The following is a 71,520-nucleotide window of genomic DNA, read 5'->3' on the forward strand; positions in this document are numbered from 1 at the left end:
CCTGGGAGAGGGTCCGCCTGGCACAGCGGTGGCCAGCAGGCTGGGCGGCTACTCCACACCGTCCAGCAGAGTATGTCTGGGCTCTGGGATCCTGTCTTCAGCAGCAGACTTTAAGGAATCTGGAGCTCTAGGTTCTGGAAATTGAGAAGCTCACATTCTGGAGCTCATCCAGAAGCAGAGTATAGTGGAGAGGAAGAGAGCTGGCAGTAAGTAAAAACAAAGGCCTGGACTGTCTGACCACACACACACCCCAAAAATAACTACTAGACACACCGGCATATTTTTTAAAAGAAGCTCTGAGCTTTGCACTCTTCTGAAGTTTATAAAAGAATATTTGGGGTTTTTTTTGCCCTTTATGACATGAATCTGCCAGGAAAATTCTAAGCACCTGCTTAAAATAAACATGAGTGCGAGAGAGAAAGAGAGAGAGAGAGAGAGAGAGAGAGAGAGAGAGGAGAGAGAGAGAGAGAGAGAGAGAGAGAGAAGAAGAAATGGAAGGAGTTCCATCAGTACAGTAGTTTCTGCATTAGCACGTGCAAATATTTAACACTAGCCAAAGCCACTTCAGAGGCTTACAACACCTACCCTTCTGAGGCAAACCTGCCCCCATCCCCAATGTTTGGTAAACGCAACCAGCACTCACAGGTTAGCCAGACCAACCTCAGAAACCCAAAGAACTTTGTAGAGCGAGGCCGTTCTGGAGCGAGCCCAAATGTTTCATCTTGTGGAGGAATCTGATCACGGAGAGGAGATAAAGGAGAGACGTTCCTCGTAGCGAGCGCTCCCGGGCAAGGCCCCGCACAACACTCCGCTTCAGCGGCGGGCAACAAGTTCATGTTTCGATGTGATCATTGCGTATAAAAACACAGGGACGCACCAGCATCCCTGCCAAGAGATGAGTGTGTGGAGACGCCCAGACACGTAGAGACATAAAGACACAGGTGCAGAGGTTACACCAATATAACCCTGTAATACTCCCGCAGGATTACATCACTGATCTGAGAACAGCCCTCTCTTCTACTGTAATACTCCCGCAGGATTACAGCACTGATCCGAGAACAGCCCTCTCTCCTACTGTAATACTCCCGCAGGATTACAGCACTGATCCGAGAACAGCCCTCTCTTCTCCTGTAATACTCCCAGAGGATTACAGCACTGATCCGAGAACAGCCCTCTCTTCTCCTGTAATACTCCCGCAGGATTACAGCACTGATCCCAGAACAGCCCTCTCTTCTACTGTAATACTCCCAGAGGATTACAGCACTGATCTGAGACCAGCCCTCTCTCCTACTGTAATACTCCCGCAGGATTACAGCACTGATCCGAGAACAGCCCTCTCTTCTACTGTAATACTCCCACAGGATTACATCACTGATCTGAGAACAGCCCTCTCCTATTGTAATACTCCCGCAGGATTACAGCACTGATCCGAGAACAGCCCTCTCTTCTCCTGTAATACTCTCGCAGGATTACAGCACTGATCCGAGAACAGCCCTCTCTTCTACTGTAATACTCCCAGAGGATTACAGCACTGATCTGAGACCAGCCCTCTCTCCTACTGTAATACTCCCGCAGGATTACAGCACTGATCCGAGAACAGCCCTCTCTCCTACTGTAATACTCCCAGAGGATTACAGCACTGATCTGAGACCAGCCCTCTCTCCTACTGTAATACTCTCGCAGGATTACAGCACTGATCCGAGAACAGCCCTCTCTTCTACTGTAATACTCCCAGAGGATTACAGCACTGATCTGAGACCAGCCCTCTCTCCTACTGTAATACTCCCGCAGGATTACAGCACTGATCCGAGAACAGCCCTCTCTCCTACTGTAATACTCCCAGAGGATTACAGCACGGATCCGAGAACAGCCCTCTCTCCTACTGTAATACTCCCGCAGGATTACAGCACTGATCCGAGAACAGCCCTCTCTTCTCCTGTAATACTCCCGCAGGATTACAGCACTGATCTGAGACCAGCCCTCTCTCCTACTGTAATACTCTTGCGGGTGTGACAACAGAGTGGAATAGCACAGATGCACATGAACACAAGCACACGCGCGCACACACACACCCAAACATGCGCAAACAAATCCAAACACACACAAACACACACCCCAACACGTGCAAACACACGTCAACACAAAAGAACACCAACAGCGCTCCGCTCAGACACAAGCTAGCACACGACTCAAACACACTAGCGAGCCTGCGCACTGGCCGCACCCTTCGTTTGATTTGGTGGTTTGGTTTTCAAAACAGCCAGTCGATTCGTAGCCCACGGCAACGCACTCAACGGCAGCCTCCCCCCAAACCCCCCCCCCCCCCCCCAACCCCCCCCCCCCAGTGCACACTTCAGTGCGTTCCCTTGGCCCCCTTCCAGGAAGTGCACTCGACACCTCGATACCGTCAGGCGGGCTACGGGTGGCAGGTCGTACACATCGCAACGACGTTACTACGGCCCAAAATCAATTTTTACCCATTAACCCCACTTACCCATTACACCGCGGTGAACACAGATAATACAGGAGGCTTCTGAAAAGACTCCTGCAAGTCTTTTTCCGACCGTGATTTGGGTGTGATGAAGGGTGAGGAGAGGCCGTTTTCTAGACAGAACGGGTTACACGGTCCCAAAGACGAACGCTTCCTCGGGGCACTGAGACACTCATGATTCTTGGCACAAAGAACAAAGATTCTTATCTGCACAGCTGAGGACTGAACCACAATCTTATTACCAGCCTACTGTAATTCTCTACATACGTTTACAGAATGATGAATCAGCCTGTGTTTATGGGTGTGTGTGTGTGTGTGTGTGTGTGAGAAGCTCTTCATCACACTATGCATACCGTATGGCAGGTGTGGTTATAGATCAACAGAGCCTCTGGCCTGTGAGAAACGTCCAAGTCTACATTAAAAGAACGGAGTGGAGGTGGAGGATATGTGGGTGGGAATGTGAGGAGTTTCTCCTGGTACCCTCAGCTCCATGTCAACTTTGGCCAACGCCTCCGGAGGAATTCTGGGTAGAGGGGGTGGTGTGCTGCAGCGAATCAAGTGCAAGTGGGGGGCGGAGCAGTGGCCAGTGCCAGGGAGAGTGAGACGGCGGGGTGTTTTTCTGTCAGACGGACGGCACGGAGGACCGGACAGCCCAGAGAGGGGCCGCATTCCTCAGGCTAGCTCTCCCCTGGCAACCCCGCTGAACGATCACACACACATACATGTGCGCGCGCACACACAGGCTGGCACACACCTTTCGCCTATACACTGTATGTAACATTCATACACACGCACTCATCCTCTGCCTCTCTGCTCATTCTCCCTTAGGCCCCTCCCAGTTTGCACGAAGCCACACCCATCAGCACGGCATCTCCACACAAGGCCTCTGTGGATGGGAGAGACCCGCTCTAGACAGAGACGGAAGGAGAGTGGGAGATGAACCCAAAACTCCACTCCACACAGTCTATTCCATCAGAGGTAAAAGGTCAGAGGGCATCTGACCCATGCTGAATTGGTTTTTGGGGGTGTATGGCCAAAGAGAGGAAGAGAACTGGTGGTTTTAGGGACAGACACACACATACAAACACGCATACACAATCCAGCTAACTTCAATAAAAGATTTTTTTCATTCAGAAGATCTGAAGTTGATCTATGTACACACACACGCCCCTCTTGAACTAATGTAACCGCATGACAAATCATGGTCAGTTCAGCTGTTATTTATCAAGGAAACACCCACTGGTTAACACACACACACACACACACACATCATACGCTCGATATTTACACCACACACAAAGCGAACTGTATTTTGGAGCATTCTGTAAGAGTGAAGTCAGTCTATAGATAGAGTCCAGAGTCCTGGAAGAGTGCAGTCACAGTGCACAACCTTTATCACATTACCACAGAGAGAGAGAGAGAGACAGACAGAGAGAGAGAGAGAGAGAGAGAGAGAGTGTGTGTGTGTGTGTGAGAGAGTGAGTAAGTGTGTTTGTGTCTCAGTGGAGGGAGAGGCTGTTGTTCGGTCTCCAGCTCTGGAACACTGACTGCTACGTAATGGAGTAAATTAACCCTCAGCTACAACCCCCAACCCCAACCATCCGACTACACCCCCAACCATGTCTCACCCAACCCCAACCATCCAACTACACCCCCAACCATGTCTCACCCAACTGCCATCAGAGTCTACTGCAATCACATGCAGTGAGACAGTAACATAGTGAGAGAGACAGACAGATTGCGCAGACAGGCTGTTTTCATGAGATCATCCACAGACCTGATGGATACCCCCCTCCTTCAAGCAGGCATATGCAATATACCAGTGAAGGCAGACTGAAGGCATCTCGTAGATTGGTTCGAGCAGAAGGTTCCACAGAACTGCCTTCACTCAGAACCACCACCTCCTTCACCTTCCAGTCTGGCAACGTCGGTGGGGTCACATGGATTACATCACCACAGGAGAATTTCTCCACGCGATCGACGACATGCCATGCACGAAAAACGCAGAGGAGACGTGAGGATCTAGAAATGAGCTGAGGAAGAGGAGGGAGAGAGTTGAGGAAGAAGAGAGGATGAATAATGGGAGAGAGGAGGTTGTGGGACAGCCATGGGAGCGCTGGGAAGCACTTCATAAACGAGAGAGAGAGAGAGAGAGAGAGAGAGAGAGAGAGAGAGAGAGAGAGAGAGAGAGAGCGAGCGAGAGAGCGAGAGAGAGAGCGAGAGAGCGAGAGCGAGAGAGAGAGAGAGAGAGAGAGAGAGAGAGAGAGAGAGAGAGAGAGAGAGAGAGAGAGAGAGAGAGAGAGAGAGAGAGAGAATGAGCTGAGGCGTTGGTGGACCTCTGATCTCCACTCTGGCCCAGGCTGTTAAAAGCTTTAGCGATCACACGTGGGCGTTTCCCCCCCCAGACGTCTCCTGTTCCCATCTGCCCACTGGATGAAGCACACCAACACAGGAACGACTTCTACCCTGGACCCCTACCTCCCGCTTGTGCTGCCTGTCTCCCTCTCCCCCCTTTGCGTCGTGCAGGAGAGAGAGAGAGAGAGAGAGAGAGAGAGAGAGACATGAGTGAGAGAGACAGATAGAAAGAGAAAAACAGAAAGCACTAGCGAGAGAGACAGACAGACAGACAGGGTGGGTGTGCGTTTAAGGACGCGGTCTTGGGCGGTTCGTCCGGCTGCTAACTTGCATCATCGAATTAGAATTCCACATGAAGGAAAGAGAAATGGGTGAAAGGGGAGGAAGAAAACAACAACAACAAAACAACAAAATCAAACCGCAGCTCCATCTCCCTCCTCTGCTCTCGCTAGTCCGCCTCTGGTCTGGAACCGGGACACCCCCACCCGACGGCCCACGGCACCAGGCCCCTGGTCCTGGACGCCAGAGGGCTGAACACGCTGAATGCTGAAGCCAGAAAACTGGAGCTGAGAAACACCGCCTTAGCGGATCGCACCGCTAAACGAATCCCAGATCCACTTTTAAATCACGAGCCTATTCATTCCTCGGCCATTAGCCGCGTGAATCTGGAGCGATCGGTTCTCATGTGCGAGCGGAGTGCAGCATTTCGGTCACGTGCTGCGTGGTGCCGAAGTGAGACTTCGTCGGAGTGAGTCGGAGAACGAGATACACCGATTGGAGCGTCCTGGGAGATACTGCAGAGGTCAGGAACCATAATCAAACGTCATTTAACAAAGTCAACAGACAGTATACCTCTCGCACAAAGATGGACACACAGCCACCTGTGCCAGAAGTTTTCTTGGCGAGCAGCCATGTATGAACTAAGTCAACTGCAGAGGCCTCGGGGCCAAGATTTATGTATTTCCACCTTCGCGTGTGCCACACTCTGTAGCCAATCAGATCCGTTCTGCCCTAGACTGTAGCGATCCAGAAAAAAATCCCATGAAACCTGCTGGGATGATGAACGTAATTACAGCCCCCCTGTTCCGCTGCCATGTTAACCAGCTTGTTGTCTCCGGTCTAAGCCTGGAACTTACCGAGCTTCCCAAGGGCATAAACCCAGGGGGCAGGGCCAGAGAGAAGAGCTCTTCCCAAGGGCATAAAGCCAGGGGGCGGGGCCAGAGAGAAGAGCTCTCCTTCCTGTCTGCTAAGCCAAGCTGACAGAGACGCGTAATGTATGAGCCGTGGCACTCTGCATCGGGAGGAGAAGGAGCAGTCAGAGTGGTACTGATGGAAACAACTGAGGGACACACGAGCTTAGTAAAGAATGGAGAGATGGAGGGAGAGAGAGGGGGAGAGAGAGAGCGAGAGAGTGTGTGTGTGAAGTCTGTAAAGCCAGTGGCTTTAGAGGGAACCTGGCTGTGGTCATTAGAAGCGTCATTACATCTTTTCCAGCAGTGTAAATCGTCTTGCCAGTTCAGCAAATCCTTAATCCAAGGGCTGGGGGTGTGTGTGTGTGTGTGTGTGTGTGTGTGTGTGTGTGTGTGTGTGTGTGTGTGTGAGAGAGAGAGAGAATCCTAAAGCAGACGAGTGAATCAGGACACACTGACAGCTGCCTCCTCTGCACATACACCACTTACATTCCTGCATTATCCAGATCTAGCGATTAAGGGGGATTCATGCAATGTTTATTACTCATTACCGCAATACTGACATTTACAAGATTCCCACGTCCTGACGAAACCATCACTGCAGTTGGGTGTTCTCGCCACTGCCAGTTGGGAGATGTATAATGTTTGGTCAGGATGATTGATGCAAACCAAGGGTTAAGCACCAACCCATCAAAAGGTGCGCCAGTGGGTCCATCATGTGCGTTGCACAACCACAATCTTGCATGCAATAAAACTGTCAAACAAAACGTGCTATTATGTGTCTGTAAATGTGATGAGGGCCTGCGGCCAGGGCATTCTGAACCCTCAACTGAGGTTTATCGTGTTTAGGGGCAATTTGTATAGAAACTGACGACCTCATTAAGCTTTTACTGACTGGATCAGCAAACGGCACTCGTACTCGAGGCCAGATTATGACCAAACAGACACTACATTCTGGTTGTCCAGCACTAAAGCGAACCCTTCAGACAGTGTTCATCTCGGTTACAGCCGACGCAGGTGTGTGGCAGAATGCCTTGGTACATCTTTAAATCTACATGCATCAGAATCGTTCGGTTTCGGACGAGAGACAAAAGCTGATCTCAGATCAGGCCTCTCTCGCTAGTGTAAGGGACTTCTGGGAAAGCCGTGCTGCAATTTGGTCTTACCTGCTGAGAGGGGGCGACCGCTCCACTGTCTGGTACCACCGGCAACGTCGTCTCACCTGCGATCGCAAAACGTCTCACCTGCGATCACAAACAAGAGTATTCGGTTCAGAAGTAGTTCACGTGTGCATCTCCGAGATCAAAACGTAGCCTTTATAATGGGTAAATAAACGTCGTGGAGTCTGTATCTCACATTTCAGTCGAAGCAATTCAGCATCCGTGAATAACCAGAGGGAAACGTGTGCTATCGCTTTAAATGCCGTGTTGGGTGAAGATCGCATTTCCCCCACATTTCAAACCGCGTTTGTTTTGGGATCTTATTGGCCAGAGAGGAACAACAACACCACCGCCACCACCACCAGGGAGATTTTCCATCCGATCATGTGGCCGTCCTGTGGAATGTTCAGCAGGAGGAGGTGAGCCTGCTCGCTCCCAGAATCAGAGCTGCCCTGTTATCTTTCCAGCGTTATGGAATGCCAGACATGAAAGCACTTCAAAACACGAACCACGAATATCAAAAAGACAGGAGATCCCTAAATACGGGTTTGGAATAACCACTTTATCTCGCCCGCGCGCACACAGCTGAGGGGTTCAATGTTTTCAAAGATAAAAGACACAGAACAGAAAACACTCCTTATTCTCTCAGTCACACTATTTCATTTGTTTTGTTCTTTTTGTAAACTTTCCTATTCCTTTTCCTCCCATTTTCAATACTTTCTGATTCATTTCTATGATTTCGTTCGATTTTAACTACTTATGAAATGGACAAAATACTTTAAAAATGTAAATAAATACTGCATTAATAAACAAATACTTAAAATAACTGAAATAGACGCAGGGCGGTGCGAGCTGTGCACAATGTGACTAAAGGTCTTTAATACTGTGAGAGGTCTAAGTACTTTGTGGAACATTTGGCCCAAAGTCCTGCCATCTTCCCGCAGCGAGAGCATTCGGTCGGTGAAGTGGAGCTCGTCTGGGGTCACTCTTACCGTCGGGTGGCCACAGGAAGTAATACAAGCTAGCGGTATTAAACTTAGCTACACAAGCCTGCTACGCTTGCTTCCTTCAGCAGGTGAGATGCTTAAAGTTGACATGTGTACTAAACAGTCTGCGTGTCGGGGACACACACACACACACACACACACACACACAGCCTTTTCGTGAAGGCATTCCGTGAAATCGCTCTTTCCTATATGGCTTCGAGTGAGATCTAAGGATAGTTTGTGATCAATGATCCAAGACCAGTTGATCCATTTCCAGACTTGATGACTATGAAACCACAGCCAGACTTGGCTGATCTTTGGATCATGAGGACTTGGAGACCAGTAGACCACCACCACCGTCTAGAGAAGAGCCATGGGTATGGGTTAGGGATGCACCGAAATGAAAATTCTTAGCCGAAACCGAAAACCGAAAATGAGGAAACCAAGGCCGAAAGCCGAAAACCGAAACACCGAAATACATTATGCCAATTATTAGTAACATTGGATTTATGGCTAACCTCACTAAAATCAAAGCATTGCTATTCAAAGAATAAATCAACTACAAAATTTGATTTGAAAATATGTATTTAGCACTGACATTACAGTAATGCATATTATAATGGTCGGCCATTGTCAGCGTTATCGCCGTTAACGGCCCACCACTAATTAGTGGTGGGCCGTTAACGGCGATAACGCTGACAATGGCCGACCATTAATTAAATTTAACTCGCTTCCAGACCGTTTTTATCTGAGAGGATAAATATATGTATTTTATACGAGTTAAATTTAATTATAACTGACTGGCCTGAAAGATAAATATAAATTCTCTCATAAAAACGTGACGTGAGTTGCAACAACATTAAACAGCTCAGGTAAACACGCTTTTGAGAAATGTCGTCTGCTCGGCAAAACATAACGGGGCTCAATGTTCTCTATTAGCCTACGAAATCCCGCATCCTCTACGACAGAGAACGGCTGATCATCTAAGGCAACGAGTTCCATAATTTTTGGTGTAATGTCCTTTTCCTTGGCACCATCACTGGAAAACTTTTTTGCTAGCTTTATCCAAATAAACACGTGCAGGCGATTTTTGCTTGCGTCATCACAACACATTGTTTCGGCCGTGTTGTTTCGGTGATGAAAGTATTTCGGCCGAAAACCGAAAATGCAAATTTAAGCCATTTCGGCGGCCGAATTTTCGGTGCATCCCTAGTATGGGTCTTTGGGTGGGGGCAAAGGTCTTCTCTCCCTCTGCATCAGCCCAGTCTGGGAGCACATCTACATTAAACTCCATCCTCAGATTATGTCTAGAGTATTATGTCTGGGGGCTGAGAACACACACACACACACACACACACACCCCAAAACCATTTGTGTCATCCGCTCAAACACATCTGTGTAAACACACTGTATAAAGCTATAAAGGCCACAGATCGCCTAAACAGGCCAAGATGGATGTTGCACTGTTATTCTGCAACACTACATGAAACCCATTCTTCAAAAGACTCACAGCGCCACCCTAGAGTCGACCAGCCACGTGACTCCATATTCAGGCAAGCCGATCCGAGTCACAAATCACCAAGCGCTAACGGAGCTGCTCCAAGCTGGTTGTTTTGGGTTTGAGAGCGTCGTAAATCAGAACGGAAATCTGATCGGGATCACAGCTCATACCTGCATTGGATTCACAGTCATGAGGCCTGCTGAGAGAGGGAGGCAAGAGATGGATTTCAAGCCCTGTACTGGGAACTGCATTTTAAGTCGCATGGTTACAGTGGTCAGAGACATAAAAAAAAAATGCTGACATAAAAAAGAAATCATTGAAGCTTAAGACTGCTGATTGGCTAAACCAAAAAAGATCGATCGCATTCAGCAGTTTTGTTCTAACGGACGCTGGATTTAGGAGCAGCACGACACCCACCCACAGCGGGGAAACGCCCCGCTCAGCAGAACCGGGTGGAACCAGGCGGAACTCGGAGAACCCGGGGGGGGTGGGGGGAGCAGTCTGCGTGCACGTGCGGTCAAGCCCCACCAGACAAACTTTAGATGTGGTTGCTAAAAAAAAAACCCTGGGTTAGGGGTTAGGGTCGGATTAAGCCCGTGGTCGGGTCGGCTTGTTTACTGTACAACCTACACCCCCCCCTCCCCCAGGGTCGATTAGGTAATCATTCATCTTACATAAGCTGCCCAATGTTGTGCCCACTGGTCTCCGTTGAGCCAATTATGCGAGAACGTTTTCTTGTCCAGCACAAAGCGCATTTCTGCTTTTATAGAATCGGCCGCGGTCAGAATTGGAGACGACTGACGTTTGAGGGCATGCGGCTCAAATACAGCCTGGTTAAAATGCACAAACACACCCGAGACCATCTAGAAGACACAGGCCACCGCTTCAGTCGCGCATTTATAAACCGCTCTGGCGACTTGGACATCTATATGAGGAGCAAATGTGTAGGTCAAACCCAAAAACGTCCCTGAGCAGATGCGGGTGTAAATCCGCGATACTCTCCAAAATCAGCAAAAACAATTAGCATTGCAGCAATGAATGAGATGTTTAAAAGATGTTTGTTTAGATTCTTTAATAAAAAACAACTTTCCCAGATAGCAGTGGTTGTGTTCGTGGTGTTTTGGTGCGGCGTGTGTATTTACTCCACTCGAAACGCCTCTAATTTAGTTTGTGTTGACTCTGCTTTAAACGAGGTACAGCCTGACTAATAATACCACACACACACACACAGAGCAGGCAGTCATCCAACTAAACAAACAGACGGGCGTTAACGCAGGACAGACCCCAACAATACCACGTGCAGCTTGTCTGTATACTCGGGTACAGTGCGGCTCTCGAACAAGCGGGCCTCTAACGCCCCATTTCACTGTGGCTGATATAAACTAGGGAGGGTTATAATGTAAAAGGCTTTTAAACCCATTTGGCCCCGTGACAGCCCCCAGCTGCAGTGACTCGGGTCACCCTGAGCGTAGAGGACATGTTCCCCTCAGAAGACGCCCCCCCCCCCCCCCCCCCCGCCACGGTGTCCCACCGCCTACTCTCTTGAACCTGACACTTCCAAACAAACCGTATGAGGTTCGCGGTCACAAACACGTCCAGGACACTTTGACAAGGGTTTCCTGTGCCGTGCAATTGACTGTACTGTTTATCCATTGTGTTTAAGAGTTTAGACAAATAATGAAATCTGAATTTCAGTCGCGGAGACGACCGGGTGGTAAATCTCGAGAGGATTCGCTTTCTTGTATACATGAGTCCAGCTCGCTGGAGACATAAAACCTCCTCCGTGTTAATAAAACTTCCTCCGCGTTAAGTAACCTGCACATAAATCGGAGCCAGGAACTGAAGCCAGGGAAAAGGTCAACGTCTGGGGCTGTAAACACAGCGTAACCTTTGTAATAACCGCTCGGCCCCTCCCTGTACGGCCCTGCCCTGCACGACGCACACACACACACATGCTTGCGTTCAGTCCCTATTCCGCATGGCTGCTCTTGTGTTTTATCGAGGCCGTGGTCTGAACAAAGGCCAGATGTCACTTCCAGGCAGCCGCTCACCACCCCACGTGTAGGGCCCACACCCCAGGAGCACCGCCCGACAGGGAAGGGCCAACGCCCGGTCTGCTCCGCCCGACAGGGAAGGCCCACGCCCCGCACACCGGGGATGCTGGCTCTGTGCAACAAGTGGCTCTGTAGATCAAAGGTGTTTTTAAACGCCGGTGACGTTTGAGCTCAGCGGGACATCATGAGATCTTTCCTCCTGGTGACTGGTCCTCCCCTTTCAGGTGACGTGGCGCTAGACGGCAGGCCGAGTAACCAAACACAGCCAAAACAGCTTAATGACCTCCCAGCGTCCTGTATCGCTGACTTCTGAACAGACCGTCGCGGAGGGGGATGTTATACTGTTATTCTAACGCTCCAAAACAGCAGATGAGTGACGGCTGTGATCTCCGGGTTCTGCTGATGGGCAGATTTGAGGCTTAAACGTTGCCCTCTCCGCTTGCTGCTCTGGAACACAACGAGACTGACGTGCTTCACAAAAGTTCTGGCTGTAGAAACCTTCTTCCCCCCTCACCCCACGTGTCGCTGCTTTATTTATCAGCTCCGGGGGAGTCATGTGACCGGAGGCCTCCCGCCAGAACTGTCCGGAACACTTCCATCGCCTTGGAGACGGAGAACTCGACATCACCGGGTCAGCTCTTTCCCCCCCGGCTTCTCAAACACAGTATCACACACACACACACACACACACACACACACACAACGACGACAACCTTGGGAAGCCGAAGGCGAGCTCACTTCAGAACGGCTGTCAAGCACACGTGTGCCTTGTGAAGGTCATCTCTGGCCCCGAGAGCATGACTGTCCTTCCTCAACGTGAAAACAAGGGCAGTTCCTGTCCATCATTGGAAGAGGAAATGGAATCTGTTTCCTGTTCCTGTGGTCACTTTGGATAAACGCGTGCGGCAGGGTACATGTTCCTGACATAGTCCATCGGTCATCTTTTTTTTTTTTGTCTTACACACACACACACACACACACACACACACACACACAGTGGAAACAGTGATGCTAATGGCACTCTATAGATAAGCCAGTGACCCATGGCCCAAGGGTATCTGTGTGTGTGTCCTGAGACGACTAGTGACACACACACACACACACGAATCAGCAGAAATGATGGAGCCAGAAGTGTAAAATTAACTCCACCCACTCACTAACTATATTGCAATTACAGTTTCGTTCCAAGAGGCTTAAAAACAAAGTGAACTTGTGACACGTTTGAAAACAGGCCCGCGTAAGTTACTAAAACTATTTTGCCATGTTAGATCATGTGAATGTTGCAATTCACGTAAACATCCACAGAAGAGTCATCTGGAAAACTGATCAAGATACACAGTTTGATAAACATATTGCATTGTCGATTTCCAAAATTTCAGCACAGCATCATGACAACAACTCAACGACACGTCGTGACGGGGATTTTGCACTGCGGTGTAATATTTCACAGGTGAGTCCAGGCCAGGTGCGGCGTTCTGGGCTCGGGGAACGGCCGCAGCTCGGGAGAAAAGCGTCGGATCGGCTTTCCGCAGGGCCACACGCCTCTCGCTCACGGCACGGAAGAACGCACGTCCGCCTTTACTGCACAACACGTCGAACCGGAGTCCGATTTACCGCGGCACGGCAGAGAGAAGCGAAAGCAAGCCGACGGGTTATACGAAAGCCCTCGGGGCGCGTACGTGTCCGTGTGTGTGTGTGTGTGTGTGTGTGTGTGTGTGAGGAGAGAATGAGAAAAGGAACACTTTGGCAGCGCGTTCCTGGCAGACGGAGAGAAAAGAAGAAAGACAAACAGGAAGGAAATCAAAGATGATACAGCTGTGAAGATGAACACATGGTTCTCTCAAATTTCTACGGCATCGCCATGGGAGCCCCGGGCACTTCAAACAGGTGTAGGAGCGAGAGCGGAGAGAGAGAGAGAGAGAGAGACCGTCGTGGGAAGGCGGTGCGGACACGACACGGTAAAGAGAAGCAGCCGGTGAGGACCTGAGAGTGCTGGAGGGTGGAGGTGGTGGGGGTGGAGGTGGTGGGTGGAGGTGGTGGGTGGAGGTGGAGGTGGTGGAGGGTGGAGGTGGTGGGGGTGGAGGGTGGAGGTGGTGGAGGGTGGAGGTGGTGGAGGGTGGAGGTGGTGGGGGTGGAGGGTGGAGGTGGTGGAGGGTGGAGGTGGTGGGGGTGGTGGGGGTGGAGGTGGTGGGGGTGGAGGGTGGAGGTGGTGGGGGTGGAGGTGGTGGGGGTGGAGGGTGGAGGTGGTGGGGGTGGTGGGGGTGGAGGGTGGAGGTGGTGGGGGTGGAGGTGGTGGGGGTGGAGGGTGGAGGTGGTGGGGGTGGAGGGTGGAGGTGGTGGAGGGTGGAGGTGGTGGAGGGTGGAGGTGGTGGGGGTGGAGGGTGGAGGTGGTGGAGGGTGGAGGTGGTGGGGGTGGAGGTGGTGGAGGTGGTGGGGGTGGAGGGTGGAGGTGGTGGGGGTGGAGGTGGTGGAGGTGGTGGGGGTGGAGGTGGTGGAGGGTGGAGGTGGTGGGGTGGTGGAGGTGGTGGGGGCGGAGGGTGGAGGTGGTGGAGGTGGTGGGGGTGGAGGGTGGAGGTGGTGGGGGTGGAGGGGGTGGAGGGTGGAGGTGGTGGGGGTGGAGGTGGTGGGGGTGGAGGTGGAGGTGGTGGAGGTGGTGGAGGTGGTGGGGGTGGAGGTGGTGGGGGTGGAGGTGGTGGGGGTGGAGGTGGAGGTGGTGGAGGTGGAGGAGGGTGGAGGTGGTGGGGGTGGTGGGGTGGAGGTGGTGGGGGTGGAGGTGGAGGTGGTGGAGGTGGTGGAGGTGGTGGTGGAGGTGGTGGGGGTGGAGGTGGTGGGGGTGGAGGTGGTGGGGGTGGAGGTGGTGGAGGTGGTGGGGGTGGAGGTGGAGGTGGTGGGGGTGGTGGAGGTGGTGGGGGTGGAGGTGGTGGGGGTGGAGGTGGTGGGGGTGGAGGGTGGAGGTGGTGGGGGTGGAGGTGGTGGGGGTGGAGGGTGGAGGTGGTGGGGGTGGAGGGTGGGGGTGGAGGTGGTGGAGGTGGTGGAGGGTGGAGGTGGTGGGGGTGGAGGTGGGGATTGTTTGAAACTTAATGTTTAAAATATCCTACTGAACGGATTCACTATTACACAGACAATGGAGGCATCATTTATTTTAAAACAAAAGACTGAGAAGCTGCACTTCCTTGTGCACCACACACACACACACACACACACACACACACACACACACACACACTTTCAACCACTTACCACCACCACCACTTGCGTACCCACAGACCACACTCTCTGCATCAGCTCATTTTAGTAACTCTACTAACCTCATTAAAGCCTGAAGTGGAGTTAAACTGAATTAAACTGAAAGGGAGCGGACATCCGTGACACATCTCTACACAATCAAACACACACACACACACACACACACACACACACACACTAATAACCCTCTTTATTGATAGGCACTAGTTCGCGTATACAGTACAGTTGTGTGCATTCTCCTCTACGAACACATTCATATGTCATAGTGGCGGCGTGTGGTCATTTTAGCCTTATACGGTGCACACAGCTTTAAAAACCGTCTGGGCGAGGGGGGGGGGGGTAATCTGCTAATAGCCCCCGGTGGCGTGTGTTTGGGCAGAGGTTGGAAAATATTCCCAGCTGAGCATCACCGTGTCAGAGTTCAGAGAGTCCAATTTCAGCTTACAGTGGCGAAGCTGATCTGGGCCCCACTGCTGAACACAAGCATCAAACACACACACACACACGCACACACACACACACACACACACACACACACACACACACACACACACACACACACACACGTTTGGAAAGGGGATGCCAGTGCAAGGTGACCTGTGCTTGTTTACATTTGTCTACGCAGTCAGACCTCAGTCAGGAGCGCTAACCATGTCAGACGTGTACATTTACATTCGCAGACACTCCTATTCAGAGTGACTTACATATTTCTTCAGGACTGTGGTTCATACACGCCCTGCTAACTGAACCCATGACCTTACTGTTTACAGGAACCTACACTCCACCAGACCCATCACACACACGCACACCCACACATGATGCTCCTGCCACTGGTGGAGGGCTGGTTGTGACTCCACCCACCAGGAGGCGGGGCAAAGGCCAGAGTAGCAGTGCAGGGCTACAGCTGGTTGGTTGCTGGGCAGTGAATCGTGGTAAACAGGAACCCGAATGCAGGGTGGGTCACCCACAGGCTTGCGAGACGTTCTATATATACAGCTCGATTCTTTCATAATCACACCGATACAGCACGTTTCCTCACAGGAGGGATTCAACACACACCTTTCATTACAGTCAGAGGGTCAAATGCACACACACACACACACACACACACACACACACACACACACACACACACACAAGACTGGACCACCATAAACCAAGAGGCGAGCTGGGAAATCTGGTCCGTTCACCACAGGGCATGCAGGGGGTGCCAGGCTCCGCCCCTTCAGCTGGGTCGCCATGCAGAAAGAGGTTGTGATGAACTGTGTCCATGGAGACCGGACTAACCCCCAACATTCACGGCACTGACATATTTATGCTCTTCATTGAAATACCAGAAAAGATGTGACTTCATAAAGGGAAAGAACTGTGAAAAGGCATGTTCTTGGCAGGCTTACGGACCATGCATCTCTGTCTGACACACACTCACACACACACGCACATACTTGTGTCCACAGACACTCGTGTGCGCACAGACACAGGCCCAAAGAGGTTGCAGCTCACTACACACACACACCATCCCAGTCTTTGAACACACTTGGTCTTCTCCAGTCTAGATGTATGGAACTGAAATTTTTCAGTTTGAACAAAAGTTCACAAACCAGTAGAGCAACACATGGCCTCGTTAAAAAACAGCACTTAGTTTTTGGGTTTTGTTTTTGCATTTTACTAGTTCAAAACTGAGGAATGTGTGTTGAAAATCCAACAAAATGTTCCAAACAAAACACTGAAGGGGCAAGAATTTGTGTATAATACACAATTCAAAGAGAAAAATGAGAGAGAAACAGAGAGATGACCAAGTTACACACAGAGGAGAAGGGGAAACCCAGCTGTGAGCCATTTTGTTGCTCCCAGCAGACGTGAGATGAAAGTCATTGAGCTTATTGAACCTCTGAACTGGAGTGCATTTAGCAGTGTGTGTGTGTGTGAGCCTGCTTGCAAATGTGTGCGTGGTTGTGTGTAAGCAAACGTGTGAACAAACGTGTGTGTGTGTGTGCGTGCATGCATACACCACACGTAGGTTACCATCTTCCTAAATACAAAAAAACACTTAAATCAAACTACTTCAAAGCTCTCCTTCGGAGTAACATAAATACTGACCAAATACCAGCAGGTTGGCCAACACAGTACTAATAAGTGTAACTTTAGTAATGGGAACACGTTTAATTAAGTATTATATTAAGGAGATTCCTTGTGGTCCTGCACATGGTTACTCAAATACAGCACAAGGGAGAAACTGACTGGCTGGAAAACCAAACCATTCTTTATCCAAACTATAGCCTTCCCCTGTAACCATGGCAAAGGCTTTCTAATATATATGCAAATGGATCTCCGCCTCAAGGAATGTGAGTGGTCTAGAAAGAGTGACATGAGGGGCGGGGAAGTTGAGAAGGGAACCTTGGCCACGCCCACACATCACCCAGAAGCACAAGCACAGGAACTGTAATGATCAGCAGAGTGCCAACCACTACCTCCATCATCTTCGCATTATAATCAACACAACCACAACTGTAGGGGCAGGCCGATACTTAACTGTAGTGCAAGTATCGGCCTGATACTCGATACGCCGATACTTATTTGTGGTATCACTATCAAATAAAGACCTCGCATTACGCACCGTTACGATATCCTCCTGATATTGCAGCCACTCCCAAATTAGCCAAGGATTATTCTACAAACAAAACACCAGGACACACAACATGTGTGAAAGTCGCGGCATGCCGAGTGTACGCTTCTCCAAGCGTCCAGATCAGTCATTCTTGACTACAGCCCTAAACGCAGGAAACACTGACCACAGACCAGTAAGACTTGTTCCTAATATTTGCCCAGGTTAAGACGAACACCCACCCACCTCTGGCCAATGCCCCGAGGTGTAAAGTACACAATGTCAAAAGACGGAAATCGGAATGTTCGGAATACAGCCGGAATGGATGATGGCCGATTAGCTCCGCTCACTTCCCCCACATCTGACCGCTCTGGGATTAATCCCAAATACAGGAAACAGCAATCAGACACAGATGGAGCACCAAGGCCAATCAGGGGATAGTAGAATAATAGACCCCCGCCCCCTCCCCTCTGCACATGGCCTCATAACAAAAACTCTCCTTTCCAGAACTCTCCATTCCGGCAGGGAGGGGAGTGAGGCGAGCAGCATGTGTTTCTGATCACCCCGACACACTGGGGGTGAGCTAATGACAGTCACGATGTCTTCCTGGACAAGTTCAAATCAAGGGTTGATGCTTCCCCAAGGATGTGATACTCATCATCACCTTTTCTGACCTCTTTCTCTCTCTCACACACACACACACACACACACACACACACACACACACACACACACACACACACACACACACACACACACAGTATTAAGCTTTAGTATTGCAGGAGCCTTTACATCAGACAAAAACACCTTAGTCACCACTGCAGTACGCAGGATTTCTTAACTGCTGAATTGGGCAACACGTGTGCCAACATTCCCGCCCCCTTCTTTCAACAGGGCCAATGAGACGCTCTTTTTTTTCTTGCTAACGTTAGATGCGGGGCACAGTCAGTGTGTACGTTTTCAACACAGGGCAGAGGGAGGTCACTGCCTTCAACATGTGTTGAGTTCTAATGAAAATGTGAGTGAGGAAGAGACGATAAGAAAAAGAGGAACGAGAGTAAGAACTTGTACCTCCCTCCATAAGCGTTAGGACACAGGCTGAGACACACCTCTGTGTGTGTGTGTGTGTGTGTGTGTGTGTGTGTGTGTGTGTAATCTCCTTCTGTTCCACTCTTAGCTCAGGCCGTCTTACTTCTTAAGCACAATCCACAGAGTGCTCCAGATACCGTTAATCAACTCCACTACGACATTCGTGAACAACCGCCAGCAAATTATATTAAATCAGATCTCGAACACAGAAATCTCAGAGTGAAATCGATGCTCTCTTGGCAAATCTAGTGCACCGGACCCAACTTCCATTATCTCAGAATGGCACTTGTCCAAACTATGATCCTAAGACATTTTCCCCTGAATAGCTGTGCAGTGTAGGAAAATATGTCAGTGTTGCATTTTAAAAGAAACCCCTGGAGGAGTGTTACACCCAGTCTTGGTCCAGGTGACCCAGGTGGGTGTGACGGCACTCTCTCCGTCTCACACGCTTGATTCGTCACACATGGTGTAAAACACTCAAGCTTCGCTCTCTTATCTGACGTCATAAACGTTCTGGAGTAAACAACAACAACAACAACAACAACAACAAAACTTCACTTAAGAAGTAAACAAACGAAATGAAATTAACTGCTTTACCAAACCACAACGCACGTTGCTGTGATTACAATGCCGCTACGAACTACGGTGTGTGTGTGTGTGTGTGTGTGTGTGAAAACTTGGCGCCGGTGCGTTTATAAACAGCACTAAACGTGGATTAAACGGGTCAGCGGTGTTTGTATTAGCGCATTAAGTCGGACTCATCCACCCTGAATTACTGTAGTTGGATTAAATAAACTTTCAATATGCTCAAAGTTTTCCTTCACATTGAAGCTTGGAGCGAATAAAACCTTAAGACGTCCGTCACCACGAGCTGAAACTCACAGAAATACGAATATTTGAATCACATTACCTGAAACGGCGCTGGGAGTTGTGAAGGTCTCTTACTCTCATTCACAGCGAGAAGGGTTTGAACCACAGCTCCCACGAACCGCGGGGACTCGGCAAATCTCGCGGGATTTCATCCGAGATTCGCAGATCTGCGTGACACACGGGGCCAGATGGACCGGCGCTGAAGCCGCGTTCACATGTTATAGAGATCAGACGGACACCCGGGCTCAGCGCCGAGCGCCTCAGTATTTCGCAGGAAGTTGATATCGACAGTCGTCAACGTTTTAAAAGGGGCGGGAGCAAAATATAGCAGCGTCTGAGGTTACAGTATTCGGGGACGTTAAAAAAAAGTTACGCATCACATTTCTATAAAACCGACGCACCGAAAGCTGCATGCGACGTCTCATTATCTGTAAACCTAATCACAACTAAATGGGACACGTCTAATTATACTACTAATCGACTAGTTTCACATTAGACCTTACACGTGTCTGTGGCCGAGTTAATTCAACGCACGAGTGCAGCCATGTGCTTTAAATATGCTTTTGACATTAATACACAACGTGAAACTCGTTTCCGTGAAAAGGCGAAACATGTTGGGGTGCGTGTTCAATTGCGGTGAAACGTGCCGATGTGTTTCTCACCGCCGTAACCGCCGGTCCGCACGCAGTTCTCAGCCGGACCGCAGTCAAAACGAACCCGCGCAGTCGCCGTGGAACTGAACGCAGGCACTCTTCGTGTTCATTTTGTGTGTTTTAATCATGGTACGGATCTGGCAAGCAGATCACTGTCGAAACTCTGTATTTCAGTTGATCACGTTTGTGTTTTTCAGACTGGATGTAAACCGCTGTGTCCCGTGGTCATCCGGAGTGGATCGCTGTAGGAGGTGGATGATGATGACGATGATGATGCACTTATTATATAAATGTCCCCATCACATGTCCCCAAGATTTCGTTATATTTAACTAATAAGATATTTTTCTTAAGAGTAGTAATCATTTTGACTGTAGAGTCAGAGTTGAACATACACGTTTACAAATTAATAACGTGAGAAGACTGTTAGAAAATACTGCCCCCTAGTGACAACATTAGACCATAACACCAAATCACTGTGTCTGATAGAAAGTCCACTAGACGGCAGACGAGCGTCGTAATTAAGAGAATAGTTTGGGGAAATCCTGGCAGAGACTCACTATAAAACGTGTAATGGGCCATTCAAGAGAAGCGAAATGAAGAACAGGAGGTGAAATAAACGTGGCCTTGGGCAACGACAAGTCACAGCTAGCGCATGTTCTCAGAGAACGACATCCACGTTTTAATTAACTGAAGTTGCATGTTTGTGCTGGTTTGCTGCTCCCAGCAAAGTGGTCCCACAAATCAGTTGTAGTTCTGTTGAGTTAAACTCAGAACAAACTCGGAACATAACTCTGCTGCACTCCCAGTGGCACAAAAGGCAGAAAAGAAGCAGGAGAATAAAGAGCTGAAACCTGCTGGTCTGCTCAACAGGTGTTATGATGTGAGATAGTATGTGAAAACGTAAAGGTAAGTCAACATGATCAGGGTGCTACTAAATTCCTGGCCCGTGCTATATGTACTATGTGTGATAGACATGACTCCTAACATCTGAGTATTAATAATAACAATGCAGTGCAATTAACCACGTCTGATGTACAATTAAAGTATTAGATACATTTCCCATTGAATTTACTAAAGTCCTAAATATAATTAATTAAGATTTTTGAGTTTTCTCAACAGCAGTTTTTGTAGATGTCTGTGGTGTTCAGGAGGCTGACTCCAACAGCTTCACCACCCTCTGCAGAGCTTTCCTGTCTGCAGCCGAGCAGCTTCCGTGCCACACGTTGATATTAGTGCACAGTACGCTCTCCACCACACATGTGTAAAAGGCAGTGGGGAACCGTCAGGGCCCTCTACGCCCTCTCAGAGGGCCTAAAATATTCTTAAAAAATATAATGTATCCAATTTTATTTTATCTACTTACAGTTTGACAATCGACATCTAAACAATTACAAAAATATAAGCAAAAAAATTATTCAACCGTGTCTATTCAATCTGTGTTGGAAGGTGAGGGGTTAAGTGGAAGCCTGTGAGCCTGTGTCTCCCCCTATCAGGACTGTGATGCCCGCTGTTCGTTTACAGAGGGCCTGGCAGTTATAATTGAGCGCAATACCAGTTTCAAATGACAGTAAAATTGACCAATCATATCTTCCCTCTTAGTGGGCGGGCTTAACTGTATGATAATTTCCGCCCGCTGTGGCGATGCTAGCTGTTGTTAGCGTACCACCGCTAGCTAGTTTCTATTGATTCCTTTGATGCCCTCGTGCGCGTTGTTTACATATTCCGCTCCCGAGGAACACGGAGCTGGGAACCTTATTTTGTTGTAACCTTATTTTGCTTAAGAAGTTATCTAATACATATGTTATTGTTTATTGCGTTTAAAAGCTGTACTGGCATCTCAATTTTTTTTTATTGCAGTTAATTAGGAGAGGAAATTTTTTTGGGGGGGGGTTGGCAGCAGAGGGCCGGGTATAATGGTCACGGTTCGCTACTGGTAAAAGGAGAGGAGAACTGAGCTCCCGAGTCCAGCTCGTCTCGGCTGCCTGAGGAAATAAAGTCGCTGATGAGCTTTCCTGACCAGACCGGAGGTGTTGTTGCTCCAGCTGAGGTTGTCGCCCAGGTGCACACCCAAGTACCTGTAACTGGAAACCACTTCCACAGCAGATCCTCCGACATGCAGAGGGGGGTGGGTCTGTTCACCCCTTCTGAAGTCCACAATCATCTCCTTCGTCTTCTTCACGTTGATGCAGAGGTTGTTTTTTTCTGCACCAACCCTCCAGGTGTTCCACCTCCTGCAGGTAGCCGGACTGATCATTGTTTGTGATGCTTGGCTCTGTCCAAGTGTGTAGAGTTTGTTGACCAGGGTCTGGGGAATCATGGTGTTGAAGGCGGATGTGAAGTCCACAAAGAGCAAACAGACATAGGAATCCTTCTGCTCCAGGTGGGTGAGGGTGGTGTGGACCACAGAGGAGATGGTGTCCTCTGTGGATCGGTTTATTCTGTAGGCGTACTGGTGTGGGTCCCCAGTGACTTCAATGGTGGCTTTTATGTGGGTCATAACCTGTCTCTCGAAGCATTTGGTGACTATCGGCGTGAGGGCTACAGGCCGGTAGACGTTCAGACCTGTGGCTGTGGAGCTCTTGGGGACCGGGATGAGTCTGATGCTGGTGCGGGCATAGAACTTAGAGCCTCAGGCAGAGAGGGGTCCCTGGGTCCTTGTGCACCTCTTGTTTTGTAGTCCGTGATGCACTTTATGCCCCTCCACATGCGCCACATGATCTTGGGAGGAGAGATGTCTCTGGATCCTCTGAGCATATGCAGTTTTTGCCCTCCTAACACCTCCTAACAGAAAACAATGTCTATGAAAGTTACTGTTGTAAGTTTATATATATTTTTATATTTAACACGCTGTAATAAGATGAAGAATCAAATTGGTTGTAATGGAACCAATTTGTGTTCCAAAAGTACAGGTTCCTCACATGGAGGTGAGCATGTGTAAAACGTGTAAGATTTAGTACACTTTCGGGCCGCTAGGTGTCAGTATAATGGCTGTTTCAACATGTGAAGAAGAATTAGTTATTGCTCCTTTAACCAACTAAAAAAATTTATCTTCAAGATACAGTGGTACCTCGAGTTACTAATTTAATTCCAAAGCCATGTTCGTAAGTAGAAAAGTTCGTAACTCGAATGAATTTTCTCCATTTAAAATAACGGAAATGAGATTAATCTGTTCTAGCCCTCTGACAAAAAATTCCTAAATTATGAAAAATACATGTTTTTAATTAAGAAACACATGTCTCATAACTTTACATTACACAATAAAATAAAGAAATAAAAGAAAAATTGACCAAATGCAGTAAGAACAATGTACAAAATTCAGTGTAATCTTAATTTGGTGGCTGATGAGGGAGGGAGTGAGGAAAAGGTACATAGTGTACAGGTAGGCTACAGACAGAACGAAGCGTGGATAAAGCACTTATTGTACTCTTATTAACGTTTGATGAACTGAGCTATGTGTGAACAATGCGGGCTAACACGTGAGAAGAACGTGATTCACAAATAATAGGACATTGTGTGAATGAGAGATGTGTGCCAAATACCGGCAGCATCCAGTAACTCAGCATTTCGTAACTCAAGCAGAAATTTTGTTTGAACCGATGTTCATAACTCGAAAAATTTGTAAGTGGGACTGTTCGTAACTCAAGGTACCACTGTATTAAGAAACTCACAAGACATATACCCTTTTTGTTAATCAAAAATACATTAACAGTGTTTATATAGCAAAAAAATATCTTACTTTGCTTGAAAAGTAGAAGAAAAACTAAACACACTGAGTTGATTTTACTAGACTTTATTGTTTAGTCAACATGTGCTTGTTTTTTCAACCACTATTTGTAACAGACATTTTTAAGAATAGTAACAATAAACCAATATGAAACCCCTTTATTCCAACTGGTAACTGACAAACAGCATATTTGTCTCAGAAGACAGAAGATAATTATTATAACAGAATGAGTTACAGTAGAATCGGCATTACTCAGTATTACAATGCATACAACAAATCTATAAAAACTTCCATTCATTAACAAGCCCTACCAGTGAAAATGTCCATTTAGTGTTTTTATATTCTAGACAAATCATGAGTGATTTGGGCAGTCAGTGCAGTGACTCAGCATTTTTCAATCTCCAACATACCAACGATAATTTCCAAAACAGACAGGGTTTTATACATCACAAGTCTAAGGAACCAATGCTGTCAACCTGCGGGGGTGGGTATTTTCAAATAATTGCCACAATGCTATTGTGAAATGAAGGATATCAGAAAAGCATTTGTACCTCACCCATTTCCAAACTATGGCAAAGATGTGGTCTGTTTGGTTGCAAAGTTGGTAAAGGAGGAAATGTGAGCCTTAATGTATTTCCAAAGGAGAAAAAAGGAGAAACATGTGTAGGGTGTTTGGAAAACACTAAATCTCCCAGCAAAACGTCCTTAAAACGGGTTTACAGAATCCATTTTACAGAGGACTGCCACAAAAGTTGGATTGAAGCCTGGTGCCGTTCCACCCATTTACCCTGAGGACACAAGAACATGTAACGTGTCAGTCAACCAGTAGGTTTGTTCTACTGGTGTTATCTGTCACTATACACACAAACCTGCAGTGTGCTAGATGATGTTAGACAAATCTAGCATGATAAATTACACTATGATTCATGTCAAATGCTGATGGGGCAATTATTGCTTCGGGATGTTGACAAAGAAGGTTAGGGCAAACATTGCTCGAGACAGTTTGTCAGCTAAGATTAGATGTTTATGTTCATTATAGTAATTATAACAAGGAAAATTGTTATAATTGTTATAATCCAAGCTCTAGATGTGGTGTTTCTTGAATAGTTGATAATGTACCATTATGCTCCAGATCTACATTGAACTTTGGCTTTATTTGATAATTAATCTGAGAAGCTGTTACTCTTTAACTTTTGTAGCTCACCTGCTGGAGCAGGTAGAACAAGGTTTTGGCATTATTGGGGTCATGGATTTGACACAATGTGCGACACTAAAAATTGGTTCTGGATAAGAGAATGTGAATCTAATTGGCAAGTCAACCTGAATTTAAAGGAATAGAACCTTTGATCAACATTTTAGAGTGTGTGAGAAGAAATTACTGTATTAACAACTGTATTACACTTTACAATTGACTTACATAACATAATATCATAAAATACAACATTTATCAGATGCAGAACAGAATATTATAGAGCCCACCATCCATCCGTCCATCCATCCGTCCGTCCGTCCATCCATCCATCCATTTACATCCACTTATCTTGGTCCGGGTCGCTGGGGTAGTAGCATCAGCAAAGCGGCCCAGAGGACATATAGGAGATTTTAATTGGTAAACAAAAATATCTTGCTTGCTTGAAGAGCAGGGTTTTTTATGTTAAGGCATTTTTTTGGGGGGGATAATAAACTTGAGCTTTTTTTCACGAGAGTATTTAAGGAAAGGCTTCACCACATACACTACATTATGGGAACAAGACCATTGAGAGCCAATGAGGCACCAAGATAGTGGCCCATTAAACGCATTCTACTACACAGGCAAGGAAGTCACGCATGTTCTTAATTATTACTGTAATGGTACAGCCCCGATCCCTCCCTCCGGGAGTGTGTTTATGTAGTCTGCGTCTGTTTATGTCCATATATGTATTTCCTTTCGTCATGGTTCAATGTGCATTCGTTCATTCGTCTCACGCAGAACACATGGGTCTTGTTTATTTTTAGGTATATATTTGTCTGTCGATGTCGCACCGTTAAGTGTTTCATGTCGTTTCTTTTCAGCACTGCTAAAAGCTAAAAAAGCTATCTGTTCACTATACGTCGGTCTCGACATCCTTCCTACCCCTCGTCATGACAATATATTGTGGACCTATATACACTGCTCAAAAAATTAAAGAGAACATCACAATGTAACATCACAATGTAACTCCAAGACAAGCACACTTCTGTAAAACCAGCTGTTCAGTTAGGAAGCAACACTGATTGTGAATCAATTTCACCTGCTGTTGTGCAAATGGAACAGACAACAGGTAGAAATCAGAGGCAATTAGCAAGACCCCCCCTATAAAGGAGTGGTTCTGCAGGTGGTGACCACAGACCTTTTCTCTGTTCTCATCCTTTCTGCCTGATGTTTTGGTCATTTTTGTATTTTGTCAGTTCTCTCACCATAGAAGTAGCATGAGGCGGTGTCTACAACCCACAGAAGTTGCTCAGGTAATGCAACTTATCCAGAATGGCACATCAATGCGAGTTGTGGCAAGAAGATTTGCTGTGTCTTTCAGCACTGAGCATGGAGCAGATACCAGGAGACAGGCCAGTACACCAGGAGACACAGAGGGGGCCGTAGGAGGGCAACAACCCAGCAGCAGGACCGCTAACTCCTCCTTTGTGCAAGGAGGAACAGGAAGAGCAGTGCCAGAGCCCTGCTAAACGACCTCCAGCAGGCCACTAATATCCATGTTTCTGCTCAAACTGTCAGAAACAGACTCCATGAGGGTGGTATGAGGGCCCAACATCCACAAGTTGGGCTTGTGTTTACAGCCCAACACCGTGCAGGTCAATTGACATTTGCCAGAGAACACCAAGATTGGCAGAATCGCCATTGCAGCCCTGTGGATGAGAGCAGGTTCATACTGAGCACATGACAGAGTCTGGAGACGCCGTGGAGAACGTTCTGCTGCCTGCAACATCCTCCAGCATGACAGGTTTGGCAGTGGGTCAGTAATGGTGTGGGGAGGCATTTCTTTGGAGGACCACACAGACCTCCATGTGCTAGCTAGAGGTACCCTGACATCCATTAGGTACTAGGAGGAGATCCTCATAATCATTCTGAGACCATATGCTGGTGCAGTGGGCTCTGGGTTCTTCTGATGACAATGCTAGGCCTCATGTGGCTGGAGTGTGTCAGCAGTTCTTGCATGATGAAGACATTGATGCTACGGACTGGCCTGCCCATTCCCCAGACCTGAATCCAATTGAGCACATCTGGGACATCATGTCTCGTCCCATCCACCAACGTCACGTTGCACCACAGACTGTCCAGAAGTTGACTGATGGTTTAATCCAGGTTTGGGAGGAGATTCCTCAGAAGAACATCCACAGCCTCATCAGGAGCATGCCCAGGCATTGTAGGGAGGTCATACAGGCCACATACACTACTGAGCCTCATTTGAACTTGTCTTGAAGAAATTCCACTTAAGTCATTTTCCACTTTGATTGATACATATTAATATATTGTGTACCTGTGTGAAAAAATGGGCTCAGTTTTCTGAGCAGTATTTATTTTTTGCATTGTGAATTTAATATGGTAATGTTGATCGGACAGAGGAAAGAGCACATGATTTGTCGTTTGTCTGTTAGCTCATCTTTTCTCAAAACGAGCATTTGGGAGACAGGAAAATGGAAAATAGAGTCAGCACGAAAAACAAATGTATTCCAGTTTTCTTTGGCTAGCTTGTAAGTAGTGCAAAGGTATTCATTAATCTAGTTACCAAATAACTACATCATTTTCTCAACACCTCCAACATAAGACCAAACTAGGTAGCTAATCTAGCTAGCATGCTAAATGTGAAATGAACTAATAATCTAAACCTTGGGATGGCAATTCTACCTGCATGTAGGCTCATAATATAGAGACAAGAAGGAAAATATAGTCATATTGTAATATTTTCCATTGAACGCACACAACATCTCAATGTCGCTCTCTAAATTTTAAAACTAGACAGACTGTGTCTGTTACTGTGCCTTTAAGATGGCTACAGATACGTCTGTGTCTGTACATCTGATTGAGTATCCTGCACTGTCCTCATTCAGAAAGCACTCAGAACTGCAGACGTGAGGTGAACACCTGTGAACAGGTGTGTGCTGAGTAGGAGATATGTAAATAATGGTGCCCTTGTAACATCAGTGATTTCAAAATGGGATGTTGGAGCTTAGATGTCATATATGGACAGTATATGTGAGAGAGAACTGTGTGTTAGAACAATGTGTGTTGAAACATTTTCACATCTCTCAAACATTCCTAATTTCAATGAAGTAAGGGAGATTTTTGTTTTTCATGAAAAAAAAAACAATATAAGAAATCATTTTCTCAGTGGCTCAAAATCCCTACAGCTGAATGAAACGTATTTTCATTGCCATATTTTACATGAAACACAGGTAACATTGCTACATTTTAATTATAAATGTTAGTGTGATCATTAGGCCACACAACTATGAAACATGATCCTCCGTGTAATCATCACATCAGAAGGATATCACACAGAAGATGAAAACGTTGTTTTATCTACACTGGTTGCTTCACACTGGGTTGAGCTGTTCAGTGGTGTTCCTCAAGGGCCAACCTTAGCAGTATGCATAATGTGTTTATCTGAAATCAGCCAATCACCAGTGGTGTAATTAGGACCTGCCCATTTCCAGTTATAGCTGAGAAAATACAGAAGAGCTCTTCTCATCTTAGGTATTTTACTCTTTCACACACACACACACACACACACACACACACACACACACACACACACACACACACACACACAGTGCAAGGGGCTTCCCTTCTTGAAATCACTCACATTGGCTGCGTTCATCCCCCCCCCCCCCCCCCCCCAGACACACGTAGCCATACAAATGCACGCTCACACACACACACACACACGCTCACACACACACGCAAGGACACAGCTGCCAACATGTGCCTTTCAGCAGCGTTTCTCCTCTTCACTCTGTGGGGTGAGTCCGTTCTGTTTTCATACCCTCTTTTCTTCCCAAGAACTGAAGCTTGCGACTCATACTGGGAAATAAAACGCATTTTCTTTCACCGAGTTGTTTGGCTCTCGAAGGTTCTCAGTTTTAAACTATAATTTGACCTCTGTATGCTCGAGCAGGAGCTGGATAAAACATTGGTGAAAAGGTGAACATATAATTATTTACAGTGTTCTCTCAAGAAAGGAGGTAAACTTTGCATCACAGTCTTGATGTAGTCTTGTGAACTATTTGTGCCAGGTTGTCCACTTTGCAGCATTCTGTGCCCCATGATCTTAGCTTTTTCTTTATAATATCAGCTCTCAAAATAACTTTGTGCCTATGTACTATATATTAGAAGTAATATAGTTAGTGGCAAAATAAAGTTATGTATATAATCAGAGAGATTAGTGCAGTAATTAATCAGACAGCATTATGATTTGCATGTATTACCAGTATATTGGCATGTGGATGGCACATAAGTGGCATATGTCCAGTGTCTCCAGTGTGGAAGTATTTTCTAAGAGATTTCTTTTAAAGAACTATTAAATTCTATTAAAAAAACTATTAAATTAAAGAACTAAAGAATTTTCTACTATTAGAAAACATTAAACATTAAAGTCAAATCTATGGGTGGACCATGTTTGGTTGGATGAGTGACTCAGGTGTATCAATTTTAGGGGTTTACTATTAAGGTTTATTTACTCTACCCTAAAATGATTATCACTTCGCTTTTTAAGACACCACCATTTCATTGTTGAATGACCTCGTGTAGGCAATTGTAGGATGCGGCCTATTGTTTAGCACTGAATGTGAAAAAGGTGTCGATACCATGGCTCCAAGCTCGTAAAGTCTTTATCCCAGTTTTCAAGAGGTCTTCCTGCACCCTCTGAAAAGCTGTCATCTCCTCTTTCACTCAGAGGTGTGTATGACTCAGTATCTCTCTCTCTTCTGCTTTTTTGCCCCCATTTTTTTTTGGATCTGTTGTAAACGCTGTCACAAACAATGGTTGTGTGTAACTGAGACAAGTTTTATTTAACCTTGGGCTCCATGGACTGGAAGCCTTTCTGTGAAATATACATTCAAATATAAATATTTGGCCTGCTTTGTAGCTCATTTCCTGTATGAAAAAGTACCTAAATGCCTAAAGAATGGGTAGAAAGAAAGTAGAAAATGGGAAAAGAGTGGATCAGGTGCTCATGCCTCACAAAGCAACAAAGCAACACTGTGATTACATGCTTTGTGGAGGGCTTAGAGAAGATTTACTGCAACCCTGTTCCTGAAACCCCGTTACCAGAGGCTTCTGGGAGAAAAACAAGAAAAAAAGACAAATTAACATGTACACACAACAGTGGGCAGCGTCCACTAGAACAAAATGTCTGTACATTTTTGATCTTTTAGCAAACTCAGGTCTTTAGTAGGATATCCGCTTGATGTCCTACTGTAGATTGTTTAGGAATATTTTTCCTATTTGATTTGATGAAGTATGCTGATCATTTTCTCCATGCAAAGGAAAAAGGTGAGAAAATTTTATGGAGTAAATGATTGAATAAAATTTGCTGTATTTAAATAAAAACACTGGAAAAGGTTAAAATTCACAAAATAGTGAAGGTAAGACCCTCTCTCCTGTCAAATTCCTCACCTCATTTGGTAAATTCACTTCTTTTTCCAGGTTCTGCTACCTGTGGCCAGTTTCAGGTCGATTTCAACATGGCGGGTGTCACTGGTTCGGTCCAGTTTGACTCTGTGCAGAACACAGCCACCTTTAACCTCAGTGGCATAGGGTCATGTGACTCCTTCAACGTCTCTCTCACCGAGTTCCCTGTGATGTACGGTCACGTGGCCCAGCCCTGCGAGATGGCCCACATAGGAGGGCAGTTGGCCACCTTCTCTGTGCGCTCTCGTGACGTTGTGAACGTTTCCAGTGCTCTCCAGAAGATGTCTGGTCTGGAAGCACTCTCTCTAGTGGTGCAGACATGTGACGGGAGGAAGGCATGTGCTGGTCTCTTAGCAAGGTCAAGGGTCAACACGTCTCAGGCTCGTTTCTTCTCCGAAATAGCTGGGAATGTCTACCTCCGCCAGGTAGAAGGGGAAACTGGTGCCGTTCTTCTCTCCAACCTGGTTAGTGTGGATCAGAGTGCCTCTCCATTATCTAACGTCAGCATTTTTTTGTCTCAGAGCTCAGCCGCCAGCTGCCAAACCTTGCTAGGCAGTCTGGACCCCAACAGTTTAACAAAGTTGGGTCAGGTGAAGGTCGGTACCCCCGCTTGAAGCTGTTAAATCCCGTTTGGACATCTTCTCCCTTGAGAGTGGCGTTCGTTTCGCTCTGCTCAGCCTCAGGTCAGGGTACTCGTGTGCTGAGGTCCGGACCTTAGACTCGAAGGTTGTAAGTGCCCTTATAGACATGCAGGGAGTCAAAGGATATATTACCTTTCACCAGCCTTCCCCTTTTGACCTCACCACTGTAACGTTGAATTTAACTGGCCTGGACAGGAGAATTGGGCCCTACCACGTGCACCTGTTCCCGACCCCTGAGATGAGATCGCCCCCACAGAGCGCTTGCAGTAACAACAACGTTGGAGGTCACTGGAACCCCTTTGGTATTGACACTCAGGCTTCCGTGTATCCCCCATCCCTGAACTCCACCCATGATTTCTATGAGGTCGGTGACCTGAGCTCCAAGCATGGGTCGCTAGTGAACATGAGTGACTTTCAAGGCAGCTTCACTGACTGGAACCTGCCCCTGTTTGGGCAAAACAGCATTGTGGGGCGTTCAGTTGTTCTCCATCAGCCTAATGGAACGAGGTTTGCCTGTGCAAGCATCGGCTATCCTGGGGACGTAATCACAGCCAGGGCCGTCTTCCAGAGTCCAGTGGTGGGGTCCGTCCTGTTCACCCAGCTGAAGGGAGACCCTTACTCCGACGTCTCGGTGTTCCTCGACTTGTCTTATGGGCATCCGTCCATGCCAGCGACTCAGAAACACCACTGGCACATCCACAAATACCCCATCAGCACGGAAACAGACACAGACGAATTTCGCTGCGTGTCCACCACAGGGCACTGGAACCCGTTTGGTATCAACACCAGCGTAAGCAGCTACAAGCTGAACTGCAGACCGGATTGTCCCTTCGCTTGTGAGGTTGGAGACCTGTCCAGCAAACACAGTTTGCTGAATTTAGGAACAGGCACAGGGATGTTTGACAGCAAGAGGTTCTTTACAGACACCACATCATGGATGTCTGGAACTGACTCCATGATTGGCAGGTCAGTAGTCATACATGGACCCGATGAGGCCAGTGTTCGCATAGCCTGCGCCAACCTCACCCAGGTACGTTTCCCCTCCGCCATGTCCGGACCCTGGCAAGGGGCCGGGTCAGCAGTGGGCCGCATCCATTTCTACCAGACCTCTCCACAAGGTCCAACCAACCTCCAGATTTCTCTGGAGAGGCTTGGGGCCATAGCTGCCGGATACCACGTCCACATATTGCCTGTGGTGAGAGGAGTGGACGCCTGCACTGACAAGAACATCATGGGTCATTTCAACCCATACGCCGTGAATACCTCACAGTCTCCTGCTCCAGGAATTGGCACGGTGGATCAGTATGAGACTGGCGATATCAGTGGAAAGTTTGGGTATCTAACGGATCAGGACCAGGTCCAGAACCATTATATCGATGGTAATATGCCGCTGAACGGGCCCAACAGCATCATAGGACGCTCGCTGGTTATCCACTACAGGAACGGGTCAAGGTTAGTCACAGCACCTTACAAAAACACCTCACAACAACTCTTAGGGTTGGTTATTCATACTAAACTGCGGTGCCAATGGTAAATCACCTTTGGAAATTATTTATGTATGTCTCATGTATTTAGACAATGGAAGGCAAACTGATATCTCACAGGATCCACAGTTCAGATGTTGCAGTTTAGTCATGAGTGTATCATACCATTTTTACATGTTTACTAACATTACTAATGTAATGTATTATAAAGTAAAGCTTTACTTAATGCTTAAAAATACTTAAATACTTTACATGTTTAGGAAAGAAGAACAATGACTTGGATTTGTGTAGAAAAAAACAGAAAAACAGAAATAGGTGTATGACTCAAATTCTTTTGATTTCTTGAGTTTCTGGTTCCCTTTTATGTGTGGTTAAATGTAACTGTAATGTAGTTTGGGTGAAAAAAATAAATTTGAGGAACTGAGGCACATTTATTTAAGGTTGCCGTCTACAGAAAGGGCAGATATGGGCTCTATTTTTGTAATTATGAAACACCAGCTCATATCAGCTTACCTCAAAGCTATTTGGGATCCATCATTTGGTCAAATATTTTAAATACCAACCCATCCTTCTCTGTTGAAAATATAAATGATGCTGATCTCCAACTGAGATATACATTTTATACACACACACACACACACACACACACACACACACACACACACACACACACACACACACACACACACACAAACTAACTAAAATAAAAAACACAAAAAACTCCCATTTAATAATGACAAACTCATAGATAACATTTTTCACATCCTTCATGTGACTTGGATATATGTAAGTGTTTCCACAAATCACATTTTAACCCAAATGCTAATGAGTAACAGGTGAATATTTTCGGCTCCTATTTTCGGTCACAACAGAAACACCATAAATGTTTCGTTGAAGCAAAATGCAACATCTGTGTCTGTCTAATGTTTTATTTATTTTATCTACAATATTTTATTTATTTGCTGGTTGGTGTTTCTATGTTTCTGCAGAATGCAGTGTGCTGACATCACACCCGAGAACACCTCGGATTCATATTGGGTCATCGCCAAGGCGACATTCAACAGCCATGTGACTGGCGAAGTAACCATGGTAATGTGTATGATTTTAAAAAATGGTTAGTGTTTATTTGTAATTAAACTAAGAGCAAAACAGAGAAGAGGAAAACAAATAGCATTGAACAAAAATGCACTGAAACATGGATAAATCTTGTGCATCAGTGTCACTCATCCATGTTTATGGGTGTGAATGGGCAATTGTATATTTGCAGAGTCTTAATGTGCTCTGTAGGAATAAATTTAAAAGTGATTAACCCTCAACATCCCAGCACACATACATTATCAGTGTTATGTACATATAAGCTGTATGTAAATGTTTGATACAAACCCTAGAAGAATCACATAACAATAACTTTAAAATGTTACAGAATTAGCTTTATATATTATATTAGTTCTTTTTATGTTGTATCTATAACAGCTGCTTAACATACATGGTATTTCAAATGTGAATTATATTTGCATGTTAAGATCTATTCGTGTGGTAAGTTGTTTATATGTAAGATATTTGTGGGTCTAATACACTTCAATCAATCAATCAATCAAAATGTATTTATATATCACATTTACACTTGTGTTTGAGAAAGGGGATAGATGCGTGTTATTGTACATGAAACCATAATGATGATAAACCTACATGTTAAAGTAATCAACACATAAAGTCATGATCATACGTGATTTTTAAGTCATGCACATGGGAATATTCATAGACTTTTTATTCACGGATGAAATCAAGATCCACCAAACCCACTTGGGCAAGCGTGTACCTTTCGCTTGGGTTAAGGAAGGGATGTCTCTTTAAAACTGCCACAAAAAGATGACGCTGTATTCACTCCATAGAGTAGGGGACGGGGAGCAGGGCAGAAATGTTGGAAGACAGGAGCAAAGGGAAGAGGAGATGACAGAAAGGGAGGAGGGGAGAGATGAAATGAGACAACAGGACACTGGAGAAGCATCAGCATAAATGGATAAGTGAAAGAAGAGAGGGAGAGAGAGAGGTCGGGAGGGGTCCTGAGAATAATAGGTTATAAATGTTGGAGTACGTGTTACATTAATGACATAATGTAACATGGTAAAGTGTGAATAAACCCCAGTGGTGCACGCTTTTATGTCCCCTGTTTGGAAGATATGCCTGTATAATTTAGCATAAGGCAGCCTAGGTTGTTTTAGCATGGGCACTTTTTAATGCTAATGCTAATATTGTTGGCTGATGGGAGGTGAGACTGTGAGCGTTAGTCATGGAGCGGGGATTGGTAGCAGGATTAGTACTCGGGGAGCAGCCATTAGTAGATAGAGCAGTACTCAGGGAATTGGGGACTGGCAGAGAGTTCATTACTTAGGGAGTTTGGTTTGGTAGGGCGATCATTACTTAGGGAGTTTGGTTTGGTAGGGAGATCATTACTTAGGGAGTTTGGTTTGGTAGGGAGATCATTACTTAGGGAGTTTGGTTTGGTAGGGAGATTATTACTTAGGCAGTTTGGTTTGGTAGGGAGATCATTACTTAGGGAGTTTGGTTTGGTAGGGCGATCATTACTTAGGGAGTTTGGTTTGGTAGGGAGATCATTACTTAGGGAATTTGGATTAGTAGATCAGAACTTGGAGAGTGAGGTTTAGTAGAGAAAGCAGTACTCAGGGACTGGTGGTAAAACCACACAATCCCTATCGTAATGCCCATGTACATGACATTCAGCAGTGTGAACATGGTTTTGAACAGTCCTACCTCATAATGAAGCAACCTAACCAGATACCACAGAGGGGGACTTGGGTAGAACGTTCTAGAGTGAAATGAAATGTTCACTCTGGTTGTGTAGGAAGTACAGGCCTGATGGTGTTCTGTTTGTACCTTCAGTCCCAGCAGAGATTTCCTGATGGCAGCTACACTGACGCCATCCTGCTGGTGGACATCCGTCTATCCACACCACTTAACGTGAGTATCAAACCAATGACTGCTTCCGCACGATATAAAGCTCTGACTGGTCCACACAGCTCAGACCTCTCCACCGGCTTTCATTAAGTGTTATGCGTGAACGTTCCCAGAAGGTGGCTGATTTCAGAACCACGAAGAGCTTAATTAAGTCGGTCCTCGTTTCTGATCAGATCACAGAAGCTTCATGGGAGATCATGGAAAGTCGTGTTGCTGGGCTCAATAACGGGTGTGAAGGGACAGGAGGGACCTATAACCCTTTCAACATGACAGCACAGGTAAAACAACACACATGACAGCTTTATTGGTTGTGTTGCTTGCCAAAACAGTTATGTTCTCACTACATAGTTATGGCTTTCTGAATAGAAACTGTACTTAGTCTTTTTAGTGAGTTCAGTACGTTATCTCACTCCATTAGATTAAATGCTTCCCTGGAGAATTTGCATGTAAAATGTATCCCAAAACTCCATAACCAAGAAACAAGTCCTACAAGACAATAAAGTTGATCTTAAGAATTCTTATAACACTTCAGAAACGTACAAAACCCCCCCTCTCTTTCTTGTTTTTTTATTTGTTTAAATACACAAACTACTACAGAATACCAGCTGTTCTCCGCTCACCCCTTTGGTCTGTCCGGTCGGGGACCTGACGTCCAAGCTTGGCTCCGTTAGCCTGACCCAGAGGCGACTGTTCACGGACGGACACCTGCAGCTCGCCGGAGACCTCACAGGTGTGGCTGTGGATCATTATCCCATCCACCTCTAACGCAGAGCGCCATTGTAATGGTTACTCAGACCTTGGAGTTGGGGGGTAAAGATACAAATAACTGAATAAATTTCCTTTGTTTAAGTATAAACAGGTGTTGTACGAATGAAGTGCTTCTTTGTCCTTGAAGTGTTTAGCTTGTATACAACATTAAGATCAAGCCTGAAGAACAGGCTCTGTCAGGTAGGGGGTGTATAAACGTCGGACCCCCCATGATGCACTCGTATCCACACAGAGAAACCAAACCTGCATGCATACATTAACAAACTGCACCAAATGCAAAGATGACATGACTTCCTTTTCTCGTTAGTCATCTACAGATCACTGGTCCTCAGAGCGGGGAACATGATCCTCGCGTGTGCCGACATTCTCCCGGAATCGCCCTCTGCTCAGCAGATCTTTCCGAGTGTGACGTCCTTTAGCAGGTGGGCCTTGGCGCAGAAGATGTGCGGTCATGTGACCTGAGAGTGCCCCGTGACTCCTGTAATGCCCGTGTGGCTTTTGCTACCTCGATACCGGCCCGCTGTGGTGCTTCGAAGACCTCAGGCAGTGTAATTATTATAGTATTTTGTGGAACTCCAGCCCCAATCTAGCCTCAGTCTGACATCACCCAGTCTAGTCCTAATCTGTCCCCAGTCTAGCCCCATTCACAACCTAATCCAGACCCATTCTAGCCAATCTGGACCCACTCATAACATTGCCCCAGTCTAATTTCCATCTAACCCCACTGTGAAGGTGTCAATTCCAGGTTCAGAAAGTAAAAGTCCTCACCAGGATTTTGCTCAGGCTTCCTGGATTGTGTTGATTCCACTAATTTTACCTGGATTGCACTAATTAGAAAATCTAGCAAGCTTGAGCAAAATCCTGGTGAGGACTTTTACTTTCTGAACCTGGAATTGACACCTCTGACCCACTGTAAACCCACTTTTAGCCCCAGTCTAATATCCATCTAACCCCACAGTAAACCCACATTAGCCCCAGTCTATCCCCAATCTGGAGCTCAGGAGGGAGCTCTCTGTCTTTTCCCAGAGGGCCACACTGTGTCTTTTCCAACACGCCTCTAACTGGGTGCATCCTGCAGTGTCCTGCAGGCCACGCTGCCATTGGGGAAACGAAACTGAGAGGGCGGTCGCATGGCTGTGGCACCTGTGTCAGGAAACCGCAGGACATTTACAGACACGTGCGAGGCACGAAACACGATGGAAACCGCCAGATGTTGTTAATCAAACATCATGACATCTGTTAGATTTTACTGTTTAGAGATCTAGATTTCAGAGGAAATTAATATGCAAGCAAGATAATAAAATATCAGTTATTCCAGAGGTTCGAATCAACCTCGCAAATCTGCATTGACTGATGGACCTAAAAGAGGTTTCTATTATTTGATCAGGTATGACTTCCGCAAGAGGGTGGCCAACGTCCTGGCAGTCGACCTGTCCAGGGTGTCTATCTTGCCTGGAGCGCTGTCCCCCACAGCAGGGGGGACGTGTCAGCAGGTGACCTTCGTTGTATCAGGTGAGACATCACTCACTTTCACTTCTACCAATCTGCAGGAGGGACATAGAGGTCTTTGGAAGCCATGCAGTTTGGCTGAGGAAACCCAGCAGACATTTCCCACCCATGCATGGATGTCTTGATTGCAATTTCTATTCCTCATGCTTCAGTCTTGCAAAACCATGTGGAACCACAACTCAGATCTTCACACCCTCATCGTTGGAGCGCTGCTAGCTGCTAACAGTGAGGAGACGACCAGATGTTTTCACAGTTGACACGTACGGTAGCTGAACAGTGGAAGGTGAATGGTAGAAGGATGAATTCTGTTGAGGGAGACTTTGGTTGTACAGGACCAAACAGGCTGGTAAAAGGTGTGTAAGAGTCCTTGTGTAAGAGTCATACTGGAGTACTGACGTGTTAGGGGAGAGAACAACCATTTGTTAAAGTCCAGTAGGAGTCAGATACCTGTGCATAACTCAGAACCTGTTCTTCTTATGAGTGGGAGTGGGCATTGTCATAGACTGACTGCCCCAGCAAGTGTGTGTGTGTGTGCGTGTGTGTGCGTGTGTGTGGTTTTCCATGTCTGTCTAAATGTACTCTGAGCTTCCCCTTTCTGCTTCCTCCCTGGTGGATGAACCCTGTCGGTCAAAACAATGAACAATTCACTCCTTTCACAGCAAATGCACCCATGCACACACGAAAAAGACGAAAATTATATGGTAACCGGAGGACACGCATGAGTGTGTGAGAGGGTCTGGCCTTCCAAGCCCTCCTGAGACAGGAGAGTGTAATGTGTCACAGAGAGAGGCTTATACATATATATAAATAAGATGCCAAACGTTTTTCACCGGTCTAATATCAGTTTCTGCTCTGGACATGGGGGAACCTGAGCAGGTTCAGGCTTCTTAGTCAGTAATGCTTGCTGGAGGTACTATAGGTGCAGGGGTTTCTTGGCCAGCTTTTCAGAGCCCTGGGGAAGGGGGGGAGGGGGGGGGGGGAGGGGGGGTCATGCAGAAACTCTGCATTCTCAGGGGGGAGTGCTTGAGCAGATCAGGTGTTTGTAGTTAAGGTAGTATGATTCTGCCAAAAATATCTAATTGTGATTTTTCTGACCAGTATTGCAAATGCAACTTGCATTGTTATACTGTTCAATTGGTTATGCACCAGGCTTGTTTTTATGGTCCTGTTTCAAAGCTGTACATAAAATTTTGTCCTTTTTATCAATGTCAAATCAAAATCAAATCAAATCAAAATTTATTTATATAGCACCTTCCAACAATGCATTGCATTGACCAAAGTGCTTAACAAAACAAATAAAACAATATCATAAAACCATTTAAAGTAAAAGTAGATATTTACGATGTCGAAATTAAGTGCTTAATCAAACAAATCAAATAAAACAATATCATACAACCATTTAAAATAAAAGTAGAAGTAATTTAAAGTGTCAAGAATTATACGTCGAAGGCCTTTTTGAATAAGTAGGTCTTAAGTTTGGCCTTAAACAGAACCAGGTCAGAGATGGAACGCAACTCTAAGAGAACACAATTCCAGGCCATTGGACCAGCCACAGAGAAGGAACGATCCCCCCAGTGCTTGCATCTAGATTTTGGCACTTTGAGTAGGTATTGGCCAGCTGACCGTAGGGCTCTGCTGGGCTGATGGATTTGTATAAGTTTTGTGATGTATGGTGGTGCAAGGTCATTCAAAGCTTTAAAGACAAAGACCAGCAGTTTAAACTGTATTTTAAACTGAACCAGGAGCCAGTGTAAAGATGAAATAACAGGTGTAATGTGCTCAGATTTACGTGTGCTGGTTAATAAACGAGCAGCAGAGTTCTGAACAAGCTGTAAACGAGAGATGGAAGACTGATTAATTCCAACATATAGAGTGTTACAATAGTCTAGAACTCACAAATGCATGGATGGCTTTCTCCAAATCAGTACGGCTGATGAAAGGCTTTACTTTAGAGAGCAAACGGAGCTGAAAGAAGCTTGTTTTCACAACAGAATCAATCTGTTCATCAAGTTTGAAATTACTGTCAAGCTTCACTCCTAGATTAAGCGAAATACTAGGGAGCGAAATACTTGAACTGAAAGAATTTTTACATGGGTTCCTGTTAGTGTCAAACAAAATCCATTCAGTTTTGTCATTATTCAAATGGAGAAAATGCTTGAGACAGCCAATGCTTAACGTCATTTAAGCAGCTGATAATAGAATTAAGACTGAGTGCAGATTTTGCAGCAACAGGCAGATAGATTTGTAAATCATCTGCATACAAATGAAAAGACAGGTTATGACGTGCAATGATAGGTCCTAGTGGCAGCATATAAAGTGAGAAAAGTACAGGCCCCAGAATGGATCCCTGCGGAACACCAGAGGTCAAAGGAATCGCAGAAGTGGAAGACAGATCCCCTATCATTACAGAGAAAGTTTGGTCTGTTAGATAGTACTTAAACCGCTCAAGGACCACTCCTTGAAGACCGATATGGTGAGTCAGACGAGTAATAAGAATCTGATGGTCCACAATGTCAAAAGCTGCTGAGAGGTCTAACATAACCAGCAGAACAGGTTTTTTGGCATCAAGGGACAAAAAAACATCATTTTGTACTTTAAGTACTGGAGATTCTACACTATGATGAGATCTAAAACCAGACTGGAATTTTTCAAACAAGTTATGTGTTATTGAAACTTTTGATTTTAAAATTGTATTGATTCTAAATCATGAAATTATTATTTAGATTATGAATTATGAAACTGATAAATTACTTATCTCTGATTGTGGCTAATAAAAATAAATCAGTATAGTTACACGGTCTCAGAACACGTCTGAGGTATCCAAGACAACACATTGACAATGATCACGATAAAATTGTGGTTTAACTAATATAATTTTTTCATAAAATCTTTTCAGAAAATCTTTTTAGTTGCCACTGAAGAACAACTGCTTGCTTTAAACATGCATTTATTCTAACCAGAGGTGTCAATTCCAGGTTCAGAAAGTAAAAGTCCTCACCAGGATTTTGCTCAGGCTTGCTGGTGTGACGGGCAGGGGTGAGCAACTAAAAGGAAGCGATCACGCCAAGTCTCAGGGAAAAAGGATGGTTTAATAGAAAGTGTGCAAACCTAAAACCCATGCAATATCTCCAAATTAAGGATATAATGACCAGCGGTCAACTGGTACAAAGACAAGACATATATAGGCAAACAAACGACCCTCAGGTGAGACGGATCACGGGCTCCGCCCACCTGAGGGACGCACATGACGTCACCAGACAACAACAACAACAGCCGCTGTGGACGGAGGCGGCCGGTAGAGGGCCGCCTCACCGTGACAGCTGGATTGTGTTGATTCCACTAATGTTACCTGGATTGCACTAATTAGAAAATCTAGAAAGCTTGAGCAAAATCCTGGTGAGGACTTTTACTTTCTGAACATGGAATTGACACCTCTGATTCTAACCATCTATTACTTTAATAGGAAAAATAACATTATTCTAATATTAAATATTTTTGTTTTATTTTTGAGATCACATCATATTATACTCCACACTGAAAAAAGTGACAAGCTGCTTTTAGATACCTTTTAGGAAGGTGGGATTGATCCATTTTAATGTTTTTAGTAACACTAAACCAGAGTGACCCCAATAGCACAAAACTAATGAAATGCTTTCAAACATCTAAGCCAGCCTAGAGTGTTGAGAGAACTTTACGCTTGAACTTTACGCCTGAACTTTACACCTGAACTGACGCCTTGTGCCTCTGCCTACCAGGCCAGGTTGACCCAGACCAGCTTGCCTCCGTGAAGACGAGCCAGGAAATGGGAATTTACCAACAGACCAGTGAATGCACAAAAAGTAAGGCCCGGTTCCAGACTGCTTTTGCGGGGGGAGTCAAAGATGCAGGGGCACATGGTCGTAAATATGCAACATGGTACTGGAGGGGGTTTTTATGTGTTTACGAACTATGTGTGTTTGTTATGAGTGAGAGTTTTTGCTTGTTGTGACAAAAAATGTCCACCCTAGAGACTTAAGAGCGTCTGCCAAATTCTGAATATGTGAATGAATGATTCTGAATATGTGAATGAATGATTCTGAACATGTGAATGAATGATTCGGAACATGTGAATGAATGATTCTGAACATGTGAATGAATGATTCTGAATATGTGAATGAATGATTCTGAACATGTGAATGAATGATTCTGAACATGTGAATGAATGATTCTGGACATGTGAATGAATGATGGTTTTTCTCATGACTATACTCTCTGGTGCAACTTCTCTCTGTTCTGTTAAGGTGGTGCCCATGGTTTGCTACTGACCCACGGATGGTTCGTCCAGATCCTCTCACTAGTTCTGGTGTACCATCTCCAGTCTGCTGTTCTGCAGTGAACGTCACTCGGACTTTGAAACCACCAATGTATATATCTTTTATACAGATTTACAGCTGATACAGTTTACAGTTGATGTACATGTTCTAATGGAGCCTAATTAAATCAGCAAGTTAAATTAACTTGAAATCACACAACATTATCTGACCAGTGGCACAGGTCTTGTTTCAACTTTGGGAGGTGTGGTTTGGGGGGTGGCGGGTTTGTTATAGTGTAGACTGCTCACATCCCTTAAAATATAAATAAGGTGAGCAGGAATTATTGCTGCACATCTATTTGACTCTGTAGCACTATTCCTACTGTTTTTCTTGTGACTCGATTTAATTGTGTTAGCTGTTATGTGTTACATTTAGAGGGAGGCAAATAAAAATGTATTTTGTAAAATAACTTATTTTATCACCACCACCACCACCACCATCATCATCATCATCATCATCATCATCATCATCATCATCATCATCATCATCATCATCAATATAGCAGTGCAGTAGCTAATTGGATCATCAATGCAACAGTCAATAAGGAAACATTCTGATGTGCTCTCTATACTCTGTATGTCTTTACAGTTTCATTACATGTTATGTTTTGCTTATACGTACGCTTGCTCATAGTCTAGTCATGAACAAAGCAAAGCGTCCAATTTCGCGTGATTTGTAAGTTGTACATTATGTTGTGCAATGCTATTTTCAATGTTGTTTGAAAGAATAGAAATAAAATCGCCACAAAAACGATCTTGAAAGTTTTTTTAAATAGATTTTAAGTGAAAACGTGAACCTAAATGCCTAATATTCCTAAATTTCACCTCGCAGTATATACAGGGACTAGGCAAACATAAGCCCCGCACTACCTCAGTGCTTATTGAAGGAAGGAAGGCGAGTCTCGCGCACTCCACCTGACTGGACGCGCGAGTCCGTCACGTGACAGCATACGTCAACTATGTAATGGCAGCCTCCTGTTTTCTAAATGAACACAAGGAACGGTAGAGTTTAAATAGCAGTTTTAACATCAACAACCACATCTCGAAGGTAACTCGCGACATATTTAGCATTATGTTATCACGACATGTAACCTCGACTAACAAAATGGAGAGAGATTGTTTGCGTTGGGCATGGACGTTGTTTGGCGTGCTATAAATGCATGTTTTTGTATCTTATCTTTAGCACTGTGGCTAGCCAGCTGCCCCTCGGCGTGTTGAGCCACACCGCGTGTTGGGAGCAGCGTTAAAAACGAAGTTCTGTCATTGTTTCGTGAACTTTCTTCTTGAAGACAACAGTTTTGATAAGTAAAAGTGCAAATATATTTTTTAAAGAAAGTTCTTTGAAACCTCCCTTTTCAGATTAACGGCGATGGGAATTTACCACACCTCAAAAACGCAACTCATTTGAGCCAATTAGGGATTTAAACTCTACTTCATGTGTGGTAGTTAAATATGCATTACCATATGTAGTTTAGGTAATGTCAAATAAAGAGGCAATTAATTTGACAGCTTGTTTATTTTCCCGTTGTGGAGCGTCGTGCAAGAATCTAGCCAATCAGTGATCACGCCTGTGTTTCCGTTGATGTGATTGGACAGTGCACTGACCTCAAACTCCCACGTTGCGTAATGAATTGTTTTAATGACAGACATATGATTTGATGGTCCATGCTTATAGTTTATGAAGATGTTTGTTAAAGTCGACGCAGGTTATAATAAACACCAAAAATTGTAAAAAAAAAAAAAGAATATTCTTTGAATATAGCTGATATACTGTTAATGCTACTGTCAGCATCATCTTGAAGTGGAATTGGTGTCTGATGAACTACCAGTAGTCAATGTTTAACAAGAGGGCAGAGACAATTGGCAGTTTTATTAAACTTAAAGGTTACAGTTTAGAACACAGTCCAACATTTAGACCGGTGTTACCTGACAGGTGTTCAATCTCAGAGAAAGAGAGGAAGAAATGAGCTCAGGTAAAGTTTGTAGTCTTTAGGTTGGTGAGTGTTGTCCAGGCTGAGAGGGTTTTGCATTTACTGTATCCTTGTTAGGGGAGTTTATTCAGTTTTACAACAGTGGTTTTTGCTGCCATGAATGTCAATGAAGATCAGGTTAGCTTGTGGCTAATTGTTCCCTGCTGGTATTTGCATTTGCATTTAGTGGTGTTATTGTTTTTTGGTTGGAGGGCTCATTTAAAGTGTATTGTTGTGTGTGTGTGTGTGCGCTGTGACGTTTTTGTTCTGATGTGTGCACGCATACTTTATTGGTTCTAATGTGTGTACGGTTTGTGCTCTGTGTATGCGTGGCAGACGCTAGAATGTCCCCCAAGATCACGGTGGAGCTGTTGCGGCAGCTGAGGCAGGTGATGAAGAGCAGTAAGTACGTCACCGAGCCCATCCAGGCTTACATCATCCCCTCAGGTGACGCCCACCAGGTGAGAGCCCTTAACCCACCGCACCTGAGCACACAACCTGGACTGAAAACCAGTGACAAGACAGAGGCCAATAATGCATAACCCCATCTAGTTCTGCATAGACAGTAGTAAGGGACATTAGGTCAAAATCAGGACAACATCAAAAATGTGTTAATCTTATGGTGCGTCTTGTTGTGGCAGCTGAAAACCATTAAAGTGTCCACATTGGAATTAACTGAACAGCTGATATAATTCAGATATAATGTAATAGATAAAAACAGGGTTTAAGATACAGTACAGGCCAAAGGTTTGGACACACCTTATCATTCAATGGGTTTTTTTTTTTATTTTCACGACTATTTACATTGTAGGTTCACTGAAGGCATCAAAACTATGAATCATGTGGAGTTATGTACTTAACAAAAAAAGGTGAAATAACTGAAAACATGTTTTATATTTTAGTCTCTAGCCACCCTTTGCTCTGATTACTGCACACTCTTGGCATTCTCTCAATGAGCTTCAAGAGGTAGTCACCTGAAATGGGTTTCAGGTGTGTCTTATCAGGGTTAATTAGTGGAAGCCCATTGAGAGAATGCCAATAGTGTGCAAAGCAGTGGGGTATAACCCAAAGAACCTTGAACCAGGAGATCTAACATTCAAACATTGACCCACAAGAACCAACTCAAGATGAAGAGACTAAACGCACACACACAGAGTATCCAAACTAAACAAGGAACAGCTGCCCGTACTTACAAGGGGCGGAGCTACAAAAGAGGTGTGAACAAAGCAAAACGTAGACTTGAGACACGCAAGGGGGCCAAAACATGACCAACTGCATGGATGTAGCATGTAGCAGTTTTAGGTCTCAGTAATTATAAACCTGGAGTCATGTTTTAGACTTCCATGCAGCGTCCTCTAAGTTACCAGGATTCTGATCTACGATCAGTTTTAGCTTATGATGCTATACATTAACTTTTGCAAAGAAATATACAAGTGTCACAGCTATTGTATATCTAATAACATCTATCATCGTTCCATATATACTAATGCACCAAGTTCAAATCGTCATAAATAATTTTTTTAACAATTTTTCTTTGGGTTTTCTTATTTATACTTGGGTTAGAAATAATATATTCCAACATTTAGAGTATTAACTTTTATCCCAAAACAAATTCATAAATAAAAATGGAAAAAAACCCAGACGAATCTGATGTTGAGTCCGACACTTTGGAGTCCGACACACTCATAAACACAAACCTAATACACTTGTGAATGGTGTAAATACTTCATCGCACGTGTCTCTGTCCTCTCGTGTCCTAGAGTGAATACATCGCTCCCTGTGACTGCAGACGCGAGTTCATCTGCGGTTTCAACGGATCGGCAGGTAGGGGGCGCTGTACGCCCAGACTGATTGGATAATGACGTTCTCTGTCGTAGTGCTTTGACTTGTCGTGTTGTCACGTAGCTACCATGTTAATACCACACGAAACAAAGAGCCCTTTGCAGGGTGTTGTGGGGGTAGTTAGGGGAAACTGCTCGGTCTGAAACCCAAGCCACAATGGAAACCTTGCACCTTGTTAAACCTTGTTACACACACACACACACACACACACACACCTGCATGAAAGATAAGGAACAAAGTGCTACCTAATATAAACCACATATGCAACATGACTGACCCCATTAGATAATAGAGTCTAGGGTTATTACACACACCTCATATGTCCCCAGTCTGTAAGGCTATTAACTGAGATTGTTAGGCCCGAGTACACTTGAAAGTGGGTATGAATACAGGTCATGTTTGTGTGTGTTGTGTGGCCAGCACAAAGTTATCCACAACTCGGGAATCTTGACTGCATGCGCTTCACTGCTGGTCCCCTGTCTAGTGTGTGTGTGTGTGTGTGTTGCGTCTCCTTCATGTCTTCCTGTGTACACCGGCTGCTTTTAGGCACCGCCATCGTCACGGATCAGCACGCAGCCATGTGGACGGATGGGAGGTACTTCCTGCAGGCCAACCAACAGATGGACAACAACTGGACTCTAATGAAAATGGGTAATCTTAACCTTCAACCCACAAACCACGACTGGCGACGCCTCCTTCCATGTGCCAAACGTGCCATTGGAAACATTCTCACATTTACACTGCTTCCACCAGTCGTGACCCAAAGGTAACGTGTGTTCGTTTTGGGTCTCAGAACGGGTCGTCTGATCTTCTTAAAGTGACTCAGTTAATGTTAATCTGCATGCCCTAAAGCCTCTAAAAACCCTTAGAGGAGCTCTAGAGTATTAATATATTTGTGCGCCCGTGTCCAGGTCTGAAGGAGACGTTGTCCCAGGAGGACTGGCTCATTAGTGTCCTGCCAGAAAACTCCAGAGTTGGGGTCGACCCCTGGATCATCGCTGCCGGTCAGTATCAAGTTGGTTAGGATATGAAAGACAGTTGATCTGTCAGAGTATTGGCACCCTCTGGCATATCTGAAGTGAAAAAACATAAAATAGAAAGCATTTAAGTTGCTTTTAAAATTAGCATTAGCTAAAATACCCAGAAAGTGTACTTTAAACTCTCACTTTACAATTGGTTAATGTTGCATGAGAAATGTACCTCTCTACAATCTCCCTCCAATTAACTTTTAGCTGTCTGCCTTGGTTAATTATACATTCCATTCTGCATTAGAATCCTTAAATGACGAATGCAATCAATTTGCAATATTTTTGTTAACAAAAAACTTTCCATTAGGTACAACACAGAATTTTTGTTCTTGGGAAAGACAGGCTGACCAGGTTGGCACACACAGAGTTTGAGGAGAGCTTCAGAGTTCCCTCCCTAGTGTCCTGGGGGCTCGAGCTGATCTGGGTGTATTAAAATGGAGGGCAAATCTGTGATGATTAGTTCTTAATTTATAGATTCTTACTACTGCACTTTTATACTTTAAGTTTTTTTGTACTTCTACAGTACCTTTTGGTGATATTAGAGGTGTATTCAACTAAGTATTTTCATAATCGAATCTGATTTTCCCTTTAGTCGACTAATAGTCGAATCAGGGTTTTTTTATCTAGAGCACGTTAAACGGGATCCCGTTCTCATTAAGGACTTTTTTCCACTTCAAAGTAAAAACTTAAAACACTCAGATAAATGAATAAACATGGTAGGTTGGCTTTATTCAGCATATATATATATATATATATATATATACACTTATTTATTTTTTAATGAAACGTTAGAGAACATTAACAAAAAAAAGTCGCCGTCAGTGCGCATATGGAACTGTCAGATAGGCACTGTGCAAAATGTCTAAAATAATTTAAATAAAATATGCCTGCCTGAAAATATAAAAAAATTGCCACACAACAGCAAAAAATATTATAAGTAAAGGTTCAAGTAACGGGGTTTAAAAAGCAAACAAAAACAAAAAATATTTATAGGCCTACTTGCCGAGATGCACCGCGACGAGACGACACGACCGAAACGACAAACGGCTGAACTGTTTTTTTTTTTTTTTCTTACGCGTTTTAAATGGTATGCCATGTTGGTTGTTTACTTTGTTTGATTCATCTGTATTTTTTTCAAAATACTCCCACACTTTTGAAGTTTTTTTTAGTAGCCATTATAATCTGGGCGGACGCTGATCCTGTAGCGTATTCAGCTCCGCTCGTTTGGATTGTGCAACTGCAGGGTGTGATGTATTTATTTAATGCGCACACATCATTTAAAAATATTTATTAACAGAAATTAGGAAGATTTTAAGATTTTATTTGACAAAAGGCCATATATAACGAAAACAAAGACATTTAATGTAACAACTAATTCTTAGCAGCATCCTTAGCAGCAGGTCACCCCTAGGTGATATATAAATTAAACTTCTTATTAGGCTATGTTGGTGTGTCATTGATTTGGATGTTTTGGAGGTCTGTTGATGTGTGGGTGTTGGTGCTGTGGTGATGGGGGTGCTGTGTTTATGGGGGTGCTGTGTTTCAGATCAGTGGAAGACCATGTCTAAAGCCCTCAGAAGTGCTGGACACTCGCTTGTTGCTCTTCAGGAGAATCTCATCGACATCGTCTGGGAAGATCGACCTGCCAGACCCAGCGCACCGCTCAGCGTCCTGGGACTGAAATACACCGGTCAGTATGCACACACACACTCTCTCTCTCTCTCTCTCACACACACACTCTCTCTCACACACACACATGCGCGCACACACACACACACTCGCACTCATGCACTCACACGTACACACACACTCTCGTACGCACACACACACACACACACACACACACACACAATCAGTTTTGTTGCTCATTATAATCTCTCAAACACATTAATTGTTCTGGGTAAGGACACACATACTTTAATGAGCTGAAGAGTTACTGATTTTCTGTGTGTATACATGCACACATTTCTACCTTACATGGTCTCATCATACATGGGATGAGAGAAATTCACAGGATAGTTACTTACCATGCTTAAATTGAATTTTTAATTTGAATGTAATTCTATTGAAATTGTTCAATCGTTCAAGCTTTTATACCGTAGAAATAAAATACTTAGAACTTAGACGTTCCTCAACATGAATATATTAAATTAGAACTGTACTGATGTTAGTAGTAGTATAACTGAGATGTTGTTAGTAGTGCGGTGGCAGTGTTATGTATTGTAATGTATGTGTGTTGGAGATTCATACGTGAAGGTGATGTCTTGCTGCCCATCCTGAACAGGTCTGAGTTGGCAGGATAAAGTCCTGCAGCTGAGGAGCAAGATGGCGGAACGGAAGATCTCCTGGTTTGTCGTGACGGCCCTGGACGAGATTGCATGTGTGTATTAGTAATCTTCAGTTTGTGTGTGTGTCTTATTACATGCATTAATAAGCTGTTATTACCTTGTGCATTATTTTAATAGTGTTACTGGGCTGATGTCTTCTCTATGTCCAGTGGGCTGAGTGAAGATAATTAGTGCTTCAGCTGGGGGTGTATCGTTAGTTTAAACCATGTGAAGGTTTGGTCTTTCTTCTCCGCAGGGCTGTTTAACCTGCGAGGCTCTGATATAGAATACAACCCTGTGTTCTTCGCCTATGCCATCATCGGCATGAACAGCATACGGTAACGCTGCGTCCTTGGACACGCCCTCTAATGGCTGTGGGTGGTGAGAGTGGCTGAGGGTTGTTGGCCGTGTTCTCCTGGACCCTCAGGTTGTTCCTGGATGAGAAGCGCGTGGCGGACCCGGCGGTGTGCGAGCACTTGGAGCTGGCCGAGCCCAGCAGGGCGGAGCTGCGTGTGGAGTGCCTCCCCTACGAGCGTGTGCACCACCAGCTGCAGGCCATCTGCTCCACCCTCGGACCCAAGGACAAGGTGTGGATCTGTGACAAGGCCAGCTGCGCCCTCACCCAGGCCATCCCCAAGGTGAGTGGGAGGGGCAGGGGGGGGTGTAGGGAGGGGCAGGAGGGGTGTAGGGAGGGGCAGGGGGTTGTGGGGAGGGGCAGGAGGGGTGTAGGGAGGGGCAGGAGGGGTGTAGGGAGGGGCGGGGGGGTGTAGGGAGGGGCAGGGGGGATATAGGGAGGGGAAGGTCAGACAGCAAGTGGAGTGTCGGCCGACTGGATGGAGTGGGGAAAGGTGAAACAGTCTCTCTCAGACCACGTCTCAAGTGAGTGAGAGGAAACCACGTTTCAAAGGTCATAATGAATGCAAGTAAAAAACAGGAAGTTACGCGAGGTCATGCTGACCTGCTGTAAGATATTTTGGTTTTTGATTCTCACATTTTATTTTGCGAGCGTCTCAAGTCTGGTCTCAACGAGTCCATCGGAGTGATGAATGTTGTCACTAGTGAGATTCTCAAAGCCAGACAGCAGTTTGTGATCAAACTGTTCCCAGGATCACAGACTGTCTCTCACTTTATGTACTCTCAGAACTGTGGTTCCAGCCAGTAACTTAATGACATTTGTGGCTAATCCATCCATTAAAATCTCTCCGTCCTTGATCAGTATCTGAAACGTTGTAACCCAGACCTTCCAGTACCCTTATCAACCAGCTTCCTGCCGTCTGAAACGCTGTTCTCGCTGGACTCGCTATAACAGCTGTATCCATCCTGAGTGCAGATGTTTTTTTCTTTTGTGTTATTTCTCTAGAACAGTTAAACACATTTTATCAAAGGTGCTGACATCTAAGCAAATGTGTTCGTCGTCAGATTCTCGGTTCGTGTGCGTAGGATATTTGCAGATAGTTTTCTAGCATAAAGATGCTAGTCTACCAGCAGCCAGTGTACACAGAACTTTAGACTGTGAGGGTCGTGAAAACGCAGCGGAGACGTGAGCGGAGAGCCCTCGGCCCAGCAAGGTCCTCTACCCTCAGTCTTGGGATCTTCCCTCCCGAGACACATCACACCACAGCACGGAACAGAATTACGGAGGCGTAAGACTTGCCGAAGAACAAAGCATAAATATTGGGAGTAAATCTGTATACATTAGCATAAAACGGCATTGGAGACAACCATCGAAGAGCTTAAACATGCAAGATATGTAGGATGGGCGTATTAATCCCTTCACTAACTCGTCTGCTCTAACATACACTAACATACTGTGTTCGACTGAATGATTTATAAATTCTGAATTCTGTTATGGTTACTACTTAGAGCCTCTTCTGTAAGAAATACAACAGATTTTGTTTGTTCAGATTCTTATTTAAATTCGATATGGCCATTTAAAAACCTCTGATTTTAATACGTTATTTTTTATTTATTATTTTAAATATTTTTTTGACTATTATTTTCCACAGTGGGCTTATTTTATTAGTCGACCTCAGATCAGTTACAGTAACATGAAGATGTTTAAAACAGGGCCTGTCTCAAACCTCTTGCTTATGGAGCTGATTTCACTGTCTCAGATGCACAGGTCTCCAGTCCCCTACACTCCACTGTGTCTGGCCAAGGCAGTGAAGAATCCCACAGAGATACAGGGCATGCGCACAGCACACGTAAGTACCCCCCCCCCACAGACGCCTTCCCGCGCAGACACCCCCCCCTCACAGACAGGCACTATTTTGCTACAAACCTTTTGCTTTATTTCATTCCAACCTTTCACGCCCAGGCTTGAGCTGTGCATATGACTGCCGTGGCATGAAATTCACGTGTTCTGCAATGTTACATTCACGTGTGCCAACTCTCGTTTCAGATCAAAGATGCTGTGGCCCTCTGTGAGCTTTTTGCGTGGATGGAGAAAGAGGTACCGCCCCACAGTTAGACCACCTCACCGCCCCACAGTTAGACCACCTCACCGCCCCACAGTTAGACCTCCTCACCGCCCCACAGTTAGACCACCTCACCGCCCCACAGTTAGACCTCCTCACCGCCCCACAGTTAGACCTCCTCACCGCCCCACAGTTAGACCACCTCACCGCCCCACAGTTAGACCACCTCACCGCCCCACAGTTAGACCTCCTCACCGCCCCACAGTTAGACCTCCTCACCTCCTCACCGCCCCACAGTTAGACCTCCTCACCGCCCCACAGTTAGACCACCTCACCGCCCCACAGTTAGACCTCCTCACCGCCCCACAGTTAGACCTCCTCACCGCCCCACAGTTAGACCTCCTCACCGCCCCACAGTTAGACCACCTCACCGCCCCACAGTTAGACCACCTCACCGCCCCACAGTTAGACCTCCTCACCGCCCCACAGTTAGACCTCCTCACCGCCCCACAGTTAGACCTCCTCACCGCCCCACATCACCGCCCCACAGTTAGACCTCCTCACCGCCCCACAGTTAGACCTCCTCACCGCCCCACAGTTAGACCTCCTCACCGCCCCACAGTTAGACCACCTCACCGCCCCACAGTTAGACCTCCTCACCGCCCCACAGTTAGACCTCCTCACCGCCCCACAGTTAGACCTCCTCACCGCCCCACAGTTAGACCTCCTCACCGCCCCACAGTTAGACCTCCTCACCGCCCCACAGTTAGACCTCCTCACCGCCCCACAGTTAGACCTCCTCACCGCCCCACAGTTAGACCACCTCACCGCCCCACAGTTAGACCTCCTCACCGCCCCACAGTTAGACCACCTCACCGCCCCACAGTTAGACCTCCTCACCGCCCCACAGTTAGACCTCCTCACCGCCCCACAGTTAGACCTCCTCACCGCCCCACAGTTAGACCTCCTCACCGCCCCACAGTTAGACCTCCTCACCGCCCCACAGTTAGACCTCCTCACCGCTCCCCACAGTTAGACCTCCTCACCGCTGCCCACAGTTAGACCTCCTCACGCTGCCCACAGTTAGACCTCCTCACCGCTCCCCACAGTTAGACCACCTCACCGCCCCACAGTTAGACCTCCTCACCGCTCCCCACAGTTAGACCACCTCACCGCCCCACAGTTAGACCACCTCACCGCCCCACAGTTAGACCACCTCACCGCCCCACAGTTAGACCACCTCACCGCTCCCCACAGTTAGACCTCCTCACCGCCCCACAGTTAGACCTCCTCACCGCCCCACAGTTAGACCACCTCACCGCCCCACAGTTAGACCACCTCACCGCCCCACAGTTAGACCTCCTCACCGCCCCACAGTTAGACCTCCTCACCGCCCCACAGTTAGACCTCCTCACCGCCCCACAGTTAGACCTCCTCACCGCCCCACAGTTAGACCTCCTCACCGCTCCCCACAGTTAGACCTCCTCACGCTGCCCACAGTTAGACCTCCTCACCGCTCCCCACAGTTAGACCACCTCACCGCCCCACAGTTAGACCACCTCACCGCCCCACAGTTAGACCACCTCACCGCTCCCCACAGTTAGACCACCTCACCGCTCCCCACAGTTAGACCACCTCACCGCTCCCCACAGTTAGACCTCCTCACCGCCCCACAGTTAGACCACCTCACCGCCCCACAGTTAGACCTCCTCACCGCCCCACAGTTAGACCTCCTCACCGCCCCACAGTTAGACCTCCTCACCGCTCCCCACAGTTAGACCTCCTCACCGCTCCCCACAGTTAGACCTCCTCACCGCCCCACAGTTAGACCTCCTCACCGCTCCCCCGTCAACACTTACAATGATTATTAATGGACGTGTGTAAAACATATTTCAAGATTGCACAAAGGAAATTGCTGAGTGCTGTGTAGTTGGAGATAATACAATTATCTCTGAGAAACCTTTGGACATAGGTCCTTCATTGAGAAAGGTGCTTGTAGATATGCACAGAGGCTGAATAGCTGCTGCTCAAACTGTTGTAATCGGTGAATTTGGGTAGATATGTATTGAAGACGCAAAGTACCAAAGAGATAGAACAACACCAAAATGTCCCATGATACCATCAGCATGACTCAACTTTTCTGGGCACGGCAGCTGGGGAATCTTGCCAAATAGATCACATCTAAGAATGGTGGCAATATTGTTTTCTAGATTCCCAAAGGCACGGTCACCGAGATGTCAGCAGCAGATAAAGCAGAGGAATTTCGCAGGTGAGCTGTACAACCAGGCGACCTTTCAGGTCACCCGTCACCTCAGTAGTGTCTGCTGCTCTCATATGAGGGGTTGTGGTTTTATTAAGGGGGACGATACCACACAGTTACTATTTCAAGAATCTGGAAGACAAAGTGTAACTTGTGGCTCAGATTCAGCCTGGCTGTTACTTTAAGAAAGGTCACAGGCAGTATGACCTTGATGTGATCTCTGGTGTGTTACTTGTTTTAATTGGCAAGGAATAATCCTCAAAATGCTAAAATGTTTAAAAGTGAATAAAAGATAATGGGGCCCTTATTAGCTTTTTTTTACTGAGGGATTATTTTAAGGTTAAGAGTATGATTTTCATTGCAAGGTGCAACTTGAGTTCATAGCATCAAAAAACTTTGGAGGAGTTCAGAACCGATCAGACCGAGAGATTTTCAGTTTGAGATTCTTTGAGTTGTGCAATGAGTCTTGCAATTACACAAGAAGACCTAAGATGTCCGTCAGCAATGCCGAGAAAACTTATCTAGAACTGAAAACGTAATCTAGAAGGATCCATAGTTAGTAAAGTTCTGATCACTGTGTGAATATAAACCCCTTTTGCTTTTGCTCCAGTCAACAGAATGACTTCGTTGGCCTCAGTTTCCCCACCATCTCCAGCGTTGGCCCGAACGGAGCCATCATCCACTATCAGTAAACTCTTGTTAATCCGATTCTGCCCATGTAAAATAATCCTAGTCCACGTTGTAATGCTGCTGATGTGTGGTAACTGTCTCCCTGCTGTTTCAGGCCTCTCCCGGAGACCAACCGGACTCTGTGTCTTAACGAGATGTACCTCATCGACTCCGGGGCGCAGTACATGTATGTTCACGCCACGTCACCCGCTCACGTTCATCAAACACGTCAGGGCCCCTTATGCACATAGACGAGCCTGATTTAGATCGGCGCGGCACGGACGCTCAACGCGACGGAGCTCGTTAAGTGATGGCACCGTGTTCGCTCCTCGTTCGTTTAATACGTTCGCGGTTTGCCAGTTGAAATCTTCGGTTCTGATCCGGCAGGTCACAGGTGTGTGCTTGGCATTCTCTTGCTTTAATGAGAGGTTTCGTGCATGAACCATGCTCTGACGAGAGTAAAGCTTTTCCGTTAGCCGGACCCAGACACGTGCAGAGACGTCTCACGCGTGCTGAGGTTCGTCCGACTGCTTCTGTGTCTCGTTCACAGGGACGGAACAACAGACGTGACCCGCACCGTGCACTTCGGGTCTCCCACGGACTACGAGAAGGTAATTCAGATCTCTAATTCAAGAGTTCAGATCTCTGTTGATTCCTCACCGTAGATTAACCAAAAGGCTAAAGTATTACAAATACATTTGCATTTGTTCACAGAATTCATTCTAGATAATAGTACAGATAGGCCAGAATTCAAGATGCCCTTGAACCAGACTACTGCTAAACTAACATTGCCATTGAAATCTATGAAACGTACTGCCTATAAGACCCTTTACAGGCACGTGTGCACTAAGTACAGGCCCCCTCAGCCAACTATAGTTATAGATCTTTCATTGTAAGGCTCCTTGTCCTCTGGTTCCCTCTGCAGTACGTTAAAGGTATTGCAGCAAGGTCAGTCATCTCCTGTGCTTGTGTTTCGTTTCAGGAGTGTTTCACGTACGTTCTCAAGGGCCACATCGCCGTCAGCGCTGCAGTGTTTCCCAACGGAACCAAAGGTATGTGATCGCCACTGGCTGTGAAACCTGAACTGGGTCCACCCTGCGCAAGAGGGTCACAGCACTGCCCTCGCTAGGCTTTTGATTCGACCGGTTACTCATCCCACGCAACAGAACTGAACGTGTGTGTTTAGGACACTTGCTGGACTCCTTCGCCCGCGCTGCCCTGTGGGACTCCGGGCTGGACTACCTGCACGGCACGGGTCACGGTGTGGGCTGCTTCCTCAACGTGCATGAAGGCCCATGTGGAATCAGCTACAAGACCTTCGCCGACGAGCCGCTGGAGGCCGGCATGATATTGAGTGACGGTATGGACACGACCATACACCCTTACACGCACACAGCCAGCCAGAGCTTTGCCACGTCTTTTGTACCCTCAGTCACAGATATATACGGAATTGAATTTTTATTGCTGTGATACCATTTAATATCAGTAGGTGGCACTCTAACATTTCCCCATTCACTGCAATGATTTGAGAAGGCTTCATCGTCTCCCTCTCTTGTGACCTGTGTGCAGAGCCTGGGTACTACGAGGACGGCTCCTTTGGCATTCGACTGGAAAACGTTGTGCTGGTTGTTCCCACAAAACCTAAAGTAAGAACTCTATATAAGAACATGTGTAGCGTTTGGATCCACAAACTAAAATATGGTTTGGCACTGCTTTCATTGTACCAGCCTTCAGGATTTCATCAACATTTCCAGTTGTCGGGAACGTTCTTTGGGAATGTGTCACATTTATGTTTTTGGCTTGTTATGAAAACGTCGTTATTGATTTCCTTCTCTCTCTCTCAGTATAATTACAGGAACAGGGGCAGTCTGACGTTTGAGCCTCTCACACTGGTCCCCATCCAGCAGAAGATGATAAACACAGAGATGCTTACACAGAAAGAGGTGGAAACACACACCAACACACTCACCCCAACATACTCACCCCAAACACAATGACACACTCACCCCAAACTAGTCAAAACACAAAATGCTCACCCAAACAAACACCAACACATTCACTCCCACACAATACATTCGCTTAAGAACAACACACTAAATCACAAGAACATTCCTCATCCCTTCAAACACTCCACAGTTTACAGTCAGTTCAGTATGTTTACTTGTAATATTATTATTCACTGTGTCATGCTTACAGTTCACTTTATTTGAACAGATTCAAACAGCTTAAATATAAATGTGTATAAGATAAGATAAACCTTTTAAAGCACCGAGAACCTAGAGTGGCCACGCTTTGGGCGCCGCCGTACAGATTAGGGAGAAACATAGAGAGATAAACATTAGGAGGAGACAAAAAAATATGACCACAGATTATTCTCGCGAACAGGACAACAGTCTGTGTGCATGCAAAACATCCCCATAACACATACAAGCATTGATAACACGGACAGTAAGCAGTGAGAGGCGTGAGACCACCTGATCAAATCCATTTTCTTTGCTAAAGTTCGAAGAACAACGTCAGGAAACTAAGACGAAACAAAGAAGCTAAGCTAGCTGAAACAGAGGGAGTGCAGGAGCAGAGATAAAGTGCGACCGCCTCTAATGAAAGCCGGAAGAAAATAATTCATGATTTAGTATTAATGTTGTGATTTTGAGTAGCGGACACTTGAAGAGTCTGACTTTGTCTTAATCTAAAAGCAGAATACCTGTTTTAGTAAGTAAATGTGTTTTTCTCCTCCTGCAGCGGGATTGGCTGAATGATTACCATGGGAAATGCCAAGAGATAATTGGAGCAGAGCTGGAGCGGCAGGGCAGGAAGGAAGCACTGGATTGGCTGATTAGGGAAACCCAGCCAATCATGTAAAAGTTGATTGTCTTTTTTTTTTATTAACCCTGACCTAATCTTTGCAGAAAAGTGACTTTTTTGTCATTGTCTTATATAATGCGCTCTCGCTCTCGCTCTCTCTCTCTCTCTCTCTCATGAGTATGCTTCTCTTGATGCTTACTTTGTAAAGCACATCCACATCACTTCTTTCATTGTTCAATAAAACAAAAGTGAATCATTAAATTGGCATTTTTGCCATCGATTTTTTGCATCCCTTAAAAACACAAACATAAAAACCCGACTCTTGTCGTGTCTCAGATGGAACCTTCCACGGGTCACCGGGGTCACCGGCAGGGTCACCGGGGTCACCGGCGGGGTCAGCAGGGCGAGTCCAGCAGTATGGGCGGGGCATGAGGGGTGGCGGCCATCTCCTGCCGCCCGACAGCCAGCGCGTTGCTATAGATGTAATAGATTTCGTGGACGTCTCTGGGCGGCTTCTGTTCCCATAGCAATGTCCATATATTCCGGACGCTCCGCCTCCTCTCCACCTCCTCGCACACTAGCTCCTCCCCCGATCCGCCGGCCACGGCACTCTCGTACGCGCACGCTCGCTTCCACCACCTACAGGAGACGGGGTGTAACGGCACCTGCTTACTGTACACATACTGCGTATGTATGAAATATTCACACACGCTTTACAACATGTCTCGGGCACCATGGAGTCCACAGGTCATGGCAGGATCACGTCCCTCCATTGAACATACCACTGACATGCAATGGAGGTTACTGACAGGAGACGGTCCTACCAATATCTGAAGAGTCTCTAATCACAGCAGCACAGACACACCAACCATGCCAGATCAAGATCAAGTACTAAGTACTTGGGAGCACCATGCCAGTCAAGACCCAAGACCCAAGACCTGAACCGCTGAGATGATCCAGTACCGCATGTACGATGGAGGACACTGGCAGAGAGAACTTGCAGCAACAGACATAACCAGGAGGTGGGGATCACACACAGGAACACATGCAGGAACCAGCAGGACATCCCCCCCCCCCACACCCCAATGGGAGGAACCACAGTGTGGCGGAGAACAATGAAGCAAACGAGGCCGAGATCCTGTGGGACCTGCAGATCCAGACCCAGATCCAGACCCAGATCCAGACATCTCGGCAGTGGGCAAGACGCAGAAAACAGCAGCGGTAGTAGATGTTGCGGTTTGAAGTAAAGGGGAACGCCCAAAGGAAGAAATATGAGAACTTAAAAAAAAAAAAACACACCAGGGACGGAAAGAGGAAATGGAAAGAACATGGAAGTTTAACATCAAAGTTAAAAGTCCCAGTGGTGCGGGGGGTGGACGGGGCGGTGACCCGTAAACTGGAGGAGTGGCTCCAACAGAACCCAGGCGTTACAACATCGATCTCTGACCAGAAGAGCACTATACTAGGACGGGCAAAAATCTCCCTGGTAGAAGACTCAAGTGATGGATATGACATCAAGATACACACACAGTCACAAGGAGAAAAGACACCAAACGACATCAGAGGTACACAGAACAACATAAGCCCAACAACCTAGTGAAGACCAACACAAACATCTGATCTCACATCAGCACTCCTGATCCCAGATGTCTTACCTCCTTCGCTTGCAGCAGGACACGCAGCACACGGCGGCCGCCATGGTCAGTGCGCACGCGGCCAATGACAGGATGATGATGTTGAACACTTTAAACTCTGCAGAGCAGGAGAATGAGACAGAGCGCAAATCTGAGCAACCTGCCTCTCGCAAACATTGTGAAAGTGCCAAAATACGACAGGTATAAATATTGACCCTACAAACAATATAATTCGATAAATCCTTCAATCGTGAGGTCCAGAAACATCCAGAAAGTGGTTTAGAATACCATGGGACACTAGTGTATTTCAAGATTGATAAATTAGAGGTTAGAAAGAATGCACAGATATTCACTAAGTTTTTACTTATTAAGTACTTAAGTAAACTTTTTGAAATAGTTGCAGCTGCAGCAGGCGCCCCCTAGTGGTCGGGAACGCAGGTACTCTTTATCTTTTACACTGGTCTTCAAGCTTCAGTAGCCAAACTGGTGCTGAAAGGTGGACTCACCGGCTTGGGCCCTGGTCTCGGTGCTGCCCGCGTCCTGCACAGAGGCCACTCTGTTCGGGGAGGAGACGGTGCCCGCTGGCCACAGACTGCCACCCATAGCGCCCAGGGTGTGTACAAAAGAGAGAGAGAGAGATGTAGTGTTGTGTGGAGTGCAGCCGCCCACCTCTCTCACTCCAGAGTGTTTCTCCCACCAGCTCGGAGGATAAACCCCAAACGAAGAGTTCAGAGACTAAAGACGTCAGGCAAGCTGTAGTTTGTTAACAACGGCAGGCAAGGTGGTGAGGTATGTGTACAGAGGAGGGAAACGGTGAAGGGAGGGGAGAGCAGGGTGTGTGTGTGTGTGTGTGTGTGTGTGTGTGTAGCTCAGCGGGGTGAGTTGGCCAATTACTAAACAGCTGTCATAAAGTCTAGAGAAACATATTACAGTAACAAGGAGTATCTCTTAAGACATGGGGGAGAACATTGTGGAATCATCAGATTAGGCCAGCACGGACAGTCCATTCCCGAGTTCAAACAAGATCTCCTCTGTCCTACACTAACAGTTGTCCTACACTAACAGACTGACAACTTTTGTCCTAATATGTGGAGAGCTAGATCAATAGTTACGCAACATGAGACTTCAGTGGGCTTAGGCAGGTTACCCTGGAAACATTCCTTCTACCCGCCCATCACCCCATTCTTTGTGGGCTTGTTTGTGTGTGGCTCTTTCAGCTCAACTGGCACAAGAGGAAGTGAAGGGAGGGGCCCGGGGAGAGGGGGAGGGGCCCGGGGGAGAGGGGGAGGGGCTGAGGATGGCATCCAGCCACGGCTGAAGCATTGTCCAGGAGTCCGGCTCTATAAAGATCTCCCGTTTAGTAGCTCGAGAGCATCTCAGCACCGAGCAACAGTGTGACAGCATGTAAATATTCATATCAGGAGATGCATGCCTGAGAGAATAGGGACGGTCCCTGACATCCTCTGTCTGCGTTCCCATTGGTCGAGGGGCTGAGAGAATTCATGCAAACTTCTGACACATGACGGGACTATTCATCAACAAGTGCTATTTACACACACACACACACACACACACACACACACGGACCACCAGCAAGGTCTTCTAGTGAACACTAAAGACTAAAATTTGAGTCCATTAACTGCAGAAATATAATATATTTGGTACAGGGGTTGCATTCCACTAAATGATTATCTGTGTGATTCCGTGAATTCAACATTTACAGCAGACGCTCATATCCCGAAATCAGAGGTGTCAATTCCAGGTTCAGAAAGTAAAAGTCTTCACCAGGATTTTGCTCAAGCTTGCTAAATTTTCTAATTAGTGCAATCCAGGTAAAATTAGTGCAATCAACACAATCCAGGAAGCCTGAGCAAAATCCTGGTGAGGACTTTTACTTTCTGAACCTGGAATTGACACCTCTGCCCGAAATATCAAAGTGTTCCTGTTGTCCCCTGTCACGAACAGGAAGTCAGTGCAGAAAAACACACACAAGGAACAGCTATGTGTTTCTTCTATTATTATTGACTGGGTGTATGATAATAATGATTGATAACATATAAAGGTTTTAAATTATAATTAAAAAACACTATTACACTATTACCGGTAGGAGAGTAACAGCTGTGGATGGTAAAGTGTTAGTGAACTGCCGGACATCTTAGGAGGGACCAGGAGCTAGCTGGACGTCTTCCTTCAGGCCTGTGTTCACTGTAGCTCAGACCACACAAGCCTCAAGTCAGACCACTGAGATCGGAGCAGATTAGCAGCGCATAGTCGGGCTTCAAGAGCGCTGATCCTGGGTCAGCCCCTGCACCTCAACATCACCCCAATGTAGTTTACTGTTTTTATATGGATTTCTTTTTACAGCAAATATAACACGTTTTATGTATGCTTGATGAAGATGAATGACTTTTGAAGTGCTATTTGAAACGTGTCATCCTTTTCATCCCCTGGAAAATATGCTGTCACATGCATGAACGTTAAATATCTGTCATTATCAATATGGTTTTATTTTATTTCAATTTTATATATTGAAACTATTTATTACGGATCATCTGATTGCCATGATCTTTTATTTCACTTTTTATTTCATTTGGACACATTTTGTTTTCCAGAAGAACTTCACTGATGTTTGTTCTCTGGACTTGTCTTCAAAGTCAACATTCCTGTAATATCCCCCAAATGTTAAATGTTTGAGTATTATTAGACTCTCTATAGAGAGTAAACACATACCAGCATTGCTTCCACTTTTCCTTGAGGATATGTCCACTGATTCACACAATCTCTCTCTCTCTCTCTCTCTCTCTCTCTCTCACACACACACACACACACAGTTTTGAATAAGGCTGGATTATCTCAGACAGTGGTGGGGTCACTAAGTTCTGAGTTTGCCCGTGAGAGTGTAATGAGTCCATGTTTAGTGTTTTCAGTTCCCGTGTGTGTGTGTGTGTGTGTGTGTGTGTGTGTGTGTGTGTGTTTGTTTGGGTGATGATGTGAGAGAGACACACAGAGACAGAGAGCAAAGATATGGCTCATATACTCTGACTGTTTCAATACGCTCCCAAATATCTTTGTGTATTGGTTTCCCATGTCAGGCCATTGACACAGCCACCCAGCCACAAAGGTCACTAGAGGTCAGTGACCTGAGCGCAGGGACCATTCTCATCCGTTTTCCGGCACACACCAATGCCATAGAAGCACTCAGGCGCTAACTACTAAATCACACTAATTCCCTTTCTGCTAGTTCTTGCACAACATTATTGGGCCCTTGTGACTGCATGTATTACTGCTTTCAGCTCTCCTGTAGTGACTAACTGTAACCACTAGATGGCAGAGGTCACAAGGCCTTGTGTGACACAAGGTGTACTGTGTGGTGTGTTCAGGTGGAGGTATACTGTATGGTGTGTTCAGGTGGAGGTGTACTGTATGGTGTGTTCAGGTGGAGGTGTACTGTATGGTGTGTTCAGGTGGAGGTGTACTGTAGATGTGTTTAGGTGGAGGTGTACTGTATGGTGTGTTCAGGTGGAGGTGTACTGTATGATGTGTTTAGGTGGAGGTGTACTGTATGGTGTGTTCAGGTGGAGGTGTACTGTATGATGTGTTTAGGTGGAGGTGTACTGTATGGTGTGTTCAGGTGGATGTGTACTGTATGATGTGTTCAGGTGGAGGTGTACTGTATGGTGTGTTTAGGTGGAGGTGTACTGTGTGGTGTGTTCAGGTGGAGGTGTACTGTATGGCGTGTTCAGGTGGAGGTGTACTGTATGGTGTGTTCAGGTGGAGGTATACTGTGTGGTGTGTTCAGGTGGAGGTGTACTGTGTGGTGTGTTCAGGTGGAGGTGTACTGTATGATGTGTTTAGGTGGAGGTGTACTGTATGGTGTGTTCAGGTGGAGGTGTACTGTATGATGTGTTCAGATGGAGGTGTACTGTATGATGTGTTCAGGTGGAGGTGTACTGTATGATGTGTTTAGGTGGAGGTGTACTGTATGGTGTGTTCAGGTGGAGGTGTACTGTATGATGTGTTCAGATGGAGGTGTACTGTATGGTGTGTTCAGGTGGAGGTGTACTGTATGGAGTGTTCAGGTGGAGGTGTACTGTATGGTGTGTTCAGGTGGAGGTGTACTGTATGATGTGTTTAGGTGGAGGTGTACTGTATGGCGTGTTCAGGTGGAGGTATACAGTAGGATGTGTTTAGGTGGAGGTGTACTGTATGGTGTGTTCAGGTGGAGGTGTACTGTATGATGTGTTTAGGTGGAGGTGTACTGTATGGCGTGTTCAGGTGGAGGTATACTGTAGGATGTGTTTAGGTGGAGGTGTACTGTATGATGTGTTTAGGTGGAGGTGTACTGTATGGTGTGTTCAGGTGGAGGTGTACTGTATGATGTGTTTAGGTGGAGGTATACTGTGTGGTGTGTTCAGGTGGAGGTGTACTGTATGGTGTGTTCAGGTGGAGGTATACTGTAGGATGTGTTTAGGTGGAGGTATACTGTGTGGTGTGTTCAGGTGGAGGTGTACTGTATGATGTGTTTAGGTGGAGGTGTACTGTATGGTGTGTTCAGGTGGAGGTGTACTGTAGATGTGTTTAGGTGGAGGTGTACTGTATGGTGTGTTCAGGTGGAGGTGTACTGTATGATGTGTTTAGGTGGAGGTGTACTGTATGGTGTGTTCAGGTGGAGGTGTACTGTATGATGTGTTTAGGTGGAGGTGTACTGTATGGTGTGTTCAGGTGGATGTGTACTGTATGATGTGTTCAGGTGGAGGTGTACTGTATGGTGTGTTTAGGTGGAGGTGTACTGTGTGGTGTGTTCAGGTGGAGGTGTACTGTATGGCGTGTTCAGGTGGAGGTGTACTGTATGGTGTGTTCAGGTGGAGGTATACTGTGTGGTGTGTTCAGGTGGAGGTGTACTGTGTGGTGTGTTCAGGTGGAGGTGTACTGTATGATGTGTTTAGGTGGAGGTGTACTGTATGGTGTGTTCAGGTGGAGGTGTACTGTATGATGTGTTCAGATGGAGGTGTACTGTATGATGTGTTCAGGTGGAGGTGTACTGTATGATGTGTTTAGGTGGAGGTGTACTGTATGGTGTGTTCAGGTGGAGGTGTACTGTATGATGTGTTCAGATGGAGGTGTACTGTATGGTGTGTTCAGGTGGAGGTGTACTGTATGGAGTGTTCAGGTGGAGGTGTACTGTATGGTGTGTTCAGGTGGAGGTGTACTGTATGATGTGTTTAGGTGGAGGTGTACTGTATGGCGTGTTCAGGTGGAGGTATACTGTAGGATGTGTTTAGGTGGAGGTGTACTGTATGGTGTGTTCAGGTGGAGGTGTACTGTATGATGTGTTTAGGTGGAGGTGTACTGTATGGTGTGTTCAGGTGGAGGTGTAGTGTATGATGTGTTCAGGTGGAGGTGTACTGTATGATGTGTTTAGGTGGAGGTGTACTGTATGGTGTGTTCAGGTGGAGGTGTACTGTATGATGTGTTTAGGTGGAGGTATACTGTGTGGTGTGTTCAGGTGGAGGTGTACTGTATGGTGTGTTCAGGTGGAGGTATACTGTAGGATGTGTTTAGGTGGAGGTATACTGTGTGGTGTGTTCAGGTGGAGGTGTACTGTATGATGTGTTTAGGTGGAGGTGTACTGTATGGTGTGTTCAGGTGGAGGTGTACTGTATGATGTGTTCAGATGGAGGTGTACTGTATGATGTGTTCAGGTGGAGGTGTACTGTATGATGTGTTTAGGTGGAGGTGTACTGTATGGTGTGTTCAGGTGGAGGTGTACTGTATGATGTGTTCAGATGGAGGTGTACTGTCTGGTGTGTTCAGGTGGAGGTGTACTGTATGATGTGTTCAGGTGGAGGTGTACCGTATGATGTGTGCAGGTGGAGGTGTACTGTGTGGTGTGTTCAGGTGGAGGTGTACTGTATGGCGTGTTCAGGTGGAGGTATACTGTAGGATGTGTTTAGGTGGAGGTGTACTGTATGGTGTGTTTAGGTGGAGGTGTACTGTATGGTGTGTTCAGGTGGAGGTGTACTGTATGATGTGTTCAGATGGAGGTGTACTGTATGGTGTGTTCAGGTGGAGGTGTACTGTATGGAGTGTTCAGGTGGAGGTGTACTGTATGGTGTGTTCAGGTGGAGGTGTACTGTATGATGTGTTTAGGTGGAAGTGTACTGTATGGCGTGTTCAGGTGGAGGTATACTGTAGGATGTGTTTAGGTGGAGGTGTACTGTATGGTGTGTTCAGGTGGAGGTGTACTGTATGATGTGTTTAGGTGGAGGTGTACTGTATGGCGTGTTCAGGTGGAGGTGTACTGTATGATGTGTTTAGGTGGAGGTGTACTGTATGGTGTGTTCAGGTGGAGGTGTACTGTATGATGTGTTCAGGTGGAGGTGTACTGTATGATGTGTTTAGGTGGAGGTGTACTGTATGGTGTGTTCAGGTGGAGGTGTACTGTATGAACACAGAGGGGTTCTGTGTGGTGTGTTCAGGTGGAGGTGTACTGTATGGTGTGTTCAGGTGGAGATGTACTGTATGGTGTTTTCAGGTGGAGGTATACTGTATGGAGTGTTCAGGTGGAGGTGTACTGTATGGTGTGTTCGGGTGGAGGTGTACTGTATGATGTGTTCAGGTGGAGGTATACTGTGTGGTGTGTTCAGGTGGAGGTATACTGTATGGTGTGTTCAGGTGGAGGTATACTGTGTGGTGTGTTCAGGTGGAGGTATACTGTGTGGTGTGTTCAGGTGGAGGTGTACTGTATGATGTGTTCAGGTGGAGGTGTACTGTATGATGTGTTCAGGTGGAGGTATACTGTGTGGTGTGTTCAGGTGGAGGTGTACTGTGTGGTGTGTTCAGGTGGAGGTGTACTGTGGCATGTATAACAATGTTGAATGAGTTGATAAGAGCATCTAAGTGACTTTGAAAGAGAGCTACTCATCAGACTAATGTTTCCATAGGAACAGTGACTAAAATGGCCTCTGCGTTTAGATGGAAAAGACATAATTAACAAGTTGATTATTCATATCACCTTTTAAAAAACTGTTGAAAACCCATTTTTACTCTCAGGCCTTTGAAACAATCCACAATTAACTTTTGTAGTGTGGGGGTTTTACTTAATTTTGTAACTTACTTATTTTATTTATTTTATGTTTTTGTATGTTATGAATTTTATGTATTTTCCTATTTTTATTGATTTGTCTTGTATATTTTATTTCTTTATTTTTCCATTTATTTTGAGAGTTGTAAGCACTTTTGAGCAAGGGCTCAGAAAAGTGCTATATAAATAAATCTAACTTTAAGCTGTTTTTTCCTTTGACACCCATGACACGGGTGCTTTTGGTGTCTTTGGTGATGTGGGAACCAACAGTCAAGCATCTAAGTGGTTGAGAAAACTGCCAACATAACACCTGTAAATGTTTCTCGGGGGTTTTGGGGAACAAGACAGCAGGGGGCGCCAGAGCGTCGAACACGGTTTTCATCGCACTATGTGAATCGATGGTTCTACGTCCTCCGTACGGGGAAGAGATTACACTCTCACGGGCATCACATTGTGATGTAGATTGCGTTATTTTCCCTGTCCCAGCCTACACGGGGCAAACTGTGGCGGAAAAACCGACTTTTTTCTGTTGAAAAGACTTGTCCTATAACGTCTGTGTTTGAATTGTATTTTTGTCCCCAAAGCTCATTTGCATTTCAATAATACGCGCTTACAGTGGGGATATGTTTTGTACAGCACTGGCCTCACTGTATTCAGTTTTTATATGGATTCCCCATGCATATTTATACATGATTCACCCTCTGTGCAAATATAAACTTCTCTGCATTCATTGTATTGCGCTAGTATCCAGTTGATGGTCAAAAGTAACTTCATTTGTTAGACCTGTGTGTGTGTGTGTGTGTGTGTGTGTGTGTGTGTGTGTGTGTGTATGACTATATTTGAACTATAAATACGGACTTCTGCGGCGATTTCGATTTGATTCAACTTAATTTTTTTTATGGATAGTAATTTCAGAACATGTGTTTTAGTGGTTGTAAAAAAACGAATAGCCTACTGTACAATTGAACAAATCCCGTGTTATGGTAGTAGATTGGGTCAATAATCTACTATAATAATCATTGCTAAAATACTCAGGAGGACTTTAAACCTTACACCAGACAGGATAAAACACAAGTAGTGTGGTTCGTATATTTCACGGTCTGCTTATACGTCCATCCACACTGTTTAATAATCTGCTGCGGGGTCGGCGACATGGGTTTGGGTCTGAGGTACTGGTGCGATAACGTTTATTTGTGTGTGTCGTAACTCCTACAGGCAGTTATGTGTGAAAGCTCATGGGTGTTACTTGCTCATATTCCTTTTCTTATCCAGCAAACACCCAGTTGTATTACGTGTTAGAAATTACGCATTTATTTTTTTTTTTTTTTTGCGTTTAGTCGGTTAATGGCAGAGGAGAGCTGACCCCAGACCAGGCCTGGTGCGGGTAACCTGGTGTACATATGCTTGCTTCGGTCATACATGTGGGATGAATTAGCAGATTTGTTTGGTCTCCAGGCACAAAATGGGTTTATAAAGAGAAGAAAGTGCTTGGCTTAATTATTTGTGTACGTGTTCTCCCCTTTGAGTTGGTCCAGGATAAATAAATGCGCTTGGTCATCGTTTCAGCTGCGTTTAGCACGGCGGAGTCTGAGGTATTCGTGGCATCTCTGCTGGCTGCCACGGTTTTAACAGCGCAAGTTCAAAACCGTGGGGCTAATATTTTCAAAATATCAGCAATTTTCTGATATTCGGGGCTAATTCTGAGACGAGAAAGGAACTTGTGCTAAAATTATTAGCGCGTACGGTGTGAAGGACAGACTCGACGGCCCCCAGAGTGCGTCTGTCTTAAAACCGGGCATTAAACAGCAGCACTGAAAGCGTAACTTCTGAACTTCTGTGACAGCTGGGGGAAACATCTCTCCGTGTTACTGCTGCAGGGAGGCACGTAAACAGCATCTGCTGACTGTGCGGTTGATTTAGAGATCTGCCCCCCCTCTATGGAGGCAGCCCCGTGAAAGGTGGGTGGAGGACTGTGGGTGGGAGACACCTAACCCATGAACCCCATCAAATCAGCCGAGTCTCCACAACTCTGGGTGACCCTTGAAGCACAGGGCAATCGATGGACGAGTTTGAATTTGTGGTCTCCAACATGAAGCTTGTGTTAAAGAAAGTGACAAACAGAAACAAATCAACCAGACGTGAATTGTACTGCAATACAAAACAATTCTGAAGAAGTTATGACTTTAAATATTGCTTTGTAATTAAAAGATACTGCAGCATATTGCCTTACATAGTGTGTCAGTACTACGCAGTAACCAAATGTCAGTATACTACACGGTAATAGATTGCCAGTACACTACACAGTAACAGAGTGTCAGTATGCTACACATGGTACAGAATGTCAGTAATGCAGTAACAGAATGTTAGTATACTGCACAGTAACAGAATGTTAGTACACTACACAGTAACAGAATGTTAGTATACTGTGCAGTAACATGTTAGTACACTACACAGTCACAGAATATTAGTATACTACACAGTGCCAGAATGTCCCCAGTCTGCCACACAGGAATTACATGTTGCCAGATAATGTAGTGCACTATAGCAGGAATCTCCAACCTTGCTCCTGACAGTAATATTCTCTCCTGCACAGTTTCCCTTAGGTCCTAATCTAACACATATTGCTCTAAAATTGCAATGTGCTCGATGTGCTGGACGTGTTTAGACAGGAATTAGAGCCAGACTGAACCAGGACACCAGGTCTCCGGGAGGTCCCTCACCTCCTGCTTCTACAGATGATCTACAGAGCTGTCATTCACAGAGCAGCACGCCAAGCCGACAGATTTATGCCAGCATGATCATACCCAGCATAAGTGTGTAATTTGAGACTGCCAGGTGACCCACAAATCCAGTTTGTTGCACATCTCGGTGCATTAGGGCTCAGGTTTAGGTTTAAATCTCCGGAGCAAACCCTTTCTGATAATCTGCATCACTTCCTCCCTCTACTAACTCATTATGAAGGGTCACGTTAGCTTAGGCACCGTGAGCTGAAGAATTCGCTAATGTATAGGAGGACTTCCTGCATGACCTCTGACCTCTGCTGTATATCTCCTAGGGTCAGGCGGTGGAACGCCGGTTGACCCTCCTTTAACTTACTGTTTTGCAGAAGGCCTAAATCACCTTCTCCCTCACCACACACTGCGATGTGAGCCACTCTTATAGAAAGCGAATGACGTATTTTTCACAGTGTATGCATTTCTTTTAAAAGCACTAAAGTTATCAGTGTTTGCATGGATTATAAAGCTACAGTCATCTTCTCATGTCAGTCTTCACTCCCGTATTACAAGTAGCTGTAAGATAAGCGGTTTATATAAACTGAATTCCTCAGAGCTACGATGCTGGTCCAGGATCAGCTACTCACAGTCATACCGTAATGAACATGATAATATGATAACAGAGGTAGCTGGTCCCAGACCTGCGAGACTTCTAAATGCATGAGGTCAGACAGCGTTATCAAGGCTGCAGCTGTGGCGTCTCAGCTCCGCTCGGGCTGTCTACGAGTCTTCCTGCTTTCACGCCGTCTCTCGGCTGCGGGGCGACTCGCTCTCATGAAGGCTCGAGCACGAGGATGCTCCCTTTAGACCAAGCGGAAATTTCTGTTTGAAAACATCTCGGGAGGTGTGGGATCACCATCATTCCCTTATCTTCACACCAGAACGTGAAGGTTGTGTGTTACATCACACGTTTGCATTAACACACACACACATACACACACAAACACTAAACTGTCAGTCAATGAACGTCTTTAGCCTTACAACCTCATTAATAAGCAGAAACAGTTCCTTTATTTAATTATTTCACTTTTAGCGTAAATGTAACTAAAGTAAATGTAACTAAATTAAACCTTATCGAAGTGATAGGATGTAATAAGCTTTATCACTCTCTCAGTTTATATAGGTGCAGCAGTACCTTGAATTGCCACTGCGTATGGAAACTGCTGTATAAATAAACAAGCATTGTGTTTAAAGACAGCTCATCCATGTTACAAACAAGAACATCAGTATCAGATCAACCATCAAACTGGAGCCTGTTTGAGGGAATGAGTGATTAGATTACGATCGAACACAACACAGCACACTGTATCAGACGCTCACGCTGATCACACATTCTCACAGCACTGTGGCAAATCCCTATTCGACATATGGTAATAAGGGGGCTGATGCACGTTGGCGGGTCAACGCGGGTTCTGTGCCCTGAACGGCCGGGCATGCACGGTGCCAGTGGACCACACGGGCACGTTCAGGCCACCGGACCTGAATCCGCGCTGAACCAAAACGTGTCCTGCTCCGTGGCTTCGGAATAAGGGACCCGTTGGGCAGCCATTTTGCTCCGGCTCGGAGGGAGGTACCGTTTGGCTAGTGACCCGTAAACAGGCGTGTGGGAACGGGCGAGGACCAGGGGACAGATCACTCAGTTTACAAAACACTCGCAAAACAGAATATTTGAGTCCACCGCAGCCTGGGTCAGAACAAAGGACCACAAACTACAGTTGCCAAGAGCAACTCAACTGGCAACAAGTCAATAAAGCGTGAAAGTGGCATTAAATAAAATAAAATAAAACGATATTAGGTCATTTGAAACAAAAATGGCATTAAATTCAGAGCACAAATGTGTCATGCAAGAGTCACATATGCAAAGTGCTACAGAAAAATGTTAAACAAATCACATCATTTTGACATGCAGTGGAGAAAAACATATATATATATTACATTATAAAAAGACAAATATTGCAGAAATATTAAACGTATCATGAAAATGAATGGAACAGCTAAGATACACATACATTTCCTTCTAAGTGAAAAATACAGGGGAAAAAACATGAATATTCAAAGAGGGGCGACACCCCCCGATGTGTGCGTGTGCGCGTGATTGGTTGTTTGCGTGAGGAGCAGTGGACCGTTTGAGGTCTTACCACATTATTAAGTCTGGGCACCGGACTGTGGCGCGGTTTGAAGAGAGAGACTCACACCAAGGCCACCCAGAACACACCCCCCCCCCCCCTCCGACCTGCATCGCCACCGCGCTGAGACGAAGACATTTCTCAGACGCAAACAGAAGCTATCCAAATATTTATTCATCAAATTAGCAGGCCTGCAGCCGTTAAATGTCGTCCACCCAATATCACTCCCGCCCGCACGAGAGGTCATTCATCTATAACCAGTGGAG

At 45.8% G+C, this 71,520-nt stretch overlaps 3 protein-coding genes across 8 annotated transcripts; 2 read left to right on the top strand and 1 right to left on the bottom strand.

Annotated features, from left to right (window-relative positions):
- The first annotated feature begins 28,795 nt into the window (after positions 1-28,795).
- cusr (Copper-only SOD repeat protein) lies at positions 28,796-43,072 on the top strand. Its single transcript, XM_076985120.1, has 10 exons — positions 28,796-28,920; positions 30,605-32,682; positions 33,704-33,803; positions 35,616-35,693; positions 35,864-35,968; positions 36,288-36,420; positions 36,766-36,880; positions 37,846-37,970; positions 41,723-41,806; positions 42,248-43,072. The coding sequence occupies exons 2-10, from the start codon at positions 31,337-31,339 to the stop codon at positions 42,340-42,342; spliced, it is 2,181 nt and encodes a 726-aa protein (XP_076841235.1). The 5' UTR covers positions 28,796-28,920; positions 30,605-31,336; the 3' UTR covers positions 42,343-43,072.
- Positions 43,073-43,226: 154 nt separating this feature from the next.
- Positions 43,227-57,711, top strand: xpnpep1 (X-prolyl aminopeptidase (aminopeptidase P) 1, soluble). Of its 6 annotated transcripts, none has more exons than XM_076985085.1 (21): positions 43,227-43,366; positions 43,502-43,629; positions 44,625-44,749; positions 46,049-46,112; positions 46,677-46,781; positions 47,042-47,134; positions 48,705-48,848; positions 49,443-49,538; positions 49,742-49,823; positions 49,913-50,123; positions 51,600-51,689; positions 51,887-51,937; positions 54,113-54,171; positions 54,773-54,850; positions 54,947-55,018; positions 55,382-55,442; positions 55,814-55,883; positions 56,018-56,191; positions 56,401-56,477; positions 56,676-56,774; positions 57,574-57,711. In XM_076985085.1, exons 3-21 carry the CDS (start codon positions 44,633-44,635, stop codon positions 57,691-57,693), a joined length of 1,863 nt encoding a protein of 620 aa, XP_076841200.1. In that variant the 5' UTR covers positions 43,227-43,366; positions 43,502-43,629; positions 44,625-44,632; the 3' UTR covers positions 57,694-57,711. The 6 variants fall into 6 exon arrangements, with proteins under 6 accessions (XP_076841200.1, XP_076841199.1, XP_076841198.1 ...); XM_076985084.1 differs by having other exon boundaries at positions 43,502-43,623; positions 44,616-44,749; XM_076985083.1 differs by having other exon boundaries at positions 43,502-43,623.
- LOC143485597 (uncharacterized) lies at positions 56,974-60,205 on the bottom strand. The gene is made up of 3 exons (XM_076985089.1): positions 59,777-60,205; positions 59,292-59,388; positions 56,974-58,275 (listed from the first exon to the last, which is right to left on the bottom strand). Exons 1-3 carry the CDS (start codon positions 59,871-59,873, stop codon positions 58,032-58,034), a joined length of 438 nt encoding a protein of 145 aa, XP_076841204.1. The 5' UTR covers positions 59,874-60,205; the 3' UTR covers positions 56,974-58,031.
- Between the last annotated feature and the right edge of the window lie 11,315 nt (positions 60,206-71,520).

Source organism: Brachyhypopomus gauderio, unplaced genomic scaffold (assembly GCF_052324685.1).
Source record: "Brachyhypopomus gauderio isolate BG-103 unplaced genomic scaffold, BGAUD_0.2 sc37, whole genome shotgun sequence".
In the NCBI taxonomy this organism is placed as follows: Eukaryota; Metazoa; Chordata; class Actinopteri; order Gymnotiformes; family Hypopomidae; genus Brachyhypopomus; species Brachyhypopomus gauderio.

Coding starts and splice junctions, on each gene's coding strand:
- cusr (XM_076985120.1), top strand. CDS start 31,337: ATGCAGGGAGTCAAAGGATATATTACCTTTCACCAGCCTTCCCCTTTT. Junction 35,969..36,287: donor CTTTCAACATGACAGCACAG/GTAAAACAACAC, acceptor AAACTACTACAG/AATACCAGCTGTTCTCCGCT. Junction 41,807..42,247: donor GACCAGTGAATGCACAAAAA/GTAAGGCCCGGT, acceptor TGTTCTGTTAAG/GTGGTGCCCATGGTTTGCTA.
- xpnpep1 (XM_076985081.1), top strand. CDS start 44,588: ATGTGTGTACGGTTTGTGCTCTGTGTATGCGTGGCAGACGCTAGAATG. Junction 46,782..47,041: donor CTGGACTCTAATGAAAATGG/GTAATCTTAACC, acceptor GCCCGTGTCCAG/GTCTGAAGGAGACGTTGTCC. Junction 54,851..54,946: donor GGAGCCATCATCCACTATCA/GTAAACTCTTGT, acceptor CTGCTGTTTCAG/GCCTCTCCCGGAGACCAACC.
- LOC143485597 (XM_076985089.1), bottom strand. CDS start 59,873: ATGGGTGGCAGTCTGTGGCCAGCGGGCACCGTCTCCTCCCCGAACAGA. Junction 59,389..59,776: donor CGAGACCAGGGCCCAAGCCG/GTGAGTCCACCT, acceptor CCTGCTCTGCAG/AGTTTAAAGTGTTCAACATC. Junction 58,276..59,291: donor TCCTGCTGCAAGCGAAGGAG/GTAAGACATCTG, acceptor CGTCTCCTGTAG/GTGGTGGAAGCGAGCGTGCG.